Here is a 72,089-nt window from a genome sequence, read left to right on the forward strand (position 1 = left end):
TTGAATATGCATATGAGGGTAGGAGCTTTATATCATTTGAACATTTGTTTTCTGAGCAGAACTGCTTTTCAAATATTGCTTATGAAAAAACTGTAACGAATGAAGTGAAATCTGAAAAGATAAAATGTGAAAATACTGCGTGTTTTCCCCAGTCACACTTTGTAATGTATCTAGGACAGCGTTTTGCACAGGAGTTTAGAATATAGAATGATCCATGTATTTTTTAACTTTATGTGCATCAGGAAAAAACTCTAGTGTATATGGTTTTATGGTATAGTTAAACGAGGAAGCTCTGATTTTATACAGCATGTGGATGTGAACATTAGAGGTTAACAGACAGCTGTACAGAAAATTTTATTAGCCCAGCTTCTAGATCTGAGAGTCTTCTCTTCCAGGAGGAGACTGACGCCACTGGCACCTGAGCAGCGCAGATCTCAGAGAAGAGAGAGCTTCCTGAGATCAACTGCACTTGAGCAAAGTAAAGTCTTGCCAGCAAAAGCGTGAGAATTCAGGGCCAGGTATCTGATACAGGGCCCTGTCAATCAGGCCATGAAGTGGAGTGGCGAAGGTGGAGAGGAGGAAGTGAATCAGTTCTCCAAGGGGCTAATCCAGCACATTGGTGCTCCGATCACCTGGCTTACATAAGAATAAAGATAATAATTATGCTGCAACAGTACATCTGATTACAGCAATAGAGGGCTCATGTAATTCACCATGATCAACTCCACTAGCATTACACCTGGTTAAATAGTGTTGATCGTAGTGACAGATGCTTTATAATGGGAATGTGTTATCAGAAAATGGCCCACTATTTAAATCCCACTTTTCTTTTTATAAAAAACTTTCTTTGGAATTTTATTTTACAAAATTACCTAACACTGTCCAGTTTTCACACTGATCACCTCTGTATAGATAACACAGAATCCATTCACCATAGGTTATACTGTATCACAGCTTGTTTCCTCCTCCTGACCTCTGCACAGCACACAAAGCATGCCTAGAAAACTCTCCCATAGAAATCAAAGAGGTCAGCTCCTGTCCATTGTATGTATAGCCTATGTTACGAGCATGTCCGAAACATGTCAACATAACGGTGGATGGAGAAGCTGTCTATGTATGTGATTGTGACCATTATGAATAAAGAAAACATCTAGGTGTTATCCTGAATGCTGGAACTTCTCTTTCTTCGTGTTTCAAGTGAGGACTGGTCCTGTCTGTTCCGTGCATGGGAAAAGATATGGTGAGCTGGAAAAACGTGTTTGTTTATATGTATAGCCTATGTGATTGCTCTAAGAGAAGGGAAAATCTTGACATATTTTAGGCCTAGTGGCTAATTCTGTTTGGTGGCAAGCTAAGAGAAGGGTGCAGAGGTTTATTGGGGAATGTGACATATGTGCCCATAATAAGACAAAATAATTAGGGATGAGCGAACCCGAACTGTATAGAATTTTGGGGTGTCCGTGACACGGACCCGAACATTTTCGTAAAAGTCCGGGTTCGGGTTCGGTGTTCGGCGCTTTCTTGGCGCTTTTTGAAAGGCTGCAAAGCAGCCAATCAACAAGCGTCATGCTACTTGCCCCAAGAGGCCATCACAGCCTTGCCTACTATTGGCATGGCTGTGATTGGCCAGTGGAGCATGTGACCCAGCCTCTATATAAGCTTGGGTCACGTAGCGCTGCACGTCACTCTGCTGATTCAAGCATAGGGAGAGGTTGCTGCTGCGACGTTAGGGCGAGATTAGGCAGATTAACTCCAACAAAAGACTTCACTCTGTGATCGATCTCCAGCTGTGGATCATTGAAGTGCTAATATCAACTTGCTCACTTTTTTTAGGCTGCCCAGAGCGTTTTTAGATCACTTTTTTCTGGGGTGATCGGCGGCCATTTTGTGGCTTGTGGTGCGCCAGCACAAGCTACCACCAAGTGCTTTTAACCATCAATAGTGTGGTTATTTTTTGCTATATCCTACATCAGCTGCAGGCTGAGCCTGTGTCACCGAAGTGCATTTAACCATCAACAGTCTGGTTATTTTTTGGCCATATACTACATCAGGTGCAGGCTGAGCCTGTGTCACCCAAGTGCATTTAACCATCAACAGTGTGGTTATTTTTTGGCCATATACTACATCAGGTGCAGGCTGAGCCTGTGTCACCCAAGTGCATTTAACCATCAACAGTGTGGTTAATTTTTGGCCATATACTACATCAGGTGCAGGCTGAGCCTGTGTCACCCAAGTGCATTTAACCATCAACAGTGTGGTTAATTTTTGGCCATATACTACATCAGGTGCAGGCTGAGCCTGTGTCACCCAAGTGCATTTAAACATCAATAGTGTGGTTATTTTTTGGCCATATACTACATCAGGGGCAAGTTGAACCTGTCACCCAGCGCCTAAAAAATAGACCTGACATTTCTATTCAACCAAATCTGTACTGTTTTAGCTGGTCAAGTTATTTGTAGTGACCGTAAAAGCACAGTTTTTGTTCTGGGTTAAAAAACTATTCCCAAATTTGACATTCTCAAAATAAGTAGTTTATGCTATATCAGGCCTACTTGAAATCTATCCCAAAAAGGATATCTTAGATTCAAGGTGCTGATAGTGTCATTCAGAAAAACTTAACACACACGCTACCGTGCAGATACAAGTCTAATTCTGTGATCAAACGTATACCTGTCACACAGCGCAAAAAAAAATAGGCCTCACATTTCTATTCAACCAAATCTGTACTGTTTTAGCTGGTCAAATTATTTGTAGTGACTGTAAAAGCACAGTTTTTGTTCTGGGTTGAAAAACTATTCCCAAATTTGCCATTTTCAAAATTGTGGTGAACGGGAACAATGAGGAAAACATCTAATAAGGGACGTGGACATGGTCGTGGTGGTGTTAGTGGACCCTCTGGTGCTGGGAGAGGACGTGGCCTTTCTGCCACAGCCACACGTCCTAGTGAACCAACTACCTCAGGTCCCAGTAGCCAGCAGAATTTACAGCGATATTTGGTGGGGCCCAATGCCGTTCTAAGGATGGTAAGGCCTGAGCTGGTACAGGCATTAGTCAATTGGGTGGCCGACAGTGCATCCAGCACGTTCACATTATCTCCCACCCAGTCTTCTGCAGAAAGCGCACAGATGGCGCATGAAAATCAAGCCCATCGGTCTGTCACATCACCCCCATGCATATCAGGGAAACTGTCTGAGCCTCAAGTTATGCAGCAGTCTCTTATGCTGTTTGAAGACTCTGCTGCCAGGGTTTCCCAAGGGCATCCACCTAGCCCTTCCCCAGGGGTGGAAGAGATAGAATGCACTAACGCACAACCACTTATGTTTCTTGATGATGAGGACATGGGAATACCACCTCAGCACGTCTCTGATGACGAAACACAGGTTCCAACTGCTGCGTCTTTCTGCAGTGTGCAGACTGAACAGGAGGTCAGGGATCAAGACTGGGTGGAAGACGATGCAGGGGACGATGAGGTCCTAGACCCCACATGGAATGAAGGTCGTGCCACTGACTTTCACAGTTCGGAGGAAAAGGCAGTGGTGAGACCGAGCCAACAGCGTAGCAAAAGAGGGAGCAGTGGGCAAAATCAGAACACCCGCCGCCAAGAGACTTCGCCTGTGTCACGGAACCATGAACCAGACGTACAACAAGAGATAAGTGAAAATAAGAAGGCTTTATTGAAAATAAAGCTGTAAAGCAAAAGTCCAAACGGATGGTGAAACCGAGCAGAGTCTTTGCGAAGCCAGAGGTCAGGAACCAGAAGGGTAGTCAGACGAAGCCAGGATCAGGAACCAGCAGGGTAGTCAGACGAAGCCAGGATCAGGAACCAGCAGGGTAGTCAGACGAAGCCAGGATCAGGAACCAGCAGGGTAGTCAGACGAAGCCAGGATCAGGAACCAGAAGCAGCAGCAGTCTTAGAAGCATGTGAACACAAGAGGACCAAGCAAGGAACTGAAGCCACAGACCTCCTATATATATGAGCTAGGCATCCAGCTCCTCCCAGGGGAAGGAGGAGCCGCAGGGTGGAAGGCTACAAGAAACCCAGAAACCAAGATGGCCGCCAGCACATGTCAAACGAAGGAGAGCAGCAAGCAGGTAAGACCATGACAGTACCTCCCCCTCAAGGGCCCCTCCTCCGCGGAGCACAAAACGGTTTCTGAGGGAAGCGTGCGTGGAAGGCTCGGAGCAAGGCAGGAGCATGGACATCTGCGGAGGGAACCCAGGAACGCTCCTCTGGACCATAACCACGCCAATGGACCAAAAACTGCAACCGACCGCGGACCAGGCGTGAGTCCAGGTTATTGCTCACCTCATATTCCTCACGATTGCCCACTTGGACCGGACGAGGCCGAGGAACCGAGGAAGTGAAACGATTACACACCAGTGGCTTCAACAGGGAGACATGAAACACGTTGGAGATCCGCATGCCAGGAGGAAGCGCAAGGGCATAGGCTACCGTGTTTACCCTGCGAAGCACTCGGAAGGGACCAACAAAGCGAGGCGCCAGCTTGGGAGTGGGCACTCGAAGGTTGAGGTTGCGGGTGGACAACCATACCCGGTCTCCGACCTGGTAGGAAGGAGCAGGCGCTCGTCTGCGATCAGCCTGGAGTCTCTGGCGCTGCGCAGAGACCTCAAGGGACTTCTGGATCTGTACCCAAGAAGCACGTAGGACGGAAAGGTGATCCTCCACAGCCGGAATATCCTGGGGAGAGAATACCTCCGGTAACACGGCAGGTTGGAACCCATAATTGGCCATGAAGGGAGACGTCCCAGAGGAAGAGTTCACCGCCGTGTTCCTGGCAACTCAGCCCAAGGCAGGAGGTCAACCCAATTGTCTTGGTGATCGGAGACATAGCAACGAAGGAATTGCTCCAAGGCCTGATTGGATCGTTCTGCGGCCCCATTGGACTGAGGGTGGTAGGCCGAGGAGAAGGAGAGATGAATCCCCAACTGGGAGCAAAAGGCGCGCCAGAACCTGGACACAAACTGACTCCCCCGATCCGACACAATCTCCTTAGGCAAACCGTGCAACCGGAAGACCTCCCTGGCAAAAATCGTGGCCAACTCTTGTGCAGAGGGTAACTTCTTGAGAGGAACACAGTGGCACATTTTGGAAAACCGATCCACAATCATGAGAATGACCGTATGGCCTCGGGATGCAGGGAGGTCCACAATGAAATCCATCCCCAGGTGTGACCATGGGCGCTCCCCGGTGGCTATGGGTTGCAGAAGGCCCAACGGAAGGTGCCGAGGGGACTTACTCTGGGCACAAACGGAGCATGCCGCTACATATGCGGCGATGTCGGAACGTAGGGAAGGCCACCAGAACAGACGTGAAACAGCCCAGGACAGCTGATTCTTTCCAGGATGCCCCGCGGTCTTGGAGTTATGGTAGGTTCGCAACAACCGAGTGCGCAACTCCTCAGGCACAAAACATCTGCCGTTGGGTCTCCCAGAGGGAGCACCAGATTGAGCCGCCAAAATCTGCTCACCCAGGGGAGAGGTCAGGCTGGTGCGAATGGCGGCCAGGATCTGATTCGGAGGTATGACCGAAGTCGGAATCGACTCCTCCCTGGACAGCTCGGAGTACTGCCGTGATAAGGCATCCGCCCTGATGTTCTTGGAACCGGGTAGGTAGGAGACCACGTAATTAAAACGTGACAAGAACAGAGCCCGTCTGGCCTGACGTGGTGTCAATCTCTTGGCCTCAGAAAGGTAGGTCAGATTCTTGTGGTCCGTCAGGATGAGAACCGGAACCACCGAACCCTCGAGCAAGTGCCTCCATTCTTTAAGGGCCTGCACGATGGCCAATAACTCCCTGTCACCAATCTGATAGTTGCACTCCGCGGAAGACAGTTTCCGGGAGTAAAACCCACAAGGAAGCAGAGGACCCTCTGGTGTTCTACGCTGAGACAGAAGGGCGCCTACTCCCGTCTCAGACGCGTCCACCTCGAGGACAAAGGGCAACCCAGGGTTGGGATGCGACAGAATCGGAGCCGACACAAAGGCGGACTTTAGGGCCTCAAAAGCTCGGATGGCCTCGAGCGGCCAGACCTGGGAATTACTGCCCTTCCTGGTCAGATCCGTGAGAGGCTTGGCCAGCATGGAAAAGTCCCTGATGAACTTCCGATAATAATTGGCGAAGCCCAAAAAGCGCTGCAGGGAACGAAGACCACTGGGCTGGGGCCACTGTAAGACAGCCGAAACCTTCTCAGGATCCATGGAGAACCCCTCAGCGGAAATGATGTAACCTAAGAAGGTTACCTGGGATCGGTGAAATTCGCATTTCTCAAGCTTACCGAACAGCTTGTTCTCTCGTAACCGTTGCAACACTCGTCTGACATCCAGAATGTGGGCCTCCATGGATTCAGAATATACCAAGATGTCATCCAAATAGACTACCACACACTGCTGCAACAGGTCACGGAAAACATCGTTGATGAATTCCTGAAAGACTGCGGGCGCATTGCACAACCCAAAGGGCATAACCAAGGATTCGTAATGACCGGTCCTGGTGTTAAACGCGGTCTTCCACTCATCGCCCGCCTTGATCCTTACCAGGTTATATGCCGCCCTCAGGTCGAGTTTGGTAAAGACCGTGGCCCCTTTAAGGCGATCGAACAGCTCGGAAATCAAGGGTATCGGGTAAGCGTTCTTGATCGTGATGCGATTGAGACCCCTGTAATCGATGCAAGGCCTCAACTCACCGCCCTTCTTTTTCACAAAGAAAAATCCAGCCCCTGCCGGGGACGAAGATTTGCGAATGTGTCCGCGTGAAAGCGCCTCCCTCACGTACTCCTCCATGGCCTCATTCTCCGCTACCGACAGTAGATAGACTTTGCCACGAGGAGGAACGGCACCAGATTGTAACTCTATGGCACAATCGTATGGGCGGTGCGGAGGTAGGGCAACCGCGCGCACCTTATCGAATACATCCCGGTACTCCTCGTATTCAGGAGGCAACAGAGAGTCCGAGGAAGTACACAGCAACTTGACAGACCCATGGATGCAACTAGCCCCACACTGCGGTGACCACGAGAGGATCTCGACCGATCTCCAATCGAAAGTCGGATTATGCTTCTGGAGCCAGGGGTACCCCAAGACCACCGAGTAGTGTGGAGACGAAATAACCTGGAGGCAGACCGACTCTCTGTGAACGGCACCAATGGCTATCCCCACTGGAAGGGTCTCATGAGTCACGTGTGGCGGCAGAAGGGGTCTGCCGTCTATCGCCTCAAGAGCCAGTGGGGAACCTCGAGCCTGCAGAGGAATGGAATTGGCGGCAGCGAACACACTATCAATGAACAAACCACCAGCACCAGAGTCCACCAACGCCTGGGTCGTCACCGAGCCCCCGACCCAGGAGAGGACAACAGTGATCAGTGGTTTGTCAACACGGGAAACCGGGGACGAGGAGACTCCACCCAAGATCTGCCCCCGACAGGATCTCAGGGTACGAGCGTTTCCCGGACGGTTCGGACATGCCAACCGAAAATGCCCACCGAGACCACAGTGCATGCATCGGCCCTCGCGTCTCCGGAGTGCCCTCTCCCCCTCGGACAGGCGAGCAAACCCCAGCTGCATGGGTTCACCCCCAGACAAGTCATCCCCAGGAGGCGTGGGAGGAGAGGGAGGCACGGGTGGGATAGCAAACGTAGGCACCAATCTGTTAGAAGACCTCCGCAGGTTCTCCTTAAAGGAAGGTCTCTCCCTGAGTCTGGTGTCAATCAAAATCAGGAAAGAAATAAGAGACTCGAGCTCAACTGGTAGGTCCTTAGCTGCAACCTCATCCTTCAAGGCATCCGAGAGACCATGAGAGAAAGCAGCGACCAGAGCCTCATTATTCCAGCCCACCTCTGCTGCCAGGGTACGAAACTCAATGGCGTATTCAGCTACGGATCGTGAACCCTGTCTGATGGACATAAGGAGCTTCGCAGCAGAGGCAGCACGAGCCGGCACATCGAATACCTTCCGAAGAGAAGCAACAAAACCGGAAAACTCGGCAACCACCGGATTGTTGTTCTCCCATAAAGGGCTGGCCCAGGCCAAGGCCTTGTCCGAGAGCAGCGAGATCAAGAAGCCCACCTTTGATCTCTCAGTAGGAAAGGCATGTGGCAGCAACTCGAAATAAATGCCCACCTGGTTAAGGAAACCTCGGCACTGAGTTGGCTCTCCCCCAAAGCGCTGTGGAAGAGGGGCAGAACCGGTCATACCCCGAAACACCGCAGGCGCAACAACAGGTGTCGGGGTAGACTCTGGCGCAACAACCGGAGCGGCAGTAGGAGCGAGCCCAGGAGCGACAACCGACCCATCGGCAACGGGAGCGAAATGAGCCGTGCGTTCAAGCAGGGTTTGCAACGCCACAGCGAACCGACCCAACAGGTGATCCTGCTGATCAAGTCTGGCAACCAGCGTGGGTAGCGAGGATGGCCCTGTACCGTCAGAATTCATGGCTTGGTCCTAATGTCACGGAACCATGAACCAGACGTACAACAAGAGATAAGTGAAAATAAGAAGGCTTTATTGAAAATAAAGCTGTAAAGCAAAAGTCCAAACGGATGGTGAAACCGAGCAGAGTCTTTGCGAAGCCAGAGGTCAGGAACCAGAAGGGTAGTCAGACGAAGCCAGGATCAGGAACCAGCAGGGTAGTCAGACGAAGCCAGGATCAGGAACCAGCAGGGTAGTCAGACGAAGCCAGGATCAGGAACCAGCAGGGTAGTCAGACGAAGCCAGGATCAGGAACCAGAAGCAGCAGCAGTCTTAGAAGCATGTGAACACAAGAGGACCAAGCAAGGAACTGAAGCCACAGACCTCCTATATATATGAGCTAGGCATCCAGCTCCTCCCAGGGGAAGGAGGAGCCGCAGGGTGGAAGGCTACAAGAAACCCAGAAACCAAGATGGCCGCCAGCACATGTCAAACGAAGGAGAGCAGCAAGCAGGTAAGACCATGACAGCCTGCTACTGACCGCCGCCATCTGGGACCGAGCACCCCAAAGGCAGCTTCAAGGAGTTCCCTGGCATGGCACTTCTTTAAACAATGTGCTGACGACAAGACCCGAGTGGTTTGCACGCTGTGCCATCAGAGCCTGAAGCGAGGCATTAATATTCTGAACCTTAGCACAACCTGCATGACCAGGCACCTGCATGCAAAGCATGAACTGCAGTGGAGTAAACACCTTAAAAACAAAGAAGTCACTCCCCCTGCTACCTCTTCTGCTGCTGCCGCCTCGGCCTCTTCTGCTGCTGCCGCTGCCTCGGCCTCTTCCTCCGCCTCTGGAGGAACGTTGGCACCTGCTGCCCAGCAAACATGGGATGTACCACCAACACCACCACCTGCGTCACCAAGCATCTCAACCATGTCACACGGCAGCGTTCAGCTCTCCATCTCACAAACATTTGAGAGAAAGCGTAAATTCCCACCTAGCCACCCTCGATCCCTGGCCCTGAATGCCAGCATTTCTAAACTACTGGCCTATGAAATGCTGTCATTTAGGCTGGTGGACACAGACAGCTTCAAACAGCTCATGTCGCTTGCTGTCCCACAGTATGTTGTTCCCAGCCGCCACTACTTCTCCAAGAGAGCCGTGTCTTCCCTGCACAACCAAGTGTCCGATAAAATCAAGTGTGCACTGCGCAACGCCATCTGTGGCAAGGTCCACCTAACCACAGATACGTGGACCAGTAAGCACGGCCAGGGACGCTATATCTCCCTAACTGCACACTGGGTAAATGTAGTGGCGGCTGGGCCCCAGGCGGAGAGCTGTTTGGCGCACGTCCTTCCGCCGCCAAGGATTGCAGGGCAACATTCTTTGCCTCCTGTCTCCTCCTCCTCCTACTCAGCTTCCTCCTCCTCTTCTTCCACCTGCTCATCCAGTCAGCCACACACCTTCAACACCATCTTCAGCACAGCCCGGGGTAAACATCAGCAGGCCGTTCTGAAACTCATATGTTTGGGGGACAGGCCCCACACCGCACAGGAGTTGTGGCGGGGTATAGAACAACAGACCGACGAGTGGTTGCTGCCGGTGAGCCTCAAGCCCGGCCTGGTGGTGTGCGATAATGGGCGAAATCTCGTTGCAGCTCTGGGACTAGCCGGTTTGACGCACATCCCTTGCCTTGCGCATGTGCTGAATTTGGTGGTGCAGAAGTTCATTCGCAACTACCCCGACATGTCAGAGCTGCTGCATAAAGTGCGGGCCGTCTGTTCGCGCTTCCGGCGTTCACACCCTGCTGCTGCACGCCTGTCTGCGCTACAGCGTAACTTCGGCCTTCCCGCTCACCGCCTCATATGCAATGTGCCCACCAGGTGGAACTCCACCTTGCACATGCTGGACAGACTGTGCGAGCAGCAGCAGGCCATAGTGGAGTTTCAGCTGCTGCACGCACGGGTCGGTCGCACTGCGGAACAGCACCACTTCACCACCAATGACTGGGCCTCCATGCGAGACCTGTGTGCCCTGTTGCGCTGTTTCGAGTACTCCACCAACATGGCCATGTCTCCTTGAGAAAACACTTAGGGCGATGATGGAAGAGGAGGTGGCCCAGGAGGAAGAGGAGGAAGAGGGGTCATTTTTAGCACTTTCAGGCCAGTCTCTTCGAAGTGACTCAGAGGGAGGTTTTTTGCAACACCAGAGGCCAGGTACAAATGTGGCCAGACAGGGCCCACTACTGGAGGACGAGGAGGACGAGGATGAGGAGGAGGTGGAGGAGGATGAGGATGAAGCATGTTCGCAGCGGGGTGGCACCCAAAGCAGCTCGGGCCCATCACTGGTGCGTGGCTGGGGGGAAACACAGGACGATGACGATACGCCTCCCACAGAGGACCGCTTGTCCTTACCTCTGGGCAGCCTGGCACACATGAGCGACTACATGCTGCAGTGCCTGCGCAACGACAGCAGAGTTGCCCACATTTTAACGTGTGCGGACTACTGGGTTGCCACCCTGCTGGATCCCCGGTACAAAGACAATGTGCCCACCTTACTTCCTACACTGGAGCGTGATAGGAAGATGCGTGAGTACAAGCGCACGTTGGTAGACGCGCTACTGAGAGCATTCCCAAATGTCACAGGGGAACCAGTGGAAGCCCAAGGCGAAGGCAGAGGAGGAGCAAGAGGTCGCCAACGCAGCTGTGTCATGGCCAGCTCCTCTGAGGGCAGGGTTAGCATGGCAGAGATGTGGAAAAGTTTTGTCACCACGCCACAGCTAACTGCACCACCACCTGATACGGAACGTGTTAGCAGGAGGCAACATTTCACTAACATGGTGGAACAGTACCTGTGCACACCCCTCCACGTACTGACTGATGGTTCGGCCCCATTCAACTTCTGGGTCTCCAAATTGTCCACGTGGCCAGAGCTAGCATTTTATGCCTTGGAGCTGCTGGCCTGCCCGGCGGCCAGCGTTTTGTCTGAACGTGTATTCAGCATGGCAGGGGGCGTCATTACAGACAAACGCAGCCGCCTGTCTACATCCAATGTGGACAAGCTGACGTTCATAAAAATGAACCAGGCATGGATCCCACAGGACCTGTCCATCCCTTGTGCAGATTAGATATTAACTACCTCCCCTTAACAATATATTATTCTACTCCAGGGCACTTCCTCATTCAGTCCTATTTTTATTTTCATTTTACCATTATATTGCGGGGCAACCCAAAGTTGAATGAACCTCTCCTCTGTCTGGGTGCCGGGGCCTAAATGTGTGACAGTGGCCTGTTCCAGTGGTGGGTGACGTGAAGCCTGATTCTCTGCTATGACATGAAGACTGATTCTGTGCTGACATAAGGCCAGATTCTCTGTTACGGGACCTCTCTCCTCTGCCTGGGTGCCTGGGCCTAAATATGTGACAGTGGCCTGTTCCAGTGGTGGGTGACGTGAAGCCTGATTCTCTGCTATGACATGAAGACTGATTCTGTGCTGACATAAGGCCAGATTCTCTGTTACGGGACCTCTCTCCTCTGCCTGGGTGCCTGGGCCTAAATATGTGACAGTGGCCTGTTCCAGTGTTGGGTGACGTTAAGCCTGATTCTCTGCTATGACATGAAGACTGATTCTGTGCTGACATAAGGCCAGATTCTCTGTTACGGGACCTCTCTCCTCTGCCTGGGTGCCTGGGCCTAAATATGTGACAGTGGCCTGTTCCAGTGGTGGGTGACGTGAAGCCTGATTCTCTGCTATGACATGAAGACTGATTCTGTGCTGACATAAGGCCAGATTCTCTGTTACGGGACCTCTCTCCTCTGTCTGGGTGCCGGGGCCTAAATGTGTGACAGTGGCCTGTTCCAGTGGTGGGTGACGTGAAGCCTGATTCTCTGCTATGACATGAAGACTGATTCTGTGCTGACATAAGGCCAGATTCTCTGTTACGGGACCTCTCTCCTCTGTCTGGGTGCCGGGGCCTAAATATGTGACAGTGGCCTGTTCCAGTGGTGGGTGACGTGAAGCCTGATTCTCTGCTATGACATGAAGAGACTGATTCTGTGCTGACATGAAGCCAGATTCTCTGCTATGGCATGAAGAGACTGATTCTCTGCTGACATGAAGCCAGATTCTTTGCTATGGCATGAAGAGACTGATTCTCTGCTGACGTGAAGCCAGATTCTCTGCTATGGGACCTCTGTCCAATTGATATTGGTTTATTTTAATTTTTTTAATTTTTATTTTAATTCATTTCCCTATCCACATTTGTTTGCAGGGGATTTACCTACATGTTGCTGCCTTTTGCAGCCCTCTAGTGCCCAAAAGTTCGGGTCCCCATTGACTTCAATGGGGTTCGGGTTCGGGACGAAGTTCGGGTCGGGTTCGGATCCCGAACCCGAACATTTCCGGGAAGTTCGGCCGAACTTCTCGAACCCGAACATCCAGGTGTTCGCTCAACTCTAAAAATAATACATCTGTCACCAGCCACCTCCCTATGAAGCTGTTTGCATTGACACATAGCTGTGGTTCACCTGATTAAAATACAGTTTTTATTTTGAGTTTTGATAATTTTTCTTAATATGCAAATTAGGCCTTTGGTATAATGAGGGCGTTACCAGTGACCTTGTTACACCTAAGCTTCACTCATTTCTGTGGTCAGCCCCTCCTTCACCACTTTGATTGACAGGATCAGGCAGCGGCAAAGCAGCGTAAAATGATTTTCGCTGTGGGTTTAGGATTCTCTAACATGTGAACCACTTCAATGCAAAAATTGAAAGCAATGGAAGACGAGCTGCGATACTGACAAGGATGCTGCTGCAAAAAAAAAAAAAACACAACTGCCCATTTCAGGTGTTTTTTTTTTTTTTTTTTGCAATGTTTGATTTTAGGTCAAATATGCATGGCTGTAAAGGGGACAAGAAGCTAGCAGAACTGCTAATTCACCTGTGAGTAAGAATGGGTTAAACTTATGATGTATGATCTGTATTATCCCTTTTTCGCCGCCTGTGTATTGCCATCTTTATTGCAGTACCACTTTTTATATGTTCCGTTACTACAGCAATTGAGGTAGAATAGGCACTGTTTCCAGCATTAGATGAGCATTAGATCCTGATTCCTCAGCACTCTGTTCATATCTACTCTTGAAAAGTTTTTGTACTGATCCTCGGATATCACCATTTCATCATTGGTATATTTTTTTTCTTTTGATTTTTAACACATTTCCATTTTTATTCATTGTGATTGGGTTACAAATGAATTTCTGTTCTTTTACATTATGATCCTCTGCTATTCATTCCTAAAAAAAAGTTATAAAACATGTTTTCTCTAGTGGTGGTTGCAGGCATCCAGCATTGCATATTTTATATACCTGCCTATGCAGAGAATTTAGAGCTCTAAGAGAGTTGCTTCAGAGGTTAAGCCAGTTAGATACTTGTATATCGATGCATGCCCATGTGCTGGAGACTACTCACTGATTATACCCGTGTGTTTACCTTAAAGAGCACCTTTCACCTTGAAAAACATTGTGAACTAAGTATGCTGCCATGGAGAGTGCCACCCAGGGATCTCACTGCACTTACTATTTCCCCTGGGCGCCGCTCCGTTCTCCTTATGCCCTCCGGTATCTTCACTCACTAAGTTATAGTAGGCGGTGTCTGCCCTTGTTCTGTGGGCGTCTCCTTCTCCTAGGCTGTAGCGCTGGCCAATCGCAGTGCACAGCTCACAGCCTGGGAGAAAAAAACCTCCCAGGCTGTGAGCTGTGCGCTGCGATTGGCCAGCGCTACAGCCTAGGAGAAGGAGACGCCCACAGAACAAGGGCAGACACCGACTACTATAACTTACAGAGCGAAGATACCGGAGGGCATAACGGGAGAACGGAGCGGTGCCCAGGGGTAATAGTAAATGCAGTGAGATCCCTGGGCGCCGCTCTCCATGTCTGTATACTTAGTTCACAATGTTTTTCAAGGTGAAAGGTCCTCTTTAATATGCTGTTAGTCCCAATAGCGCAGTATCATATTTATTACTACAGAATTTAGAGCTCTGTATGGAAAAAAGTCAAATTGACATGGCTAACCATTGTGCCGCAATGCCATATTTCAGCCTTATACAGTTGCAAGAAAAAGTATGTGAACCCTTTAGAATGATATGGATTTCTGCAGAAATTGGTCATAAAATGTGATCTGATCTTCATCTAAGTCACAACATTAGACAATCACAGTCTGCTTAAACTAATAACACACTAAGAATTAAATGTTACCATGTTTTTATTGAACACACCATGGAAACATTCAAAGTGCAGGTGGAAAAAGTATGTGGACCCCTAGACTAATGACATCTCCAAGAGCTAATTGGAGTGAGGTGTCAGGCAACTGGAGTCCAATCAAAGAGATGAGATTGGAGGTGTTGGTTACAGCTGCCCTGCCCTATAAAAAACACACACCAGTTCTGGGTTTGCTTTTAACAAGAAACATTCCCTGATGTGAATGATGCCTCGTACAAAAGAACTCTCAGAAGACCTACGATTAAGAATTGTTGACTTGCATAAAACTGGAAAGGGTTATAAAAGTATCTCCAAAAGTCTTGATGTTCATCAGTCCACGGTAAGACAAATTGTCTATAAATGGAGAAAGTTCAGCACTGCTGCTACTCGCCCTAGGAGTGGCCGTCCTGTAAAGATGATTGCAAGAGCACAGCGCAGACTGCTCAATGAGGTGAAGAAGAATCCTAGAGTGTCAGCTAAAGACTTACAAAACTCTGTGGCATATGCTAACATCCCTGTTAGCGAATCTATGATACGTAAAACACTAAACAAGAATGGATTTCATGGGAGGATACCACAGAGGAGGCCACTGCTGTCCAAAAAAAACATTGCTGCACGTTTACAGTTTGCACAAGAGCACCTGGATGTTCCACAGCAGCACTGGCAAAATATTCTGTGGACATATGAAACCAAAGTTGAGTTGTTTTTAAAAAAACACACAACACTATGTGTGGAGAAAAAGAGGCACAGCACACCAACATCAAAACCTCATCCCAACTGTGAAGTATGGTGGTGGGGGCATCATGGTTTGGGGCTGCTTTGCTGCATCAGGGCCTGGACAGATTGCTATCATCGAAGGAAAAATTAATTCCCAAGTTTATCAAGACATTTTTCAGGAGAACTAAAGGCCATCTGTTCACCAGCTGAAGCTCAACAGAAGATGGGTGTTGCAACAGGACAATGACCCAAAGCATAGAAGTAAATCAACAACAGAATGGCTTAAACAGAAGAAAATACGCCTTCTGGAGTGGCCCAGTCAGAGTCCTGACCTCAACCTGATTGAGATGCTGTGGCATGACCTCAAGAAAGCGATTCACACCAGACATCCCAAGAATATTGCTGAACTGAAACAGTTCTGTAAAGAGGAATGGTCAAGAATTACTCCTGACCGTTGTGCACGTCTGATCTACAACTACAGGAAACGTTTGGTTGAAGTTAATGCTGCCAAAGGAGGTTCAACCAGTTATTAAATCCAAGGGTTCACATACTTTTTCCACCTGCACTATGAATGTTTACATGGTGTGTTCAATAAAAACATGGTAACATTTAATTCTTTGTGTTATTAGTTTAAGCAGACTGTGATTGTCTATTGTTGTGACTTAGATGAAGATCAGATCACATTTTATGACCAATTTTTGCAGAAATCCATATCATTCCAAAGGGTTCACATACTTTTTCTTGCAACTGTAAATGACCCCCTAGATGTATAGACCTTCACCTGCTCAGTGTCACAAGAAGTTCTGGACGAATAGCCAAGAACCAAAGGACAGTAGATAAAATACCATTTGTGCTCGAAAGACCACTTGTATGGTGATGGAATTAGCATATCGCTTGTACGCTTGCTCCAGAAACTTAGCATAACTCCTTCTTTGTTCTTTCTCTATAAAAACCCACATTAAAGCCCCAATAAACAGGATTCTTTCTTGAGTACACAAACTCTGTGTCTTGTATGTTGTTTCCACCGAGCTGCTTGACCACACTCTAATTTGGAGCCCTGCTGTATTGTCCCAGTAGCGGATTTTGCTAGCAAAACCTGGCGGCCGAACAGGAACTAGACACTGTCTGTGGTAATCCGGACCTGCTGATGCCGGGACGGACACATTAACAAGCAGCTGCATGAGGTAAGAAGTTTATTCTTACACCTTTTCCTCTGTCCCTCCCTGCTGCATTAGATAAGGTCAGTCTGGGTAAGTTGGATGCCTGTAGTCCAAGAACTCTGATTGTTAAAAAGTCTGTACATGGCAATACATGCAGGGTGAATAATAGAGAACCAGCTCCTTAAGTTAAATGTGCTGATACTTGTGTTTGGAGTATTAGCAGTTGTAGTGGCTTTTATGTTTTTTTTTTTTAAGAATCAATAGAAAGGATACCCCATGGCATGTCTGATCTAGAAGGACTGAACCAGAAGGGTCAAGTGGCCTGAGGGAGGAAGAGTCCAGGACTGAACCAGAAGGTTTAAGTGGCCCAAGAGAGGAAGAGTCCAGCGGGAAAAAATAGAAGAAAATAGAAAATAGTGTACCGGCACTAGAGTAGTAATAAGCAGCTCTAACCCACATCAGTTTACAGTAGAGGTCCTGGGGTGGAGAGAAAGGAGGCTAGTTTATTTTATATATTGAGATAATGGGGGAATTCCTAGATTAGATGTGGATGTGAGGGTACTCCTCAGAAGACAGCCAGGTTGTTAGTATAGGAGAGAGAAGGAAAAGATGCAGTGAGAGGGTGTAGGCTGGAATGCCAAAACATAGAAGTTTGGATGTTGAAGAAAATGGATGACACAGTTACAGGGATACCCTGTATTAAGATTGCCCTGAACTAAAAATCTCCTTGCGAATGCCTGGGGAGACTTAGGTCTGTGTCAATAAGTGAGACTCCAGTAGGTAAAGAGTCAGGCAAACTTAGTATATCTGCATGTAACTTGGTCAAACGCATTAAAGAGAAAACAGCAGTGGAAGGTTGTGAAACAATGATGGGAAAGTAGGTGATTATGTAATGATAAGAGTAAAAATCAATGTGTCACCCGTGGGTGGCACTGGACATAAGCGCAGGAAATACAATCTAAGCGGCTACTGGTGCTAGGTGAGAGGACTGGATGGGCTGGAGACGCGACCAAAGAGGGGGGGGGGGGAGACAATATGTAGGCAAAGTGTAGCGTCCACCGGCTGTCTCAATAGAGCGGTATAATGTGAAACCGCTAAGGTTGGGGGCATATGAATAATACCAGTGTAATTCCTACCTGAAAAGTTCCCTGACGAAGGAGCCCGCACGGCCCCGAAATGTGTAGGAAGGTTTTTTGTCCTACGGAGGCTACAGTATTGCCGCAGGTGACGTCACCGATCCGGTTTCCGGGACAACCGAAGTAACCAGCCACCTCGCAGAGCGCTTGCTTCCGGCCGGGGCAGCGCTCGTGCTAGAAGGTGAAAGAAGAGCCCACGCTAACTCAGAAGGAAGTCTACTACCAAGAATATTCCGCAGAAGCAGGATAGGAAAGAAGGTTCCCTCAACCACAAGCAGCACGCACACCAGAGCTAACTCCTTTTCAGGTAGGAATTACACTGGTATTATTCATATGCCCCCAACCTTAGCGGTTTCACATTATACCGCTCTATTGAGACAGCCGGTGGACGCTACACTTTGCCTGCATATTGTCTCCCCCCCCCCCCTCTTTGGTCGCGTCTCCAGCCCATCCAGTCCTCTCACCTAGCACCAGTAGCCGCTTAGATTGTATTACCTGCGCTTATGTCCAGTGCCACCCACGGGTGACACATTAATTTTTACTCTTACCTTACCTCAAGGAGGACAACAGCTCCTTCTCAGGACATTCTAGCTGCGGTATCATCCCATCTGGGTTGATTTTCATACATCTAAACTTAGGGAGCGCAGGGAGGCCCATTTCTCTCTGATTATGTAATGATGTAGTAAGTGATTAAACTAAGCCTTGAATTGTTGGTCAAGAATTGTCTTTATTTTGTTGAATACAGATTATACTCAAGAAGAAACAGAGTGAAGATTAATTAGTTTCTTTCACGGGCAAAAGCTGTGTTCTTATTTTTTAGGGAGGATGTGCGGCCTGTGAAGAAGAAAACTTTACTTTTACATGTGTGTTTAAATGGGATATCATATATATATGGAAACAGACAGCACTTCCAAATAGAAAATCGTGATTTATTCAGCCACAGTGGCACAGTGAGGCAATGTTTCGGCTCAAACACAGAGCCTTTCTCAAGCATGAACCATAAGTGTAATACAAGGTATAAATAGACAAGCATGATTAGGGGGTGGAACAATCAATCAACATAATCGTTACAGTATAAATATATAAAAAGTGAATACAATGTGACATGATACAGTGTATAGCAGTAACAATAAAACACATGATTATATGTAAATTACAAAAATTGATAATAATAAAGTGCAAGCAATGAATAAAATCCATAAATGACACCAATATAAGTCAGCTGCTGTGTATCATCATAATTAAATTAAAATAAAAACAGGAGGAGCAAAGGATAAGATCAGTAACATACCACATAGAACCATCGTGCATCCACATAGCATCTGTCAACTAGCAATGCGCAGGCGCCAGGTTGCGTCTCAATAGTATGATGTCATGCCGTGCCCGAGGTGGACGCCTCACACATCACCTCCCCATTCGGACGCGGCCAGATCGGAAGCTCCTGCCAGTGTTCCAACGCGCATGCCCACATCAAACCATGTCTGGAAGCGCCATATTGGATATTGGCAAAGTTACCCCAAGTTGTAGTGCTCGCAGGAAGCAAAAATAGGAGGTGGACACTTCTGTTTAAGGGGGTACACCATCCTAATAATGGGCATGCAATATGAGCCCGACCGGCACTGCCGTACCAATCGCGCAGTCAAGCGCCGCCCCAAACACGCCTCCTGACACAGCCAAAGACAGGGTTCTCCTGACAACTATGGGATACATTCTACAGCATATAAAAATATCTATCAAGGCTCAACCTGGACAATAGCACAAAAATAAGAAATAACCATAACATCATTATACTAGACAGGCATGGGATAATGATTCATCCATATAGTATGCTAATGTCTTCTCCATATTGTTCCACATCTTTCATCAAAAATTCTACAAGAGAAAGAGAATAGGATCATGAGTAAGATCTTATACAGGGAGTGCAGAATTATTAGGCAAGTGGTACTTTTGAGGATTAATTTTATTATTGAACAACAACCATGTTCTCAATGAACCCAAAAAACTCATTAATATCAAAGCTGAATATTTTTGGAAGTAGTTTTTAGTTTGTTTTTAGTTTTAGCTATTTTAGGGGGATATCTGTGTGTGTAGGTGACTATTACTGTGCATAATTATTAGGCAACTTAACAAAAAACAAATATATACCCATTTCAATTATTTATTTTTACCAGTGAAACCAATATAACATCTCAACATTCACAAATATACATTTCTGACATTCAAAAACAAAACAAAAACAAATCAGTGACCAATATAGCCACCTTTCTTTGCAAGGACACTCAAAAGTCTGCCATCCATGGATTCTGTCAGTGTTTTGATCTGTTCACCATTAACATTGCGTGCAGCAGCAACCACAGCCTCCCAGACACTGTTCAGAGAGGTGTACTGTTTTCCCTCCTTGTAAATCTCACATTTGATGATGGACCACAGGTTCTCAATGGGGTTCAGATCAGGTGAACAAGGAGGCCATGTCATTAGATTTTCTTCTTTTATACCCTTTCTTGCCAGCCACGCTGTGGAGTACTTGGACGCATGTGATGGAGCATTGTCCTGCATGAAAATCATGTTTTTCTTGAAGGATGCAGACTTCTTCCTGTACCACTGCTTGAAGGTGTCTTCCAGAAACTGGCAGTAGGACTGGGAGTTGAGCTTGACTCCATCCTCAACCCGAAAAGGCCCCACAAGCTCATCTTTGATGATACCAGCCCAAACCAGTACTCCACCTCCAACTTGCTGGCGTCTGAGTCGGACTGGAGCTCTCTGCCCTTTACCAATCCAGCCACGGGCCCATCCATCTGGCCCATCAAGACTCACTCTCATTTCATCAGTCCATAAAACCTTAGAAAAATCTTGAGATATTTCTTGGCCCAGTCTTGACGTTTCAGCTTGTGTGTCTTGTTCAGTGGTGGTCGTCTTTCAGCCTTTCTTACCTTGGCCATGTCTCTGAGTATTGCACACCTTGTGCTTTTGGGCACTCCAGTGATGTTGCAGCTCTGAAATATGGCCAAACTGGTGGCAAGTGGCATCTTGGCAGCTGCACGCTTGACTTTTCTCAGTTCATGGGCAGTTATTTTGCGCCTTGGTTTTTCCACACGCTTCTTGCGACCCTGTTGACTATTTTGAATGAAACGCTTGATTGTTCGATGATCACGCTTCAGAAGCTTTGCAATTTTAAGAGTGCTGCATCCCTCTGCAAGATATCTCACTATTTTTGACTTTTCTGAGCCTGTCAAGTCCTTCTTTTGACCCATTTTGCCAAAGGAAAGGAAGTTGCCTAATAATTATGCACACCTAATATAGGGTGTTGATGTCATTAGACCACACCCCTTCTCATTACAGAGATGCACATCACCTAATATGCTTAATTGGTAGTAGGCTTTCGAGCCTATACAGCTTGGAGTAAGACAACATGCATAAAGAGGATGATGTGGTCAAAATACTCATTTGCCTAATAATTCTGCGCGCAGTGTATAATCACTTATGTTTTACATCAGTCACCACTACAGGACAAAGACAAAACAAAAATGCAAAAGGACATTATGGGGCAAACCAATCCCTTAAGAATATACCCCTAAGTTATAATCTATATTCAGACCATTGGGTCTCAAGGTATTTAATGTATGTATCCAAAACAATTCCTTCTTTTTTAATAGCAAGATTCTGTTACCTCCACGTCTAGGTAGAGGAATGTGGTCAATTATCCAGCATTTTAATTGTTTTTCCGAATGATTCATCTCTACAAAATGTTTGGGAATAGGCAAATCCTGGCATTTCTTCCTAATGGTGGATCGATGGTTGTTTAAACGGGTTTTGAGATCAGTGGATGTCTCACCTATGTATAATAATTTGTATATATTATGTAGTATGAGACTGGCACTCCCTCGCATGGAAATAGAGCAATAGTAATAGTGTTGTTACACAATATTTAATTGGCAAAATATATTAAAATACAATGTTACAATACAATATTCAAAAAGAAGGGGACCATACGTCCTGAATGCGCAAAAATATCGCAAGCCAAAAGTGTCAGTCTATTCCTTATAATAGTATTGGCATTTCTTTCTTATATGCAATGTAACATGCAAAATCCATGCAAGGCACCTTTTCAAATATTCGGAATTGTCCGATATAAATATTCAATAAAGTATCCCATCGGACACCAAGTTTTTACTCACAGGTGAATGTCGATTATCCTGCAGTCCCAATATTCGATCTTTTTGATTTTTACTCACGGTATTTGTTCATATTCCCGTGGTTCTCAATGATTAGCGTCCCACCTGGTTCGTTCGTCACTGGTCTCTCTCGATCGTTATCCACAAATCTCGGATCCGGTTATACGATCAGGGTGTAATATCGCGAGAGGTGAACTTATACTTGTACTGACCAGTTTGAATGGCTGAAATTCCGGGTCTTTATCTTTGGAGCGCTCCGATTCCTTTGTATATCTCCGGATATTAATAGACAAACTTCCAGTGGGGGTCTCTTGTTGGGGACGTCTTTGAAAAGCATCAAACGCGTTTCAGGGATCTCCTTTCCCCTTCCTCAGTGGTGACATCCCAACTTACCGTGATTCCTTTTATATCCCTTTTAATATGCATGTAAGATCAGATCTGGAGTAAGGGATCTGCTCTGGAACACCAAAATCTGGTCTGGAACCAAAAAATGCATATGCGGTTTCCATGCGTTTTTTTCTGGGGGACGATGCGTTTTTGCGGTATATTGTGCCCCATGGTCTAATTAGTCTAGTCTATAAAGGAAATAGTCCAGAAAGGTTGCTAAATGGTCAATTCATAACAAAATATATCAATGTGCGGATATCCTGTAACAAAAATCGATTCTAAGTGCTATACTGTGGATATTAATTTCATAGATAACATTACATAAGTATAAAACATACAAGTGAAATAAAAATAATATTACATATAGTATACTAATAAATAAAGTGACCGTGCATCTGTTCAAGTGTTGAATAGTGGATAAGATGCATGTAAGATCAGATCTGGAGTGAGGGATCTGCTCTAGAACACCAAAATCTGGTCTGGAACAAAAAAAAACGCATATGCAGTTTCCATGCGTTTTTGGGGGGACAATGCGTTTTTTGTGGTATAGTGTGCCCCATGGTCTAATTAATCTAGTCTATAAAGAAAATAGTCCAGAAAGGTTGCTAAATGGTCAATCCATAACACAATATATCAATGTGCGGATATCCTGTAACAAAAATCTATTCTAAGTGCTATATTGTGGATATTAATTTCATAAATAACATTACATAAATATAAAACATACAAGTGAATTAAATATAATATTACATATAGTATCCTGATAGATAAAGTAACGGTGCATGTGTTCAAGTGTTACATGGTGGGTAGGCCCATCACAGAGAAGGGGTCACAGTGCTGGTAGACAGCCAAACATGCGACCCCTCGTCTGACAAGGGGCACACCCACCGTTAGATTCTTACAGGAATCCAAAGATCTCCAGGTCTGCATTGAGACCTTTCGGAATAAGGCTTCCAAATTCATACATTTTCCTTGATTCTGCTCTGGACATGGTCTCTACATGTTTCCCTCCTCGCCAATTCTTATCGATCCTTTCCAGAGCAGTAAATGTTAGCCCCCTATAGTCTTTATTATGGGCCTCCTTAAAATGTCTAGAGAGAGAATGTTTCATATATCCGTTTTTTATATTTGTCAAATGTTCCGAAATCCTTGTTTTCAGAGCTCTTTTGGTCCGGCCTATATACTGTTTTCGGCATGGACATTGTATCAAATAGATTACACTGGTAGAATCTCATGTAAGAAAATGCTTGATTTCTACCGAAAACGAGTTCTGAGTTGAGGTGACCTGAGTTGTTCTTTTTGGAAATGTCGTGTTTTTACACCAACAACATTTACCACACCTATAGAAACCCTTGAGTCCAATCCAATTATGCATTATACTCGGTTTTTTATCTTTATGTTTAATTGATGGGGCTATCTTAATCCCTAAATTGGGTGCCCTAGTATAAGTTATTTGGGGTACCACAGGTACCAATGGACCCAAGAGTTTATCTTGTAAGATATGATGCCAATGCCGAATGGGGAGGTGATGTGTGAGGCGTCCACCTCGGGCACGGCATGACATCATACTATTGAGACGCAACCTGGCGCCTGCGCATTGCTAGTTGACAGACGCCAAGTTTGGCCATTGACCGCCAAGTTTGCTCCTCCTGTTTTTATTTTAATTTAATTATGATGATACACAGCAGCTGACTTATTTTGGTGTCATTTATGGATTTTATTCATTGCTCGCACTTTATTATTATCAATTTTTGTAATTTACATATAATCATGTGTTTTATTGTTACTGCTATACACTGTATTATATCACATTGTATTCACTTTTTATATATTTATACTGTAACGATTATGTTGATTGATTGTTCCACCCCCTAATCATGCTTGTCTATTTATACCTTGTATTACACTTATGGTTTATGCTTGAGAAAGGCTCTGTGTTCGAGCCGAAACGTTGCCTCACTGTGCCACTGTGGCTGAATAAATCACGATTTTCTATTTGCAAGTGCTGTCCGTTTCCTTCTACATTTTTGGGTAAGCACCCTGGGACATAGCACCCGTGACTACCATTGTGAATTGGTGCTGCCATATAGTTTCCTATATATATATATGTATATATATCCAGAAAAAGGACGGCACTCCAGCAGGATGAAGGTGAAAAATTTATTTTAATCAACCATACGGTGCAACGTTTCGGCTCAACTGAGCCTTTCTCAAGCAAAGGTACAAGTCAAATGAAGGCAAATATATGGAGACTGAATCAAATCATGTGATCTCACCACACCCAGTGGGCGTGTTACAAAAGTGACAATTACAAAAACATAATACAATGCATAATACAAGTGTCAGGTAAGGCAAATTAAAAAATTACATGTATCAAGTATTAGCACACCTGGCTATAAATACATCAATCCAACATACATGTATAACATTTGCATACATACGTGAAAGGGCAGACCCACAGATCAGACACATTGAAAATGTAAACAGTCTGTGGATGCGTCCAGTGAATATAAAAACAGACAGAGGGAGGAGCGAAGGGATGATCCGGAAGGTACATATTGACGGCGAGGGGCCCAAGCTATGCGATCATTGAACACTGTACACATACCACTGGACTGGATATATATACACAGTACAGACCAAACGTTTAGACACACCTTCTCATTCAAAGAGTTTTCTTTATTTTCATGACTATGAAGGCATCAAAACTATGAATTAACACATGTGGAATTATATACATAACAAACAAGTGTGAAATACCTGAAAATATGTCATATTCTAGGTTCTTCAAAGTAGCCACCTTTTGCTTTGATTACTGCTTTGCACACTCTTGGCATTCTCTTGATGAGCTTCAAGAGGTAGTCCCCTGAAATGGTCTTCCAACAGTCTTGAAGGAGTTCCCAGAGATGCTTAGCACTTGTTGGCCCTTTTGCCTTCACTCTGTGCTCCAGCTCACCCCAAACCATCTCGATTAGGTTCAGGTCCGGTGACTGTGGAGGCCAGTTCATCTGGCGCAGCACCCCATCACTCTCCTTCATGGTCAAATAGCCCTTACTTTCAAAGTTTTCCCAATTTTTTGGCTGACTGACTGACCTTCATTTCTTAAAGTATTGATGGCCACTCGTTTTTCTTTACTTAGCTGCTTTTTTCTTGCCATAATACAAATTCTAACAGTCTATTCAGTAGGACTATCAGCTGTGTATCCACCTGACTTCTCCTCAACGCCACTGATGGTCCCAACCCCATTTATAAGGCAAGAAATCCCACTTATTAAACCTGATAGGGCACACCTATGAAGTGAAAACCATTTCAGGGGACTACCTCTTGAAGCTCATCAAGAGAACGCTAAGACTGTGCAAAGCAGTAATCAAAGCAAAAGATGGCTACTTTGAAGAACCTAGAATATGACATATTTTCAGTTGTTTCACACTTGTTTGTTATGTATATAATTCCAAATGTGTTAATTCATAGTTTTGATGCCTTCAGTGTGAATCTACAATTTTCATAGTCATGAAAATAAAGAAAACTCTTTGAATGAGAAGGTGTGTCCAAACTTTTGGTCTGTACTGTATATATATATATATTTATCGTCTCATAATTTCTGTTCAGCCCAACCTCCTGATATCAAGTCTAAACCTATTCAGTCTGAAGACCTTGCGGTATCTGTGATTGCTCCTGATCTTGTCAATGACATCAGAGAATGTCAACAATCTTTTCAGGTGTCCATAACTATCGGAAGACATTTTGTCCAAGCTTTTTTTGTACATGTGGGTCATTTGATCTGATCTTTTCATAGAAAGTTTCCATTTAAACCTGGTCCTAGGTATGAGTGTCCAGTGGCCCCTTGTAGAGGGGGAGTACTGTCAGGAATTCGTCCAGCCAAACCACTATGCATTGCTGTGCTGGGTGGTTTGCCATGTCAATCAGCCAAGTCCCAGCTGGTCGACCTGTCAGTGTGACTGGTAGCTAAGCCAATCAGGTCTCTATCACAGAGCTAAGTGGAGGATTTAAGGCTGCCTGTTAATTCATTTGTATTAGGTTCATATTGTGTGACTTCCTATTGATTTCCATTGTGAACTGACTTTTGGCTTTTATTTTTGGATTTACCCAGGGGCTGCTCTTTTTTTCTTATTTCGATTGAAAATATTTGTCTCTTTTAGCTTTACCCTGCTTACTGACGCCTCTTGTTATCTCACTGGTTATTCTGGAAGATCTGCCACTAGTGTGTCCTGGACCAGTTTTCTTTTATATACTCTGTACACATTACCTGGGTCCCTAACACTTGTGCGGTACTCTTTTTGGAAAAAGCAGCCATGCTTTTTTAATCCCGTACAAACTTTGTAGGTTATGTGGGGAAGATTTTGCACACAAATTTTGGTTTTTCTTATATGGCATCTCAAAATATATGGTTGAGGGTAGTCATTTTCTCACTGTATTAGGCTTATGGAATATCCTGTATTGGTATTTCTTCAACAGTGTGTGCCCAGTATGCAATGCTTCATTAGTAGTTCGTTTAATTCAGGGTATGTCTTGGCAAGTGGTGATGAGATAAAATATGTTCAGTACATATTTGTGTAGTGGGGATTAATCGTACGAAGGGGCCAGCCCAGTATTTTTCTTTCAAATGTCATAGGACATTAAGAGTGTAACTGTGTGTCTTCAAGTAACTAAAATGGCACGATCCCACTATGTAATGGCAGAGTTGTAGATAATTGAAGGTAGATGTCTAAGATTTTCCTTATCCCCAGCTGGATCTGTGAAGAGATCTATGCTTACATGTACCTGTCCCCCACTGCTCCATTTTGACTTCTGGGCTATCTTAATGGAGTTCTGGTCCCTGCCTGTCAACTTCCGTATGTATGGGACAAAGTGCGCAGCTGCAGCCAATGACTTGTCTCTGCTGGCACCAGACAATAAGCCACTGCTGGGTCATGTGCCACTTGGTGACATGTCATCGCTAAAGAAGCCAGCCATTGGTTGCAGTGGTACACCTAACCACTTCTGTGCAGAGGTTAACAGATGGGAAATGGAAGTCCTGTAAACACAACCTGGAGCCCCAGAGGTGGAATATAGAAGTGGGTAGCAGGTAAGTATAGATCTCTTCACAGGTCCTGCTGGCTGGAGGGAATTTTTTAAGAAAATGTCGGAATTAGCAGCATTTTTTCATGTGGTCAATACAAGAGAGTTACAAGTAATTGTAGGTAGGTCTCCATAAATTGTGTGTAGTATAATTAGAGTCCCATTTGGAATTGTTAGTCTAGTAATCTGTGTGTACAGAAATATTTGTCAACCAGTATCAGACTAACTTAAATGCAGCTGCTAAGCTATATAATAATATAGCTCATAGGTTTACCCCCCACCCCCAATTTTATTGGTGGTATTGGTGGAGAAAATTATTCTTGGTTATTCAGCAAAGCAGTCTTTTTGGGAAGGACAAATTGAGGTGTTTACAAAATAGCAATGGTCAATTTCAGATATCCACAGAGAGATTTAATCCACAACACTCGTCATTTACTTGCAATCCCATTTATTAAGATCCATTCAGTGTAGAGGAGCAAAGTGAGGATAGATCCTGAAAAATTGAGATACATGATGAAAGGGCATAGGTTATATTTACAGTGTAAAGAAGGTAATCAGATTTTTGAAACTCTAAGTTATGAATGTGAAGTTGTGTTCTAGGAGAATTCATCTGGAAGCCCATGTCGCTCTTGAGGGGTCTTTGAGTATTATAGACTTGCCTACATGTATCCTGAAGGAGAACCATATCTTAATATCCTATAAGATATCCTAATATTCTCTAGTATAGTAGAGAGGTTTGTAATGAATAAAAGTATGTCATCAGCGTATGCCAACAGTTTAAGTTGCTTCAGACCAATAATGATACCTTAATATAGTGTGATTATTTGAATATAATGTAGAAAGGGAGCTACAGTATGGATGGATAAATTAAAAATAACCGTGATATATGTCATCTGTGTATGGCAATTGCATTAAAATTGCTATCAGGCATACTATGCACACTTGGTGCTGGGAGGTCTTGGTCCAGTAAAGGTAGTGCACAGCGTACACAACAAATTGCAAAATCTTCAACAGTAGAAAAAGAGAATCAGTAGATAGAATTCAATTCTTTATTCCATACTTCTTAAAACATAGAGTGTCACAGCGGGGAGTGGGGAAAACCCCCCACCGTGCAAAGGCAGAGACTGCAATGCCAGATAGGAAGGAACAGGGAACAGGTCACCACCTATCACAACCCTGAACTCACCTTAGACTCCTACCGCATGAGCCGCCTCAGAAGGTAAGGGGGCTCATGCTCACCAACCTTTGACCCTACTATCCCTACAAAGCCCTAGGCCTAAGGACAGGGCAGAGACCACCCCTTCATCCAACACCACGGACGAATGGTGTCTCAAACGGCCCAGTGGCAAGCAGGATAGAATGCCATGGGCTAAACAGTACGGCAGGTAAGTTACACGGTAACATAACTATGCAATCCTCACTTACCTGCCGTAGCCATGATGGAAGGTGGCTCCAAGCTGGAAAAGCCCACAGGCGAGTCTTCGCTTAAACCCTTCTGGGAAAACCCGCCCCTTTTGGAGCCTCAAACAACAATCAAACCTCCAAGCAAAACCTGCACCATAACTACATACACCAGGTGGGGGGAGGAATGACAGAAACATACCGGAGGGGACAACAGACAAAGCAAGAAATACAAAATAACAAATAAGGATCGCTCACACAGACAGTATCATTCAGCCCAGGAGCAGAGCTCCACACCAAGCTGACAAACAACCAAACTGACACTCAGGCTCCACCACACCAACATATAGGAGGCCTGAGGTCACACCCACCACACCTACCAAGCACACCTTAACCCCGTGCACACCAAAGCAGGGAAAGGAAAAATCCTAAAAGCGAAAGCGCACACACATGCATAAAAACAAGTTGCCACCAGCAACCAGCATGCGCGGTGAAAATGTCGCGGCACACACCGAGGCCGTGACATAGAGCTGCAGATATACTCTTCAGGCATTTTGAGCACAAAACAGCCATTTTGTGCTCAATGCGCTACATCATGACCCTATACACATGGTTCTTATAGTTCAAATTAAAATTGAAAATCACTTCTATTAACAATTAAAAGGCAAGCAGTGCAAAGGTACATCAAACAGCATGCAAAAAAAGGTAATTCCACACTGATTACATTCCATCAAAGGAAAGAACTCAAATCATTGCGGTTATTAAGACCCAGGATCCCTCAGCTTCTGTTCTAATTATCCAGTGATATAATGAACAATTACGACCGTACCTGCGAAGGGTTTCATAAATCATCAACAACTAAAGCCTAATTCGGCCAATAACCTCACTTGTCCCAGATGATAAAACTTAACTTTTAATAAAGTGTTTAAGAAATACTTAAATAACTGTGAGCTAAAGAGGATTAAAACTATCTGATGCCTGGTCTGTAGTGAGCTTGATGTGCTATAGTTGCTATGACCAATGGGGGGTGCACTCCCCAGGTCATACACTTGCTAGCTATATAGCACTCAGTGGTTAAACGTCCTGTGTGTGTTAGTATAATTCAGCCACTAAACGCTTGTGGAACTGTACTGACGCTAGACTGCACTTTTCACTTGGAACAGACAGGTTTCAGAAGCTAAAAAACACTAAATTTGTCCCTCAACATGTTTCGCCAGCTAATCTGGCTTCATCAGGGGTTCCGGAGAGCAGTCTAGCGTCAGTACAGTTCCACAAGCGATTATTGGTTGAATTATACTAACACACACAGGACGTTTAAGCACTGAGTGCTATATAGGTATCAAGTGTGTGACCTGGGGAGTGCACCCCCATTGGTCATAGCAACTATAGCACATCAAGCTCACTACAGACTAGGCATCAGATAGTTTTAATCCTCTTTAGCTCACAGTTATTTAAGTATTTCTTAAATACTTTTTAAAAGTTGTTTTATCATCTGGGACAAGTAAGGTTATTGGCCGAATTAGTCTTTAGTTGTCTATAATTATCCAGTGAGTTTCTCTTTTCAATAGATAGGTATGTCTATAAAGAGAATTAGGGCTTTTTAATATACTCTATACCAGTAAAGTGTAACCATTATGTTTCTCCCTAAAGTGTTGGATATCCCTAGGGCATCCCACACCAGTTTCCAAGGAGCAGACATGTCTACATAACATTTTAAATAGGGGGTGAATAGTATAACGGATATAGAAAAATGTACCTGGGTAAAGTAACACATACTCAACAAAATTGGAACTACAACTAACAACTTACAAAGAAAAAATGTGTCACAGACCAAAATCCCAGAAATCTTTTTTTTTGTCTTTATTGTGCAAAAGAGCAAATGTGATATTTAACATGCCCTCTTTTATTCTCACCTACTAACACTTTCTCTGCCTCTCCTTATTGCTGGTGATATCTCTCCAAATGCAGGCCCCCCTCAGCACATCCCCACTATCACCTCTACCTCCTATTACAAATATCCTTCAACAAATTTCTGCAACCCCTTGAACCTAATAACCATTCCTCTGACCCCTGCTTCTTTTGGTTCCTCTTGCAGGAGCATTATGGAATGCACGGTCTGTAACAAACTGTCCTACATTCATGATCTCTTCATTTCTCGAAAACTTTCCTTTCTGGGTCTCACAGAAGCATGGCTGACACCCTCTGACACCTCCTTCCCTGCTGCACTCACTTATAGTGGATTTTATTTCACTCACACCCCCCGCCCCGGCAGCAAACATGGTGGAGGAGTTGGTCTTCTCCTATCAGACACTTGCTCCTACAGTCCAACTCCACTGCCACCCTCCATTACTCTCACTTCATTTGAAGTACACTCTGTTCACATCTACTCTCCCTCCAACCTGCAAATGGCTGTAATTTACTGCCCCCCACGCCCAGCCATCATCTTTTTTGACCACTTTAACACCTGGCTCCTACACTTTCTTTCTGCCGACATCCCCACTATCATCATGGGTGACTTCAACATTCCTATTGACATCTGCCACTCAGCCGCTTCTAAACTCCTATCACTCTCTTCCTCCTTCGGCCTCTCACAGTGGTCTTCCACCCACAGAGATGGTCACACTCTGGATTTTATGTTTACCCGCCTCTGCTCCCTATCTAACCTTTCTAATTTGCCTCTCCCCCTATCTGACCACAACCTACTCACCTTCTCTTCACTGGTCTCTTCTGCTGCTCCCCTGGTCCACACACTAACACACCCCTGCAGGAACCTTAAACATCTCGACTTTCGCTTGCTTTCTGACTCTCTTCTGCCACTCTCTACCATTTGTTCCCTCCAAGACCCAGATACTGCCACCACCCTATACAGTATAATACCACAATAAGTACAGCTCTGGACATTGTTGCCCCCTCACACACAACAAAACCCAAAAAATCAACAGACAACCCTGGAACACCAACATGACCAAAAAACTCAGACAAGCTTCCAGGGCTGCTGAGTGGCAATGGAAGAAATCCCACTCCTATGATAACTTCACCACATACAAGCAATCCCTCCTCATTTTCAAATCCTCACTCACTGATGCAAAACAGGCCTACTTCACATCTCTCATATCTTCCCTGTCCCACAGCCCTAAACATATTTTTAACACTTTTAACTCCTTTCTCTGTCCCCCAGCACCCCCACCCTCTCCTGTCATCTCAGCTGAGGACTTTGCCACATACTTCAAACAACAGATAGTCAACATCAAAGGAAGCTTCAGTGCACAGTCCCCACAGACCCCCTACACAACTGCTCAGTCCTCTTCTCCCAAAACCCCACCATTACAGAAGAAAAACTCTCCACTCTACTCTCCAGATAACATCTCACCATCTGTGCACTTGACCCAATCCCATCCCACCTTATTGCTAACCTCACCACAGTGTTTTTCCCAGCCCTAACTCATCTCTTCAACCTATCACTAACCTCTGGTGTCTTCACCTCTGGTTTTAAACATGCTACCATTACACCCATCCTCAAAAAACCTTCCTTTGACCCATCTTCTTTGTCCAGTTATCGCCCCATATCACTTCTTCCGTTTGCCTCAAAGCTACTTGAACAGTAGGAGTGGTATATGTGGCCACATGTATCTGCCTTAAACAGTATGTAGGCAAGACAAAGAGGGAGTTCAGGAGGCGCATTGGGGAACATCTGTTAAATATCACAAATGAAGATGACACACCCATTGCCCAGCACGTTGCGGAATGCCACCCAGGGGTACAACAGTGCATCTCTTTTCAGGGTATAGAACATGTCAGAGCATCCCCAAGAGGTGGAGATATTGACAATCTATTACTCAAAAAAGAGGCCCAATGGACCTTCACACTACGTACAGTGAAACCTTTTGGTCTTAATGATCATATATCATACACTTGCTTTATTTGAAGTGTATTCTATCCACATATACAATGTGTCATAAATAACACATACAAATAACCAATCAACATAAATGAGATATATAAGCTACCCCAGAAAATCCCATGAGCAGTGTTCAGCTCTGGATGTGTATACAGGGGGCTTATTGTATGTATAAGACATGGGGATTTATATCCACCCATGCATCAATCATTGTATGATACGAAGAGCGAGATATATGGGATACCCTAAAACAGCTGGGATCCCATCTCTGCGCTCTGTATGTGTAAGCCCTGCTGCATATCACACGCATTAACTGCCAGATGGGACTTACAAGTATAAGTTCATATATGTTGGCAACTACTGTCCTAAGTATCACCTGTGATAAGGTTACCAACCCACAGTGTCCCCCTACGATGGTAGGCAACTTTCTGCCCACTAAAAGAATACCCACAACAGCGGTTAGCACAGTAAATCAGGCAGAGCGGATAAACAGAACGTCTTACCCCTCCTGGGTGACGTCACCGCCTGCCGATGAAGCTCCGCCCAGTGGGAGTGGCGACTTCAATATGAGATCGGCAGCTGAGCGGCCGCGAGACGGCTGCTAACATATCGCCGGAGGCTGTATCTCTTGAAGCTGCACGCGCGCAAATAGCAGCGTGCAGCGTTCTCCATCAGTGTGCAGAGTTTGGATTGTCCATGACTATAATAATCTAAATACATGCCGCTGTTATTTCTGCTCCTGAAGAAATGTCACCACACATAGAGTGACATAGAAACGCGTCGAGCAGACGCTTATATTTGCAGAGACGGTTCTCTATTAGATAGTGATCGGATAACAGGGATGCTTATCAGCTGGGTTGTAAGTAGAGCTCGTACATAACGGCTCTCACCCACAGTTCACCTATCCTTTCTTCTATCTACCCATATCCACTACATGGAAACATTGTTGCAGCTGACCATTGAAGCTGCAAACTTTGTTGCTGGTACCCTTGACACATCCTTGGGAATCCAAGCACCACTAGTGAATATATGGGAGTGCATCTGTGAATTATCAGAAGAGATATCTTGAACAGACCATACTGGTATTCCAGCTCTGCACGTCTTACAAGCCTGTTGTGAGTGGCTGTACCCATACAATTGTGGAGTGGGCCACTCATCCAGGCTTAGCCTGATAAATCCTACATGTGGCAAGCTCGCCACGATTTTAATATATGATAAATAAAATTTCCTTTAAAGCGTATATTCAGGCAGTAAAACAATTTTCGACATACATACGCAAAATTTAGTCTTTAGTTACACCTTATCAAAGCTACTTGAGCAACATGTCCATTCTGAACAGTCCTCTCATCTCTCCTCCTGCTCCCTCTTTGACTGGCTACAATCTGGCTTCCGACCCCACCACTCAACTTAGTCTGTCCTCACCAAAGTCACCAATGACCTACTAACAGCCAAAACAAAAAAAAATTACTTTGTCCTCCTTCTCCTTGACCTGTCCTCTGCCTTTGACACTGTCGACCTCTCCCTTCTGTTACAAACTCTTTCATCTCTTGGCATCACTGACCTGGCCCTCTCCTGGATCACATCATTCCTCACAGAGTGGACATTTAGCGTCTCCCACTCTCAAACCACCTCCTCGTCTCATTCCCTCTCTGTTGGTGTCTCGCAAGACTCTGTCCTAGTGCCTCTGCTCTTCTCTATCTACACTTTTGGCCTGGGACAGCTCATAGAGTCCCATGGCTTTCAGTATCACTTTTATGCTGATGACACACAAATCTACCTCTCTAGTCCAGACATCACCACCTTACTATCCAGAATCCCACAATGCCTATCTTCCATATCTTCCTATTTCTCCTCTTGCTTTCTAAAACTTAACATGGATAAAACAGATTCATCATCTTGCCCCCATCTACCTCAACCCCCCAACAGACCTATCTATCACAATCAATGGCTGCACACTCTCCCCGGTCAACCAAGTCCGCTGCCTTGAAGTGACCTTGGATCCTGCCCTCTCCTTCCGACCTCACATCCAAGCCCTTTCCACCACTTTCCGTCTCCCGCATCCGCGCTTTCCTCAACTTTGAGTCTGCGAAAATGCTTGTACAGGTGAAACTTGAAAAATTTGAATATCATGCAAAAGTCCATTTATTTCAATAATGCAACTTAAAAGGAGTTGCATTAATGCAACCTAAAATTAGAATATTGTGAAAAGGTTCAATATTCTAGGCTCAAAGTGTCACAATCTAGTCAGCTAAATAATACATACCCCTTGAGCAAAGGGTACAACAAAATTGTGACTTTGGGGTTTCATAAGCTGTAAACCATAATCATCCAAATTATAACAAATAAAGGCTTGAAATATCTCACTTTGCGTGTAATGAGTCTATCTCATATATTAGTTTCATCTTTTAAAGAGGACCTTTCACTAGAATAAAAAATCTAAACTAAGCATACAGACATGGAGAGCAGCGCCCAGGGATCTCCCTGCACTTACTATTATCCCTTCATATGTTCGGCTCAACTGCCGGTGTCTCCTTCTCCCAGGCTGTAGCACTGGCCAATCGCAGTGCTCAGCTCATAGCCTGAGAGAAAAAAAAAAACCTCTCAGGCTATGAGCTGAGTGCTGCGATTGGCCAGCGCTACAGCCTGGGAGAAGGAGACGCCGGCAAGCTCCACCCAGTTGAGCCGAACATATGAAGATACCGGAGCCTATACCGGGAAAACGGATCAGCGCCCAGGGATAATAGTAAGTGCAGGGAGATCCCTGGGCGCTGCTCTCCATGTCTGTATACTTAGTTTACATTTTTTATTCTAGTGAAAGGTCCTCTTTAAGTTGCATTACTGAAATAAATGAACTTTGCACGATATTCTAATTTTTCGAGTTTTACCTGTACATGCCCTCATCATCTCCCGCCTAGACTACTGCAACATCCTCCTCTGTGGCCTTCCATCTAGAACTCTTGCACCCCTCCAATAGTCAACTCTGCGGCCCAACTAATCCACCTATCACCTGGTTACTCCTCTGCCTCTCCCCACCGAATTCAGTTCAAAATACAAAAAAATACATACAAGTCTGTCCACAACCTGTCCCCTCCCTACATCTCTGAACTACTTTCCTGATACATCCCCACACTCGATATCCGATCCTCACAAGACCTCCTTCTCTCCTCTCCTCTTATCACCTCTTCCCACAATCGCCTCCAAGATTTCTCCCGTGCATCCCCCACACTCTGGAACTCGCTACCCCAACATAACAGACTCTCGCCTACAGTGGAATCCTTCAACAGAAACCTAAAAACCCACCTCTTCAGACAAGCCCACAACCAGTGATCCTGCTGCCTCTATACCACCCTGACCAGCTTTACCCTGTCCTACTGTGTCCTTCTCCCATATCATGTAGATTGTAAGCCCTCATGGGCAGGACCCTCTCTCCTTCTGTACCAGTTTGTAACTAGTCTTGTTCATGCTTAGTGCAATTGTCTACATTATGTATGTATTTCCCTTTTCCCATGTACAGCGCTATGGAATGAACGGCGCTTTAATAATAAATAATAATAATAATTTAACCCCCTCTGGACCTCTGCCGTACATGTACTTTGGAAGTCCAGCATTTAAAAGGGTTTCCTGAGACTTTACTACTGATGACCGACACCCAGGACCCCTGCCAATCACCTGTTTGAGAAGGCATCGGCGCTTGCAGTAGCAGTCTGGGTGACGATCAGATACTGAGCGGATGCCATAGCCACTGAGTAGGGATGAGCAAATCGACTTCGGATGAAACATCCGAAGTCGATTTGCGTAATACTTCGTTTGAATACTGTACGGAGTGAGCTATTCGTACAGTATTAGAATATATTGGCTCAGATGAGCCGAAGTTATTACTTCACGAAGTCTTGCGAGACTTCACATAATAACTTCATAAATTAATTTCTACTGTAAAAAAACATTTCCCGAACTCGGGTTTAGTTCCAAGTGGTACAAAATCCATAAAACTGTGGCAGAATTTTTTTTTTTTTTCCCATTTGGATTTTTTTTCTAGCTTTCTATTACATTATACATTATTAAATACAGCTATTATAAAGTGCAACTTGACCCACAAAAAACAAGCCCTCATACATCTATGTGAATGGAAAAATAAAAAGTTAACAAAAATACAAAAATGGAAAATCAAAAGGTCCTGAAGGGGTTAAAATTACTCATGCAGCGTTGCATTTCTTAACTGAGTGTAAAGCAAGGTTTTAATTGGTGCTTCCCCTTTAATTCTGAACAAATGTAGTTAATTAGTGATGTCAGATAACTGACCTCATGTCTGTAGTATGAAGTAACTGTACATGCGTACTAATCTTTAGATGGTGCTAGGAGGGGCCAGGAGACTAGATAGCATTTCATTTTGGAACAAAGATCTCAGCTCCATTGAAGACATCATCAGAGTAAGATGCCTTGCTACTATCACCTCTCTTTGTATTACATTAGTGTCGGCCGAGTGCCATGTTGTGCGCTGGTCGATATGGAGCCCCATCTGATTGATGACTCTCAGTGACTGTTACTTTACTTTATCTGTATATATATATATTTGTGGTCGTGGCTATGGATACTGAAGAGAACGAGATATGACTACGTAGCCATGGGTGACCTGGTATGATGGCCTGAGGTGTGCCCGAAGCCATGTCCGAGGGTAGGCCTATAAGGGGGCCTACCCGGGTGAAGCTAAAAGGAGAAGGGAGGGAAGAAGGGTGGGGCACCGCTAGCACCCGCAAAGGGAGGGGGGAGGCTCAGAGAATTTATAAGCCTCCGCCCCTCCCACAATTACAGGCTGTGAACAGCCTTAATATTTGTGGTCGTGGCTACGGATACTGAAGAGAACGAGATATGACTACGTAGCCATGGGTGACCTGGTATGATGGCCTGAGGTGTGCCCGAAGCCATGTCCGAGGGTAGGCCTATAAGGGGGCAAAAGAGACGGTTAGGTTGGAATTAGCGTTTAATGGTATTCATTGAGGTTACAACACGAGATTACAGAAAGCGTCAGAGATTTCTTTGTGCGGATTGGGAATGTATCGGGTGAAGCAGGAGGACTGCCAGCGGCCCATTTTGCGAATGATGTGGCATGGGACATTGTGTTTTGAAGCTGCCGAGGCGGCACCTATGCGGAAGGAGTGGCCAGATATGGTTCTGGGATCGTGGCCCAGCCCCTTGGCCAGGATGCGGATATGGTGGATGAACCGGGCCGTGGTGAGAAAAGTTCCTTTGAATGGTAGAAGTGGTTCGTTCTTGGAGGAATGGGCCAGCAGGGCCAATAGCTTGTTAAGAACCTGGACCGGGCACCACTTGTTGAAGGTTCGAAAGTATTTGATTTGGACAGGCGGCCCGGATTGTGAAGTTTTAGTGGATGCCAAGTTTAATACGTGGTGATCTGGGTAACAGATTAACTGGCTTTTGGTTAAACCTTTGGTTTTGGATGACACTACGGAGAATTCTCCTGGGCGTAGGAAACCATAAAAGCTCAGGTACATGGCGGCTTTAATGACCATGGAAGGGAGAAGGCCAAAAGGACTACCGTCTAAAGAATCTGAGAGCTTTCTGAACAGCTCCCCTGACACTGGTTGCCTGCTGGGCGTGCTGCTCTGGCTGTTTTTGAGGATGCCCCTGAGGGTGGCTTTGACCACTGGGGAAATGAAGGCTGACTTGCTACCTGGGTCCCTCAGCATGGAGTGGTGCTGAACCCCTGATAAGTACAGCTTTATGGAGTTGTAGGATAGCTTGAGGTGTGAATGACAATATGCAAGAAAGGCTATTAAATATGTGGACTTATCTGTGTTGGTTCTAGGATGGAGGCGGGAAAACTGTTTGTAGATGTTCCAACCAGTCCTGTAGTTCCTGACCGTGTTGGCGGAAAGTGAACTGTGCATGAGGGACTTGGCTGTGGAGATGAAATGTCCTAATCCATGCGTAGGGTGTGGTAATCCGGAGGCGAAAGACTCATTGGTTCCGCCTCTGGCATAATCTGGAAGAAAAGATCAAGGTTAAAACGGGATAGTGCGTCGGCGGCTGTATTCCGAATGCCCGGGATGTGCCTGGCTGAAATATGGAAGTTGTGACGTAAAGATAGCCATACTAGCCTGCGAACGAAGGACATGATGTGAGGACATTTGGAGCGCCCTTTACTGAGGATATCCACCACGGATTGATTATCCGTGATGAAAGTAACTGGGGAATCTGTCCATTGGTTGCCCCATACCTGAGCCGCTGCCACTATAGGGTAGATTTCCAGCAGGGGAGAAGACCTAAGGGACTCAGGTAAGGAGGAAATTGCGGAGGGCCATGGTGCAGCGAACCACTGCGTGTTGTAGATGGCCGCGAAACCTCTGGATGCTGCGGCATCTGAGTAGACCATGGGGAAATCGGGACTCCATTGGGGGATGAACAGAGAAACCCCGTTCCAGTAGGCAATGAAGGAATTCCACATGGCCAAATCAGCCATTGCCTGGGCATCCAGGAACACCGTGGAGTCCTGCTCGGGCGCTGATGGTAACAAATCTAGAAGCCCAGACATGAAGGCTTTCCCTTGGGGCATGATCCTGGTGGCGAAATTTAACATGCCGAGGAGTGACTGCAGCTCTCGTTTGGTGAGGACGTGAGAGCCTGAGAACTGCTCCATGATTGATCTGATTTTGAGAAGCTTGTCTGCTGGCAGTCTAGCTTCCATTTTCTCTGTATCGAGCACTATACCGAGAAAGGTGACTACCGTGGCAGGTCCCTCGATTTTGGATGGGGCTACCGGAACCTGGAGATCTTTGAGAATGCCCAGGAAGTTATTAAGTTTGCATGGTTTAACACTGGGAGGTTCGATCAGGAGAAAATCATCGAGGTAATGAAGTGCCATAGGACACTTGCAGCGATTGACCAAGATCCAGTGGAGGGCTTGGGCGAACCGATCGAAAAGCCAGGGACTGCTTTTTGAACCAAATGTTAAACGGGTAGCAAAATAATAACTGTCCTGCCACTTGATGCCATGGAATTTCCAAAGCTGGGGGTCAATGGGCAACAGTTTAAACGCGTCAGCGATGTCTGCTTTAGACAACCAGGCTCCTTTGCCCACTAACAGAATGAGAGAGATGGCTTCCTGGAGTGAAGAATATTTCATAGAGAATTCTTCCGATGGGATCAGGGAGTTTAGACTGGGGATATGTGAACCATGAGGCGCTGACAGGTCGTAAATCAGTCGTTTTTTATTGGTGAATTTCTTGGTAACAATGCCGACGGGGTTAATCCTCCAGGAGTTGAAGGGAACGTGAGGGAAGGGGCCGATAAGAAAACCCTTCTCAACTTCCGACTGGATGAGGGAGTCCACCGCGTCGGCATCCTGGACTGCGGACAGTAAATTGGGACCCTCCCAGGTGGACTGAGGAAGGGCGATGAGACCCGTGTGGAAGCCCTTACTGAAACCTGAAAGTAAGAATTCGACCTGGTCGGGGCTGTGGTGATCCTGGAGCAGCCTGCCCAGAAGCTCCACATTGACCCCGCTTAGTCATTTGTGCTTGGCCGTTCTCTGAGGGCATACTGAGATGGGGTGAGCCCGGAAGCAGGAGGAGCAGACATGTAGAGCCCTGCACTGGTTATAGTTGCAGGAGGCTAGGTTGAAGTTATTGCAGATTTGACTATTGCCTAGGAAAGTGATGGGGCGGCCCAACTTGTCAGTGTTGCTGCGCCTCGGATGGGTGCCGGGGCTGGCCGTGGGCCTGCTGGGAGCCATCGGTTGGCCAACGGAGGGACACCAATCGGAGGTGTGGAGAATGGACTGGCAGGAGCTGCAAGCTGGGGCCCTTAAACCGGCAAAGTGCCGGCAAAAAAGCTCCATGTCCAGACACGCCCAATTGGTGACCCGCTGGAACTGAACCAGCGCTGCGGCGGCTTTGGCCGAGAAGGAGCGGTGGTAATCGTAGAAAGCGAATCCGCCATATTTATACCCCAGGTCGGTGACTCTATACATATACAGGTCCAACTCCTCTCTTCTTTCGGGATGGGCGGTGCAGACTATATCCCTGAAGAGGCTAAAAGCCAGGACAAACTCGGGAACGGTAAGTTTTTTGTTCAGCCGAGCGTCCCTGGATTTTAGGACAATGGAAATGTTTTCACAAGCTATTGTCTTGTTCTCTATGATGTCATGGGTGGCTATTAAGATGGCGGCTAAATTAACATCTTTGCCCTCCAGAATGTCTTTTTTGATGCTATCTGTAATGAAGTGAGCTGGAGCTATCTCGGAGAGGTTGGAAACCCTACCTGGGGAGGAAGGCTGAGGTGGGGGGGCTGGAACGGAAGGACGCTCGGGAGGGTCAACTGCCAAGGACCTGGATTCCACTGCTGAAAGTCTATTTTGAACGTCCAGAACTGAAAAGGACAGGCTGTTGATGGTGGCATGTAACTGGGTCAATGACAGCTGAATGGTGGACATTGACACGTTCTCCCTGGGTGGGGATGGCGACCTGGACATCAAAAGTCTGAATAATTCCGCCTTTCTGGCGGAGGCCGGATGAGATATCCCTCTTCTATTGAGCTCGGCGATCAGTTTAGGGATGGTCCAACTCCTGAGAGAAGTGACGCTGGCGCGCTCTGAGGCGAGGGTCTCTGGAATTGAAGAAGTCTCCCCCATGTTGTCCAGATGAGACATGCTGGAATTTGGAAGGATTACAGTTACTGTCTGGAGGATTTTAACCCGGGAACCGTGCGAATGCTGTGGAGCCGATGCTTGTGGAAAGAAAAACGCCCGGAAGAAGGGAGGTGTGGGGAGCTATGTCACCGCGTGTGCCCGGGTTTTTAAGAGACTGACGTACCTGGTGGTTTGGAGCTCCTGGATTGAGACCCGTCTTGGGAAATTCCTGATCCGTAGGAATGGACCGTGATCGAGCTTGAAGAAATCAAGACAAGTAAATGGCTGGTCGAAGTAGAGGTAGAGAAAAAAGGGGTGGGTGGGCCGTGCCCCGATGGGGGGGCTTCCCCTGACAGAGTGAACGGGACGAACCTGAAACCTTACAGAAAGAGGGTACGCAAGCCTGCGGGACGAGACCGGGCGAGACCTGGACCGTGAAACGGAAGACAATTAGACAGAGGTGACCGGCGAGGTACATGAAAGACGCAGGGCCTGGTTGAGTGCGGGAATAAAACATGGACGGAAAGGAGGCCTGGGTAACGTGAACAGGGGTAAAACATGTGACAATGGAGACCTGAGTAACGTACGCAGGTGGAAATCATGAATGAAAGGAGGCCTGAGTAACGTGAACAGGCGTGAAACGTATACGAGATGGAGGCCTGAGTAACGTAAATGGTCGTGAACCATATACGGAATAGAGGCCTGGGTAACGTAAACAGGCGTGAAACATATACGGGATAGAGGCCTGAGTGACGTAAACAGGCGTGAAACATATACGGAATAGAGGCCTGAGTAACGTAAACAGGCGTGGAACATATACGGAATAGAGGCCTGAGTAAACGTAAACAGGCGTGAAACATATACGGAATAGAGGCCTGAGTAACGTAAACAGGCGTGAAACATATACGGAATAGAGGCCTGGGTAACGTAAACAGGCGTGAAACATATACGGGATAGAGGCCTGAGTGACGTAAACAGGCGTGAAACATATACGGAATAGAGGCCTGAGTAACGTAAACAGGCGTGGAACATATACGGAATAGAGGCCTGAGTAAACGTAAACAGGCGTGAAACATATACGGAATAGAGGCCTGAGTAACGTAAACAGGCGTGAAACATATACGGAATAGAGGCCTGAGTAACGTAAACAGGCGTGAAACATATACGGAATAGAGGCCTGAGTAGCGTAAACCGGCGTGAAACATATACGGAATAGAGGCCTGAGTAACGGAAACAGGCGTGAACATGTAGGAAAAGAGACCTGAGTAACGTAGACAGGCGTGAAGCATAAGCGAAGGGGAAGCCTGATTGGCGAAACAGGCGTGAGACATGTATGAACAGGAGGCCGGAGTAACGTGGACAGACAAACATGTACGAAGGAGACCTGGTGGCGTGAATGAACGTGAGACATGTATGAACAGGAGGCCTGAGTAAATGAAACCGGGCGTGGAACATGCATGAAAAGGAGGCCTGAATGATGAAAACAGGCGTGAAACATGTACAAGAAGGAGACCTGGGAAACAAACGGGGTGAAACATGTGCGAAAAGGGGGCCTGAGTAAACATAACCAGGCGTGCGACAAGGACAACGGAAGGCCTGAGGGACGAAACAGGCGTGAAAGAGAGCTGAAGGGAAGAGGAGGACGAAGGAGACAGAAGAAGGTAAGTCTACGTGAAGCGTGAGAAAAAAAAAAAAAATAAAAAAAATAAAAAAAAAAAAAAAAAAAAAATGAGAAGATGAAGATAGACGTGGAAATAGAGGGCGACGGGGTCTGGAAGGAACACGTGAAGATGGTGCTGCGAATCGGAGATAAGCGACTTACCGTGCTAATGGAGGAATCGATGAAGAAAACGATGGCCCGGGTAACGCTGCTGGATACCGGAGGCGCTGAAATGACCTGGTTACATGAATAATTATGAGATGACAACCGAAGTGAATAAAGTTAACTTACTAGTGAAAAGGGAAAATAAATAACTTCTCCTCCCCCCCCCGTATATTATTATTATTAATATTTTCCTTTCCCTTCCCCTTTTCTGCCCTCCCCTCCTTGAACTTTGTCCATGATGTGAGATGAAGATGCCGGCTGGACGAATACGGACCTGGAAGGTGATTTTTTGGCTTCAAGCGGATGGAGGATAGCAAGGCTGAAAAACCTGATGGCGAATATGACGGACTGGCGATGAAATGACTGGAGTATTGGAGAGAATTTAACAACATGTGAATTATATATGTAAAAAAAAGAATTATTTTAAATATATTTTTTTTTTTTTTTTTTTTTTTTTTCTTTCTTTCACCTCTGCTCTCTCCCTCCTCTGCCAGCAGATGGAGCCTCCGGCCGTGAGCGTGGGGCCTGGGCAGGAGGAGGAAGTGATCCGGAGGTGGATGTGCCCTGTAATGCTACCAGAGGTGCTGGCAGCCGCACCGGGAGGGATGTGGGGGGCGGGGCGCGGAATGAGGATCCCGCGGGATGGCAGAGGCGGCCGGATGAAGTGAAGCCGGCAAGTACATTGTCCTGGCGACGGGTGGTGGGCAGAAGCCCTGGAGAGTGGAGAGAGCGCAGCGGCGACGGCGGCTGCGATGCCGGGGAGCGCGTGGACCTGCGGCCAGGTAGGGAGATGGCATGGTGGAAGACTTACCCAGACGGGAACCGGAAGTGACGACGTAGGACGAACGAAACGGCACCGCTAGCACCCGCAAAGGGAGGGGGGAGGCTCAGAGAATTTATAAGCCTCCGCCCCTCCCACAATTACAGGCTGTGAACAGCCTTAATATATATATATTTGTACATACAGGTGAAACTCGAAAAAAAATTATATCGCGCAAAGTTCATTTATTTCAGTAATGCAACTTAAAAGGTGAAACGAACATATGAGATAGACTCATTACATGCAAAGCAAGATATTTCAAGCCTTTATTTGGTATAATTTGGATGATTATGGCTTACAGCTTATGTAACCCCAAAGTCACAATCTCAGGTACCCTTTGCTCAGGGGGTATGGATTAATTAGATGACTAGAATGTGACACTTTGAGCCTAGAATATTGAACCTTTTCACAAAATTCTAATTTTAAGCTGCATTAATGCAATTCCTTTTAAGTTGCATTACTGAAATAAATGGACTTTTGCACGATATTCGAATTTTTGGAGTTTCACCTGTATAGCTTTTATAAACTTTTCATGCACCTAAGTCGTGTTAAGTCTATTTTTCCACGAACTTCAGATCCCACGAATATATATTTGGTACCAGAAGTGGGGTTTGGGCAAAAAATATGCTTATTGTTTTTAAGATGGTAGAAAGAGTTGGTATGGTCTGATCCCTTTGTCTTTGAAGGTGGACCTGGGTATCCAGAGACAAGGGAAGGGTAACAGTTTAATCTGTCACATGGGATCTCTACAAATTGCTAAAAATATATCCATAGAGATCATTGACACAGTCTGTAGAAATTTGGGCAGTTGAAAGTCTGCCAATTGTAGATATTGGAGTTGATCATGGGAACATCATGAAAAAACATCTGTATTTTAGTACTCTAGTGCAGTAGTTCAATGACTTGCACTAGAGACTGGAAAAAAAGTGTATAGATCCCTTAAACTGTGAATCCCTTTAAGTGGGGCTTTTGTTCATATAGGTAAGTCGGCAGCCTCTCCCAGTTTCTGCGCTTGGTATGAGTTGATATGAATCCACACATATTGTGGTTTTGAGTCTGTGTAGAGTTATATCTCTTTGTTCAGGGGAAAAAAGGGGATAGAGTGTGAGTGTGTGTGTGTGTGTGGGGGGGGGGGGGGGGGGGGTGAGAGATAGAACTCCATCTTGTATATCCTATATCTATCTGAACCAGAGTTCAATTAGAGGTTATTAAAATGTTAGACAAGTGTCAGCTCTTTGCAGGCACACTGGGGGGGAAATTCAGCTGACAACCTCCCCCCCCTCCTGTTCTATTTGTATAAATGCTAGTTTCTGCTGTTCTAAGTTTAAGATCCACTTTCTGCTAAAGGTTTCATTTCTTCTGTCTTTTTGTGGTTTATGTGACGCACGGCTGTTGGGCGTCTACCAATAATTATGGTATAAGATTATGTGCTAATGTTACAATAAAGCAGATTACTGATTACAACCTTCTCTGTGCACATTACACCATTTGAATTTGGAACCCATAATCATAGACGCAGGGGGAATTGCCCTTACAAAACTTGGCCCCCAATGTGGGGCTGGACTAATCGGCTCTCCTTCGACACCCCAATAACCACGGTCAGACGGTCAGAGGACGTACAGATCCACTTAAAGCAGCGCTGCAAGGTAAGATACTTTATCTTGCTAAAATCTGTGCGTCATCTTCTGTCTGTCCAAATCGGTGTGGAGTTGGAGTCTAAAAAGCTGATTTGGAGTCCAGCCTGTTTTTGGTAAAGAACTCTAAAGAGATGATATTCCTATGATTATTGGGTAAGACTTTTGACTATGACATTTGAGACAGTAGACTGGGATTGCTGACATAGATATCTGTTGCGCAGTATGTTTTGCGGAAAATATGTAGGAACACCAAAAAGGGAAATCAGGAGCCATGGAACCCCCTGAGGGGTTGAATAAGTTGAGGCTCAGTGCAGAATATACTAGGTATATAGTGGGGAAGTTTTGTGTTCTGAGTTGGGTTCCCTGGAAAAATAATTTTAGTCTTCTAGAGTACACTGTTACAAGTGAGGAAGCTTTAGGGAAGGACTAGGAGAAACTGACATCAGTAAATTGTATTCTTTGGTGTTGAATGACAAAACTTGAGGACAACTGACAGATATGGCTAATAATCTTAGTGTCCCAGAGGGTTACAAAACAGTAAAGACTCTAGTGGAAGTGTGGGAAAAGTTCAAACAAACTTATGGTGGTTGGATTAGGGATCATGGATGCAATGGAGTTGTTGACATATGTATAAAAGTTGTTTGTGAGGTTGAAACTGGGTGTTTGAGAGAGAATGAAGCATCGGTAGCCGACATAAATGACCTCCGGGGCATTACGAAAGGCACTTGAGGAGGGGACTGCAGCCCCATGAGAAGGTAAGCAATCTTGCCTTCCTCTAGTTGCTTTGTTTCGTTACATCACGGCTGTCTGTCTGCTGGACGATTATCATACTGTGAGTAGTAACTGGTGTTGACATTTTGGGTCTTTAGAACCAGACTAAGAAGGAACATTGTGTTTTCTGTGGTTTGTGTTGTGTGTCAGGCGCCTCCCAGGTAGCAATTAACCGTGGCAAGAGAATTCCCCTGGCAGGAGGTTGCGCTTTGAGCGCAGGGACGGGACTGATGGAGACCATAAGAGATTTCTACCTGTGAGAGTCTGAAGGAATTGCCAGACGAAGGGACAGAGAGGGTGGTCCAACCGGCAGGCCAACTGTGGAAGCCGGGGAATAATCCTGTCTGCCAGTGAGGTGAGCCCTGCTTGTTGTTAAAGGAGAGGTGCCACTTGTTTTAGTCTTGTTAATGTTCAAGTGGGTAAACAAGAAGTTGAAAAGTTTATCTTTATTGTGTATACTTGTTGATTGTGTCTCCCCTCAGAAGAAGAAAAAAACTGTGCAATTTAGCAGAGGAAATTCCCGTACTGATTCTTTGAAGTTGCGACTCATCAAGTCCGGTTGTTACTGCCATCCCTCTAAGGGAGTGAGAAGTGTTTGGGTTAAATGTACATGCAAGAATTACTGCTGCAGAACCCGTAGGAATTCTGTTTGCTGAGATAGAGAACATATGAAGACGGAGAGTTGGGTACTTGTAAGGGACACCCCGTATTGAGGTTATTATAGATCTAATGGGTCCCCAAGGTGGTCTGTGCTTAAGTCCTGACTAGGTGAACCAGAAGGACTGTCCGAGGGAGGATGATCTAGAGTAGGTGAACCAGAAGGACTGTCTGATGCAGGAGGATCTAAGGTAACGATTTAACTAGGTGTACCAGAAGGATTATGATCCAAGGGAGGAGGACCTAGGGGAAGCCCGGCCGGCAAATTATGTAATTATGTAATTATGTAATTCAGGATTTGGGGTGTTAAAGTGCCTTGTGAGCCAGACCCAAATCCTGGGATTGGACTGAGACAGACCATGGGGATCATACCAAACAAGTCCAGGGAGCAGAAGAGGAAAACTTCCAGACAAATAGTGTGAGAGAGAGAGAGTAGGAAAGAGTTTCTTGCAGCCTTATCAGTTAAGCCCTTGTTATGTACCGGCTGTGGGATTTATGGGAGAAACTGTTTATGTCCGTGAATCTGAGCCAGTTAAACAAAAGATAAGACAGTACGGTTGTTACCCAATTGTTACTAAAGAAGAAACCCAGGTAAGGGTCCGCCTGTCAGTTACAGGATGGTTCATGTTTCCTAGAGACGTTAACAAGGTGACAATTTTGAAAACCCCAGATAGAAGGGAGGCTGTTGAAAGTATTCAAGTGCCCAAAGGAGCACAAAGCCTAAGGGGGCTGGTGTCATACTGTCGCCCCTGGATTAGACATGCCTCCATGTTAATGCAGCCTCTGTATGATTGTCTGTTATCTGACCCATTTCACCTGACAGAAGAGGCAGTGAATAATTTTCATACAATGAAGCTGTGCATAACCTCAGCCCCAGCTCTGAGTATTCCAAAATATGATGAGGAATTTAACTTGATCTGTTCTGAAATTCAGGGTCACAGTCAGCCAGGTTAGACCCTGTTGCCCGCGCCGCCCCCTCCTGTGTCAGGGCAGTCGCGGCAGTGCAGGTAATGAAATTAATGAGCAGCTGTGAAGACATGGCAGTTTCTGTGTATAGATATCACCCACACCCACCCCCTCCCTACAATTTCCTTTTTAGCAATCAGTTTAAGTTTCAGGAAGTGCAGGGGGGGGGATGGAAACATACAGTTGTGCAAACACACAGGACATACTCACACAAGTGCAACCAAACCATATTTCTATGGCTAGGCAACTCAGACTCCAATGTGCACTCCTCATTTCTTTCAAAAAATGTACTACTCTGAATCCTGCTATTTTGTTACCAATCACAGATTCAGAAATGGGGGAGGGAAACACAGGTAGCCTTTTGTCTGATTTAGCTGAAAATACTTCTTATGATTGTATACAGTTGGTGCAACAAGAAACTTCTGGATTGTCTTTGAGTATTTTGTAGATGGAAGCAGGAATATGGGAGAGGATGGCCGGTTCCACACTGGATATGCAGTGGTCACACAGCATGAGGTAGCCATTGCTGAACCACTCCTTCCGCACATGTCTGCGCATGAGGCAGAGCTGAAGGCACTCACTGAGGCGTGTAAATTGGCTCGGGGAAGAAGGTGAACATGTATACAGATTCTAGGTATGGTTTTTGTATTGCACACGACTATGGACCTATATGGTGACCTAGAGACTTTCTAACCTCTGCAGGTCAGCCCATTAAAAACAAAGAATCAGTGTTTGAACTAATGAACTCACTACTGCTTCCAGAGGAAGTAGCAATTGTCAAGGTTAAGGCACATACCAGACAAACAACCCGTGAGGCTAGGGGCAACAACAGGGCAGATGGGGCTGCAAAAGAGGCAGCAGTGAAGCCTTGGAAACCCGAGGTAATCCCTGTCGGAGTCCTGGAGCCTCACCACATGTCTGAAGATGTATTGACTAAGCTGTCTTCACAGGCAGATCAAGGAGAAAATACCTCCTGGACTCAGAGAGGATCAGTGCCGAATGGGCAGGGACTCTGGTAAGTGTCAGGAAAAATATGCCTACCCAGAGCCCTCTATCTTATGAAGGCTCAGGGGGCCCACGGGCCCACTCACCTATCGAAAGGTGCCATGGTAAGTGTGGTTAAAACAGGCTGGATTGCTCCAGGGTTTTCTCTGTGCACTGAATAACCCCAGTCAAGTGGTGGAGACTCCAAGCAAGCACCCCCCCAGGCCATTTTACCCGTTTCAGAGACTGCAGATAGACTATATACAAATACCAAAGGTAGGTGTGTATGAATTCATTCTCGTGTGTGTTGATCTCTTTTCAGGTTGGCCGGAAACCTTCCCAATAGCCAAAGCAAATGCCAAGAATACGGCAAAGAAACTGGTCAGTGAACTGATATGCAGGTACGGTGTTCCTGAAGTCATTGAGTCAGATAGAGGTTCTCATTTTGCAGTTGAAGTGATGAGGGAAGTTACGCAGGCATTAGGGGTGATCCACTCTTTCCGAGTTGAGCGTTTGAATGGATAAAAGGCCATGCGGGAGATCCAGAGGCCCTGGACAGAGTGCTTGCCTCTGGCTCTATATTCAGTAAGGACTACCCCAAACAAGAGGACAGGGTTGTCCCCATTTGAGATCCTGTTTGAAAGTGCCCCAGGTTAGCGTTGTACTTTCCCCAGCAGCTGCAGATGAATAATGACAATCTGACCAGCTACATACGGGCCCTCACAAAAAGGCTAGAATACACGCATAAACAGGTGTTTGCTTCATTTCCAGATCCTGACTTAAAGAGGACCTTTCACTAGAATAAAAAATCTAAACTAACTATACAGACATGGAGAGCGGCACCCAGGGATCTCCCTACACTTACTATTATCCCTGGGCGCCGCTCCGTTCTCCCGGTATAGCCTCCGGTGTCTTCATATGTTAGGCTCCACCCAGTGGAACCTGCCGGCGTCTCCTTCTCCCATGCTGTAGCGCTGGCCAATCGCAGCGCTCAGCTCATAGCCTGAGAGACAAAAGAAACTCTCAGGCTATGAGCTGAGCGCTGCGATTGGCCAGCGCTACAGCATGGGAGAAGGAGACCCCAGCAGGTTCCACTGGGTGGAGCCTAACATATGAAGATACCGGAGGCTATACCGGAAGAACGGAGCTGTGCCCAGGGATAATAGTAAGTGCAGGGAGATCCCTGGGTGCCGCTGTATATGTCTGTATAGTTAGTTTAGACTTTTTATTCTAGTGAAAGGTCCTCTTTAATAGAAGGAACTCATAACTTGCAGCCCAGAGACTGGGTGGTGATAAAAAGACATGTGAGAAAATGACTAGTTCCAAGATTCGATGGTCCATTTCAAGAACTGTTGACCACCCACACCGCTGTAAAGGTTGAAGGAAAACCCAACTGGATACACGCTTCTCACTGCAAGAAATTCTTGGAACCACAGGAAGAAGGTCCTTCTGCTGACAGTGGCTCTGAACCTGAGCGTGTCAGCAGTGCTTCGTCCACTGAATGATGAATGGGACAATGCTCTGATACGGCACCATCGGGTGCTGTTTGAAGGAATGAATGAAAAGCGACAGACTGTTGGATCTGTACTCACAGTCCTGTGAGTTCAGCCAGTATGCCCTATTTTACCATGCCCCTCAGTTTATCTGAATTGACTGAGCTGGCCAACTCTACTATCTTTTTCACAGGCATGAAGCAGGTTAAGTCCAAACTAAAAACAGGGAGATACCCTTACCCGTTGCAGGATGGGCTGAGCCCCCTGGTTCATAGTAAACAGATTAGGGCCACCAGCTGATTATAGCTCTACCCCCTGGAACGAGAACATGTGGTGCAATGTGTCATGCTTTCCAAGTTGGACACACTGTTGTTGTTTGCAAATACGGTCGAAAGGTATGTCTTTTAGTCCTCATGACAAATTCGGCTGCAATGACTGGTGTTTGTATAGATCCTGTAAAGGGTAAGAATCTGGCCTGCAACAACCGTACCATAGTTGATTTAATTGCTGGAATAACCTCTAACTCCTCAGAGGGTCAGGAAAAGGGACCAGAACTGGCAGAAGGTGTCCGACTGGCCAAATTGATAACTCAGTTGTTTAATAATACAGTGGTTGCAGTCCCAGAAGATATATTCCTGGTCTGTGGGCATAAGGCATACTAATGGTTGCTCAGAAATGTCACTGGTTTATGCACAATTGCCCGGCTTACTGCAACCTTTATAATACCCCATTCCGACATAGATATGTTTATTAATAAAGTTTGTAAGAAGGGGATACAATATTGAGATTATTGAGAGTATCTGTGGTACTGTTCCCCCTGAAGGAAATCCTTAGGGCAGAATAGGATTAGCTTGTTCTGAAGTACCTTTGGGCGGTAACAGTTCACAGATTTCTCAAAATGGGGAATTGTGAGAGATAGAACTCCATCTTGTATATCCTATATCTATCTGAACCAGAGTTCAATTAGAGGTTATTAAAATGTTAGACAAGTGTCAGCTCTTTGCAGGCACGCTAGAGGAAGGATGGGGGGGGGGGATTCAACTGACAACCTCCCCCCCCTTCTGTTCTATTTGTATAAATGCTAGTTTCTGCTGTTCTAAGTTTAAGATCCTCTTTCTGCTAAAGGTTTCATTTCTTCTGTCTTTTTGTGGTGTATGTGACGCACGGCTGTTGGGCATCTACCAATAATTATGGTATAAGATGATGTGCTAATGTTACAATAAAGCAGATTACTGATTACAACCATTGCATGCATCAGCCTTCTCTGTGCACATTACACTATATGAATTTGGAACCCATAATCATAGACGCAGGGGTAATTGCCCTCACAGGGGGACTAACTAAAAGTCAGCTAATATGAGAGAAAATGTTGTGATGAGTTAAATAAGTGATTAAGACTTGAAATGTTGCATTGTTGATTGCTTTTATTAGGTTTGATACAGTTATACATAAGAAGAAACAGGGTGAAGATTCATCATTTAGTTTCCTTTATTTCACAGGCAAATGCTGTCTGTGAAGGTTCTCATTTATCCAGGTCATGGTATATCTGTAAATAATAAATCAAGGCAACTGGACTTACTGTAGATTTCTTGAAAACGTTTCACTCGTTCTTCCAACGAGCTTTCTCAATTCTGAGTGACTGTACAAGAATGATCTGGGAATAAATATGTAACTGAATCAACATCTGGTAATTATACCCAGCATGGGGTCAAAGGTGTTGATTCCATTATCCTAATTGGAGTCAGTAGGTGATAATGACCTCCCAGAAAAAGGTGTCAAGACAGCATTGTATGTGGCAGACAATAGATGTCTAACCCCACGCCTCTATTCAAGCTTGGCTTCTCCATTTTTACGTAGATGGCCTCCTTCCCACCTCGTTTGTACCAATCGGCCTTCTTATCCAAAACACGTACTTGACTGTCTTCAAAGGTGTGACCTGTTTCTTTTAGATGTAATTACATCATGTAATTACACCTCGTTTGTACGAACGAGGTGTGAAGGAGGCCATCTACGTAAAAATGGAGAAGCCAAGCTTGAATAGAGGTGTTAGACATCTATTGTCTGCCACATACAATGCTGTCTTGACACCTTTTTCTGGGAGGTTGTTTTCACCTACTGACTCCAATTAGGATAATAGAATCAACACCTTTGACTCCATGCTGGGTATAATTACCATATGTTGATTCAGTTACATATTTATTCCCAGATAATTCTTGTACAGTCACTCAGAATTGAGAAAGCTCGTTGGAAAAACGAGTGAAACGTTTTCAAGAAATCTACAGTAAGTCCAGTTACCTTGATTTATTCTTTACAGATACAGGCAAATGCTGTGTGCTTATTATTTTTTTTAGAGAGGATGCGCAGCATGTGTAACTGAGGGAAAAAAAGGAGAAAACTGTACTTATGTATGTGTAGTTAACCACTTCCAGACCAGGCTATTTGCCCCCTTCCTGACCAAGCCTAATTTGGCAAATCTTACATGTGTCCCTTTATGTGGTAATCACTTTGGAATACTTTTACTTATCCGTGCCATTCTGTGATTGTTTTCTCATGACACATTTTACATCATGTTCATGGTAAATCAATGTTTTATTTTTATATATAAAAATAAATAAAAAATTCACTATTTTCTAGATTTGAACTAGCTTTTAAGACTTACAGTGATACCTCATAAAATACTTAATTAATTAATTAACATTCACCATATGTATACTTTATGTTTGCATCATTTTGGTAATGTAATTTAATTTTTTTATGACATTCGAAGGTTTTGAATTTTAGAAGCAATTTCCAAAATTAACTTAGTTCTAAAGTCACTGTGAGGAGCTTACATAATAGAAACCCCATTTTTAGAAACTTCACCGCTCAGACTATTCAAAACTGGTTTTAGAAATGTTGTTAACCTTTTTAAAGCAAAATGGAGGTACATTTTCAAAATGTCACTTTTTTGGCAGATTTTCCATTTTAATCAATTTTTCCTGTAACACATTCAAGGGTTAACAACAAAATTAAACCTAAATATTTATTACCCTAATTATGAAGTTTGCAGAAACACCCCATATGTGATCGTAAACTGCTGTATGGGCACACGGCAGGGTTTAGAAGGCATGGAGCGCCAAATGGTTTTTGGAAGGCAGATTTTGCTGGAATGGTCTTTAGGTGCCATATTGCATTTGAAGAGACCCTGAGGTACTCCCACAATGAAACCACCCAAAAGGTTACCACATTTTGGAAACTACACCACCCAAGGAATTTTTAAGAGGTATAGTGAGCACTTTGACCCAACAGGTGTTTCATAGAATTTATAACACTTGGCTGTGAAAATAAAAGGAGAATATCACACCACAGTTTCTTACCCATTTTCTCCTGAATATAGTAACACCCCATTTGTGGTTACAAACTGCTGTTTGGGGATACACCAAGGCTCAGAAGGGAAGGAGCGGCATAACAGAAACCAGACATATCCATTATGCTGCCCATTGACTTCTGTTATGACAGAATGCAAAACGGAATGCCTCTTAAAGGCTTCCGTGGTGCATTTAATCATATCATTCCGTTATATTCCGTGATAACGGAATCGATAAAGGAACTGCACAAATACCCGAACACCGAACCCAAATTTGAAAAAACCTAAGTTCACTCATCACAAGTTGCTGTGTATCCTGTCTGCCTCTACCCTTGTATACTGGCTGTGGTAGGTTTCCCATATATGCTGGTTGCTTGGGTGGCGCATGCTGGCTGCGGCCTTTTGTGTGTGAACTGTGTATCTGTGTATTCCTTGTCACACTGTGTTGTTGTGTAGGTTGGCTGCCTGTACTTGCATACTGGTTGTGGTTGACTTTTCCTGTGTATGCTGGTTGTTTGTGTGGTGCGGACTGGCTGTTGTGTTTTGTGGTTATGTGTCAACTGTCTCCTGTGACCTTTGTGTTTATAGGGTTAATGTTTCCCTGATCTGTGTGCTTGATCACCAGGTGGTCAGGTGCTCTTGTTAATCAGCTATTTAGACCTGTGAGCTATGTTCCTGAAGCAGTCTGTCTCCAGCTGGGCTGTGTGTAGGGTGCATGCTCCTGACCTGGGTGTTTGTCATTTTATCCTGATCTGTGTTGTCATCTGGTATTTCATCAATGTCATTTTGTCTCTATGTCTTTAGCCTTTTCTGACTGGGAACGCCATGCATCTGTTCTGCATGTGAACGGTGTCATGTCCGTGCAGCTCTTTCTGTGATCGCCATGCATCTGTTACCCATGGGGTCCAGGCATCTGCTTGTCTCATGTCTGAGCAGCTCAGTCTGTGACCGCCATGCATTCGTTCTGTATAGGGTCCAGGCATCTGTCTTTGTTTAAAAAAACAAAACAAGCCTCAAAAAATAATATAACAAGGCCTGCCCCAATTTTTACATAAACCCCACAACAGGGAAAATAAGAAGCAGAGCACTAAAGCGGTATATGGAAATATTATGCATCTTTATTGCAACATAAACAAATACATATATATATATATAGTGCCAATGTGAACATTGAGCGGGCTGAGGGGCCACGAGGCTAGACGATAGCCTGAACTTTGGGGGACATGGTGACGCCTGTGAAACAAGGATCACGAGGCCAGAGTCGGTCGGACTACTGGGCCACAATCCCCCAAAATGTATTGAAATGTCACAGCCTGGAGGTTGCTGGACTGAATGGCTGAGGAAAGCCGCATTTGTGTTCCATGTGTGAACAGGGCTCTCTAGGTGAGTCAGGGATACACTTATGTGTTTAGTTAGAGCCTAGCCGGGCAAGGGTTTGTTATTTTGTGTGGATGTCACACGTGATAAGTTGAAGCTGCGACTTCATAACCTGTTTTGCTGAAACGTCCGGAATAAAACACGAGTTTGGACATTCCACCCTTGTCTGATGAAGTAATCTGTGATGGCGACCCCCTAAAAGTAAACAATATATATATATATATATATATATATTTTAACTAATCATAAAAAATGGGGACAAAAAAATCAGATCATGGAACAATATCCACAATCGCTTCACTGAATATCGATGGATTTAAAGCAGGGGTCGGCAACCCCCGACACGCGTGCCAAAGATGGCATGCAGGCTGCTTTTTACTGGCACACCACTACAATTTATGGTGGCTGCACCTTTAATAAACGAATTAATGTCAGACGTGCCAGGCCTGCCCCTGATGATTCCCACCACGACAGCCAGCAGAGTAGACTCTGCTACCTTGCAAGCTGGCTGGCTACATAGCGCAGTGATGCACCATGCTGCGCCTTTAGCCTTTAATACATGAAGAAATGTGAGATGCGCTATGCAGGGCACATCTCCTAGGCCAACCCCTCATGCACTTTAGAGTTTTCGGCACCCAGCCCCAACCCGAACATATACGTAAAAGTTCGGATTCAGTGTTTGGCTATTTTTATGGTGCTTTTTGAAAGGCTGCACAGCAGCCAATCAACAAGCGTCATACTACTTGCCCCAAAAGGCCATCACAGCCATGCCTACTATTGGGTATGGCTGTGATTGGCCAACTGCAGCATGTGACCCAGCCTCTATTTAAGCTGGAGTCATGTAGCGCCGCCCGTCACTCTGCTCGGATTAGTGTAGGGAGAGGCTGCAGCTGCTTTGAGGGAGAGATCAGGGAGAAATCTTATCAAGAACTGTTTTTTGTACTCAGCGATCTACAGCAAAAGTGTTTTGTGGGTGCAGTGCACAATTTTTTTAAGCCTGCCCTGAACCAACTACTGCTGAAAACAAACTTTTTTTTCTTCAGTTAGTAATATCAATACATGATCGGCAGCCATTTTATGCAACGATCTGCATCTATCTAAAGCCTCTCATATACTGCACATCTGGGATTACACGTGCATAAGTGACTGTCACATTTAGGCCAGAAATACATCTTTTTGGTTAGGGTGAAAAAACCCTCTAATATACTGCACATCTGGGATTACACGTGCATAAGTGACTGTCACATTTAGGCCAGAAATACATCTTTTTGGTTAGGGTGAAAAAAGCCCCTCATATACTGCACATCTGGGATTACATGTGCATAAGTGACTGTCACATTTAGGACAGAAATACAGCTTTTTGGTTAGGGTGAAAAAAGCCCCTCATATACTGCACATCTGGGATTACACGTGCATAAGTGACTGTCACATTTAGGCCAGAAATACATCTTTTTTGGTTAGGGTAAAAAAAAGCCTCTAATATACTGCACATCTGGGGTTAGACAAGCATAAGTGACTGTCACATTTAGGCCAGAAATACATCTTTTTGGTTACTGGGGTGAAAAAAGCCTCTAATATATTGCACATCTGGGATTACACGTGCATAAGTGACTGTCACATTTAGGCCATAAATACGGCTTGGCATACTGGGGTGAAAAAAGCCTCTGATATACTGCACATCTGGGATTAGACAAGCATAAGTGACTGACTGTCACATTTAGGCCATAAATACGTTTTTTTGGCATACTGGGGTGAAAGAAGCCTCTGATATACTGCATATCTGGGATAAGATGTGCATAAGTGAGTGTCACATTTAGGCCACAAATACCGCTATCATATAGAGTTTAAAAAAAAATAATGAATGCAATACCCTACATCAGGGTTTTTATTGGCGGTTAATTATTTTTAACAGACTTAACCACTTTTTACTTTGCTTTGTAAACGCTAATTATGAGGAAAACTTCTAATAAGGGACGAGGTCATGGTCGTGGTGGTGGTGTTGGTGGAGCCTCTGGTGCAGGGAGAGGACGTGGCCGTTCTGCCACAGCTACACGTCCTACTGAACCTACTACCTCAGGTCCCAGTAGCCGCCAGAATCTACAGCGATATTTGGTCGGGCCTAATACCGTTCTAAGGATGGTAAGGCCTGAGCAAGTACAGGCGCTAGTCAATTGGGTGGCCGACAGTAGATCCAGCACGTTTACATTATCTCCCACCCAGTCTTCTGCAGAAAGCACACAGGTGGCACCTGAAACCCATGCCCATCAGTCTGTCACATCACCCCTGTGCATATCGCGGAACCTGTCTGAGCCTCAAGTCATGCAGCAGTCTCTTATGCTGTTTGTAGACTCTGCTGGCAGGGTTTCCCAAGGGCATCCACCTAGCCCTTCCCCAGCGGTGGAAGACATAGAATGCACTGACGCACAACCACTTATGTTTCCTGATGAGGACATGGGAATACCACCTCAGCACGTCTCTGATGATGACGAAACACAGGTGCCAACTGCTGCGTCTTTCTGCAGTGTGCAGACTGAAAAGGAGGTCAGGGAGGAAGACTGGGTGGAAGACGATGCAGCGGACGATGAAGTCCTAGACCCCACATGTCCATGAAGTCCTAGCGGGGTGGCATCCAACGCAGCTCGGGCCCATCACTGGTGCGTGGCTGGGGGGATATGGAGGACGCACACGATACGCCTCCCACAGAGGACAGCTTGTCCTTACCTCTGGGCAGCCTGGCACACATGAGCGACTACATGCTGCAGTGCCTGCGCAACGACTGCAGAGTTGCCCACATTTTAACGTGTGCTGACTACTGGGTGGCCACCCTGCTGGATCCCCGTTACAAAGACAATGTGCCGTCCTTAATTCCCTCACTGGAGCATGATTGGAAGATGCACGACTACAGGCGAACGCTGGTAGACGTGCTCCTGAGAGCATTCCCGACTGACGCCGGGGGACAAGTGGAAGCACAAGGCGAAGGCAGGGGAGGAGGAAGAGGCCGCCAACGCAGCTGTGTCAGCCCCTCAGAAGGCAGGGTTAGCATGGCCGACATGTGGAAAAGCTTTGTCACCTCGCCGCAACATCCGGCCCCAACTGCTGATATGGAGCGTGTCAGCAGGAGGCAGCATTTGAACAACATGGTGGAACAGTACCTGTGCACACGCCTACACGTACTGACTGATGGTTCTGTCCCATTCAACTTCTGGGTCTCCAAATTGTCCACATGGCCAGAGCTTGCCCTGTATGCCTTGGAGGTGCTGGCCTGCCCTGCAGCCAGTGTACTCTCTGAACGTGTATTTAGCATGGCAGGAGGCGTCATTAAAGACAGACGCAGCCGCCTGTCCACAGCCAACGTGGACAAGCTCACGTTCATTAAAATTAACCAGGCTTGGATCCCACAAGACTTGTCTGTACCTTGTGCAGAATAGACATTTATACCACCATCAAACATACATTCTTGTAATCAAGTCAATTGCAATGATTCTTTGTTTTCTTTTTTTTTTATTTGTCCCAATATTTTGGGGGCTACCTACCCCAATAAAAATAAAATAAAAAAAATTGTTGGCTACCTCCTCCTCCTCCATTGCTGCCTCCACCTACAACACCACATTCACCGCCTCCTCAACCTCCGACTCTATATCCACCTCCTTCTCTGAGTTGCAGGTTAATTATTTGTAATTTTTAGTTATTTTATTTCATTTTAAGCTATTTCCCTATCCACATTTGTTTGCAGAGCAGTTGCCATGCTCTTAAGTAGGGATGAGCGAACCCGAACTGTATAGTTAGGGTTCGTACCGAATTTTGGGGTGTTCGTGACACGGACCCGAACTCGAATATTTACGTAAAATTTCGGGTTCGGTATACGGCGCTTTCTTGGCGCTTTTTGAAAGGCTGCAAAGCAGCCAATCAACAAGCGTCATACTACTTGTCCCAAGAGGCCATCACAGCCATGCCTACTATGGCATTGCTGTGATTGGCCAGTGCAGCATGTGACCCAGCCTCTATTTAAGCTGGAGTCACATAGCGCCGCACGTCACTCTGCTCTGATCAGTGTAGGGAGAGGATGCAGCTGCTGTTAGGGCGAGATTAGGCAGGGATTAAGTCAGCAAAAACACTTAATGAAGTGATCGATCTACCGCTGTGAATGATTCAACTTCTGCTAGTTAATTGCTCACTATTTTTAGGCTGCCCAGAGCGTTTTTCTGTCACTTTTTTCTGGGGTGATCGGCGGCCATTTTGTGTCTTGCCACCAAGTCTATATCCTACATCAGGGGCTTGGCTGTGCTTATTGTCACCCCTAGAAACTCAGGATAGAATTTTCTATATTTTATTGGGGGGTGAAATTCACTTGCAAAAATAGCAATCCCCTAAATCTGGTGTTCCAGCTGTGGCTAGCCAAGTGTAATACTGTCTGCTGTCTGGCAAAGTATATATTCTTTTCTGGGGTAAAATTCAATTGCCAAAAAACAATACCCTAAATCTGGTGTTCCAGCTGTGGCTGGACAAGTTTTATAGTGTCCGTCAAAGCATAGTTTTTGTTCTGGGTTGAAATTCAATTCCCAAAATAGCAATACCCTAAATCAGTGGTTTCTGCTGTTGCAGGCCAAGTTTAAATCTGTCCGTAAAAGGGTATATTACACAAACTGTTAAATTACAATTGCTGAAAGCATAAGCCTTTAAATTTGCACGCACTATTGTGCATCTCACATAGTGTATTGCTGTCCGTAAAAGGGTATATTACAGTCAAGGTGCAAATTCAAGTGCTGATAGGGTCATCCTCAATAACTTCACACGCTACCGTGCATCTCCAAGTGTAATTCTGTCCGTAAAAGGAAACCTTTCATCCAGGGCCTAAATACTAGGCCTAAAATTTATATTCAGCTAAATCTGTGGTTACTGCTGTGCCTGTATTAGTGTAATACGGTACATAAATAGATAGCCAGATAGTGTTAGGTGCCTGTAAAAAAAGGCCTGAATTTGAATTCAATACATTGGGCCAAATAATTTTTTTTCTTATTGTGGTGAACGGTAACAATGAGGAAAACATCTAGTAAGGGACGCGGATGCGGACATGGTCGTGGTGGTGTTAGTGGATCCTCTGGTGCTGGGAGAGGACATGGCCGTTCTGCCACAGCCACACGTCCTAGTGAACCAACTACCTCAGGTCCCAGTAGCCGTCAGAATTTACAGCGATATTTGGTGGGGCCCAATGCCGTTCTAAGGATGGTAAGGCCTGAGCAGTACAGGCATTAGTCAATTGGGTGGCCGACAGTGGATCCAGCACGTTCACATTATCTCCCACCCAGTCTTCTGCAGAAAGCACACAGATGGCGCCTGAAAACCAAGCCCATCAGTCTGTCACATCACCCCCATGCATATCAGGGAAACTGTCTGAGCCTTAAGTTATGCAGCAGTCTCTTATGCTGTTTGAAGACTCTGCTGGCAGGGTTTCCCAAGGGCATCCACCTAGCCCTTCCCCAGCGGTGGAAGACATAGAATGCACTGACGCACAACCACTTATGTTTCCTGATGATGAGGACATGGGAATACCACCTCAGCACGTCTATGATGATGACGAAACACAGGTGCCAACTGCTGCGTCTTTCTGCAGTGTGCAGACTGAACAGGAGGTCAGGGAGGAAGACTGGGTGGAAGACGATGCAGGGGACGATGAGGTCCTAGACCCCACATGGAATGAAGGTCGTGCCACTGACTTTCAGAGTTCAGAGGAAGAGGCAGTGGTGAGACCGAGCCAACAGCGTAGCAAAAGAGGGAGCAGTGGCCAAAAGCAGAACACCCGCCGCCAAGAGAGTTTGCCTGCTACTCGCCACCGCCACCTGGGACCGAGCACCCCAAAGGCAGCTTCAAGGAGTTCCCTGGCGTGGCACTTCTTCAAACAATGTGCTGACGACAAGACCCGAGTGGTTTGCACGCTGTGCCATCAGAGCCTGAAGCGAGGCATTAACGTTCTGAACCTTAGCACAACCTGCATGACCAGGCATCTGCATGCAAAGCATGAACTGCAGTGGAGTAAACACCTTAAAAACAAGGAACTCACTCAGGCTCCCCCTGCTACCTCTTCTGCTGCTGCTTCGGCCTCTTCCTCCGCCTCTGGAGGAATGTTGGCACCTGCCGCCCAGCAAACAGAGGTTGTACCACCAACACCACCACCTCCATCACCAAGCATCTCCACCATGTCACATGGCAGCGTTCAGCTCTCCATCTCACAAACATTTGAGAGAAAGCATAAATTCCCACCGAGCCACCCTCGATGCCTGGCCCTGAATGACAGCATTTCTAAACTACTGGCCTATGAAATGCTGTCATTCAGGCTGGTAGACACAGACAGCTTCAAACAGCTCATGTCGCTTGCTGTCCCACAGTATGTTGTTCCCAGCCGCCACTACTTCTCCAAGAGAGCCGTGCCTTTCCTGCACAACCAAGTATCCGATAAAATCAAGTGTGCACTGCGCAACGCCATCTGTGGCAAGGTCCACCTAACCACAGATACGTGGACCATTAAGCACGGCCAGGGACGCTATATCTCCCTAACTGCACACTGGGTAAATGTAGTGGCGGCTGGGCCCCAGGCGGAGAGCTCTTTGGCGCACGTCCTTCCGCCGCCAAGGATCGCAGGGCAACATTCTTTGCCTCCTGTAGCCTCCTCCTCCTACTCGGCTTCCTCCTCCTCTTCTTCCACCTGCTCATCCAGTCAGCCACACACCTTAACCACCAACTTCAGCACAGCCCGGGGTAAACTTCAGCAGGCCATTCTGAAACTCATATGTTTGGGGGACAGGCCCCACACCGCGCAGGAGTTGTGGCGGGGTATTGTACAACAGACCGACGAGTGGTTGCTGCCGGTGAGCCTCAAGCCCGGCCTGGTGGTGTGCGATAATGGGTGAAATCTCGTCGCAGCTTTGGGACTAGCCGGTTTGACGCACATCCTTTGCCTGGCGCATGTGCTGAATTTGGTGGTGCAGAAGTTCATTCACAACTACCCTGACATGTCAGAGCTGCTGCATAAAGTGCGGGCTGTCTGTGCGCGCTTCCGGCGTTCACATCCTGCTGTTGCTTGCCTGTCAGCGTAACTTCGGCCTTCCCACTCATCGCCTCATGTGCGACGTGCCCACCAGGTGGAACTCCACCTTGCACATGCTGGACAGACTGTGCGAGCAGCAGCAGGCCAAAGTGGAGTTTCAGCTGCAGCACGCACGGGTCAGTCGCACTGCGGAACAGCACCACTTCACCACTAATGACTAGGCCTCCATGCGAGACCTGTGTGCCCTGTTGCGCTGTTTCGAGTACTCCACCAACATGGCCAGTGGCGATGACGCCGTTATCAGCATTACAATACCACTTCTATGTCTCCTTGAGAAAACACTTAGGGCGATGATGGAAGAGGAGGTGGCCCAGGAGGAGGAAGAGGGGTGCATTTTTAGCACTTTCATGCCAGTCTTTTAGAAGTGACTCAGAGGGAGGTTTTTTGCAACAGCAGAGGCCAGGTACAAATGTGGCCAGACATGGCCTACTACTGGAGGACGAGGAGGACGAGCATGAGGAGGAAGTGGAGGAGGATGAGGATGAAGCATGTTCACAGCGGGGTGGCACCCAACGCAGCTCGGGCCCATCACTGGTGCGTGGCTGGGGGGAACGGAGGACGATGACGATACGCCTCCCACAGAGGACAGCTTGTCCTTACCTCTGGGCAGCCTGGCACACATGAGCAACTATGTCTAGTCTAATGTGTTTTAATTTTACACCAGAATGTGTTATGCATAAAAGGAAGTGATGCATGTTACAGTGTTGTCACGTGACAAAGGCCATCTAAGACCAATAAAAAAGTATTGATTGTCATTGTTTATTTAATGTGTTAAGAACAAAGATGAAGACCACCATGAAGTGCAACCTGCTTTATGTATAAGTTTTTATTTTGGAAATGGTATCACATGTTATGCAAAATATTCAACAAATAATTGAGAATAGTACATGTATATGTAAGTGTATACAGGGAGCGCAGAATTATTAGGCAAGTTGTATTTTTGAGGATTAATTTTATTATTGAACAACAACCATGTTCTTAATGAACCCAAAAAACTCATTAATATCAAAGCTGAATATTTTTGGAAGTAGTTTTTAGTTTTAGCTATTTTAGGGGGGATATCTGTGTGTGCAGGTGACTATTACTGTGCATAATTATTAGGTAGCTTAACAAAAAACAAATATATACCCATTTCAATTATTTATTTTTACCAGTGAAACCAATATAACATCTCAACATTCACAAATATACATTTCTGACATTCAAAAACAAAACAAAAACAAATCAGTGACCAATATAGCCACCTTTCTTTGCAAGGACACTCAAAAGTCTGCCATCCATGGATTCTGTCAGTGTTTTGATCTGTTCACCATCAACATTGCGTGCAGCAGCAACCACAGCCTCCCAGACACTGTTCAGAGAGGTGTACTGTTTTCCCTCCTTGTAAATCTCACATTTGATGATGGACCACAGGTTCTCAATGGGGTTCAGATCAGGTGAACAAGGAGGCCATGTCATTAGATTTTCTTCTTTTATACCCTTTCTTGCCAGCCACGCTGTGGAGTACTTGGACGCGTGTGATGGAGCATTGTCCTGCATGAAAATCATGTTTTTCTTGAAGGATGCAGACTTCTTCCTGTACCACTGCTTGAAGAAGGTGTCTTCCAGAAACTGGCAGTAGGACTGGGAGTTGAGCTTGACTCCATCCTCAACCCGAAAAGGCCCCACAAGCTCATCTTTGATGATACCAGCCCAAACCAGTACTCCACCTCCACCTTGCTGGCGTCTGAGTCGGACTGGAGCTCTCTGCCCTTTACCAATCCAGCCACGGGCCCATCCATCTGGCCCATCAAGACTCACTCTCATTTCATAAGTCCATAAAACTTAGAAAAATCAGTCTTGAGATATTTCTTGGCCCAGTCTTGACGTTTCAGCTTGTGTGTCTTGTTCAGTGGTGGTCGTCTTTCAGCCTTTCTTACCTTGGCCATGTCTCTGAGTATTGCACACCTTGTGCTTTTGGGCACTCCAGTGATGTTGCAGCTCTGAAATATGGCCAAACTGGTGGCAAGTGGCATCTTGGCAGCTGCACGCTTGACTTTTCTCAGTTCATGGGCAGTTATTTTGCGCCTTGGTTTTTCCACACGCTTCTTGCGACCCTGTTGACTATTTTGAATGAAACGCTTGATTGTTCGATGATCACGCTTCAGAAGCTTTGCAATTTTAAGAGTGCTGCATCCCTCTGCAAGATATCTCACTATTTTTGACTTTTCTGAGCCTGTCAAGTCCTTCTTTTGACCCATTTTGCCAAAGGAAAGGAAGTTGCCTAATAATTATGCACACCTAATATAGGGTGTTGATGTCATTAGACCACACCCCTTCTCATTACAGAGATGCACATCACCTAATATGCTTAATTGGTAGTAGGCTTTGGAGCCTATACAGCTTGGAGTAAGACAACATGCATAAAGAGGATGATGTGGTCAAAATACTCATTTGCCTAATAATTCTGCACGCAGTGTAATGAGACTTAGGTATAGGATTTAAGCAACGTTTTTGTTTTGACAGGGGACAGGTTCTATTTGGCAATGTTATTTACAAGCAGTGCTGGACCCAAAAATGTCATAATGGGACATTTGTTTGTTTTGTTTAATATACCTGATGGTGGTGGAAAGTAAATGATACAAGAAAGTTTTTTTTATGTATTTCACCCATCAATGGCTCAAATTGGCATAGACTGAGTTATTTTGGACTGGAGTTGAAACCCATGGACTGAGTTAATCCTGAGCTAAATTAATTTTGAAACAGAGTTATTCCACCCAGTATATGCGGAACTGTTCAAGTTTGTCTTCAATTCCATCTTCCCTAAGTGCAGAATGTATCAGTTGTTTAGCAGTGTTTGAGTGAAGTAAGGCATTCGAAGTGGAATTCAGTCTGAAGTTTAGGAAAACTGCAATTCTAAACAAATCCAAAATTCCTCACGTTTTGTGGTAACGAATCAGATTAACTCAAATGGTGACTTCACGTGTTAGAAAGTAAGAGTAGAGGAGACAAGCCGAGGAACGCAACATCACCCATAATGCTGTGCAGCCAGCCAATTGGCAGCAAGCCATCCCCTGTGATGTCACAGCCCTATAAAACCCTCATCCCGAGGAACGCAACATCACCCATAATGCTGTGCAGCCAGCCAATTGGCAGCAAGCCATCCCCTGTGATGTCACAGCCCTATAAAACCCTCATCCCGAACGGTCTCCACCATTGTCCTGTGAGCTGAACATAGGGAGAGATGTGGCAAGTGCTCATGCATGAGGGACAGTGCTGCTGCAAACAGTTTTAAAGAACAATAGTGTAGAGGGAGAGTGCAGGGAGAGTGTATTATTGTGTGCATCACTGCAAAGTGCACTGACATTCATAGTTAATCTGTTCTATTGTTGACAATAGAAGATTGGCACACTATACATACTAAGCCACACGGAATCTTCACAATTTATTACAACTGTGTACTAGTTAAAATACAATACAATAAAAATGCACATATGGCAAAAAATATATCAAATAAAATCATACATTATACTCTACAGTATTCCCAATAGATTCAATTATTAACTCCCAATCGCCTTGGTCGGATTTTGTTGATGTAGAAACGACCACTGGTGAATGTCCACAAAAAATTGCAAATTCCCTAGGTATTTCTTTAGTGTATTACTGTCACGACCATGGTTATGGTCGTGACTCCTTCTCCGCATGCAGTTGCCTGCGGTTTTGGTTTTGTTGTCAACCACATGGTGAGGGCTGCTTGTATGTTGCCTCACGTGTGGTTGCCGCTGGCAACATGTTTGTATTTGGCAGCATAGCAGCCTGAGCTGTTGCTAGGCAGCTTGCTGTCAAATGCATGCGGTTTCACCTGGCAACCTCTTTATATGTGTGCACTTTCCGGGTTTGTTGTGCACGAGGTTGTGTATGTGTGCATTGTGACACTTCCCTTCACTTTTGGCTGTCCGTGGCAACGTGTGGTGTTGTATACATGTGGTGGCAGTGTCTCGGCCTCCTGGCTGGTTCCCAGGACATGGTTCCCACGCATGTCGTTGCCGGCGGTAACAGCTGCACTTTGTTGTTTGCACACTTCTCCTTTAAGTGGCTTTTTCCCTTGCCTGGTGTGGGAAGGGTTAACTCCCTTCCTTGTGTGTAACCACTGGGTGTGTCTGTGTGTGGGTGTGGCCACTTGGGGCTATTTAGCTCCGGCTGGATGCCAGACTCTGAGGGGTACTTCAGCCATGGTTAGCTGGAGTCATCCTCCTGGTTATATGCCATCTGCCAGTGAGGGCCACCCTTGTAGTCATAAGTTTATGTTATGTATGATGTATTGAAGATGTTTCTTTGGTCTCTTTGTTTATTGCAGCTATGATTTCCTGGGTTCCTGTGTGATGTGTGGTGTGTGCTGTGTCCGTTAGTATTGTTGTGGACAGCAGCACTTGTACATGGGTTCCAGGCTGTGTGTCTGTGGCAGGTAGGTGGTGTTACTAGTTGCATTTACCTGTCATTGCCATAAGCCGTTTATGTTCCCCTTTCTTTGCAGCTTGGCCAAGGAGACTCCTGTTCGTCCGTATCTAGGAGGAACAGGTCATCTTACCCTGCTCCTAGTTCAGGGTCACCCTGAGGGCTAGTAGGGACCCCAAGGTTCCGGAGTATGAGCCCTCCTACCGTCAGGGTCGGCTCATACAGCTAGGAGTCAGGGTCAGAATTAGGGACGTAATAGGAGGTGACCTGCTCCCCGATTCCTGTCCTGGCCTAGTAGCGACCATCATCTTCTGTCATCGCACGGCTGAGGGTTTTCCCCATCCTCAGCCGTGACAATAACCTGCTCTACTGGTATGCAGGAAACTACTATTGCGCGTAGATTGTGGGTTCTATCTTGATAGATACTATATTGTACGTGTAGCTGATTAACACATAATGGTTTAAGTTGGAATAGGAATACACCCGGTTTGCAAGTATCACAAGATATTGGTAGTCACTGATATACACTCACCTAAAGAATTTTAGGAACACCATACTAATACGGTGTTGGACCCCCATTTGCCTTCAGAACTGCCTTAATTCTACATGGCATTGATTCCACAAGGTGCTGATAGCATTCTTTAGAAATGTTAGCCCATATTGATAGGATAGCATCTTGCAGTTGATGGAGATTTGAGGGATGCACATTCAGGGCACGAAGCTCCCGGTCCACCACATCCCAAAGATGCTCTATTGGGTTGAGATCTGGTGACTGTGGGGGCCATTTTAGTACAGTGAACTCATTGTCATGTTCAAGAAACCAATTTGAAATGATTCGAGCTTTGTGACATGGTGCATTATCCTGCTGGAAGTAGCCATCAGAGGATGAATACATGTTCTCATTCTGTTTACGCGAAGTTCGGACTCTACCATTTGAATGTCTCAACAGAAATCGAGACTCGTCAGACCAGGCAACATTTTTCCAGTCTTCAACAGTCCAATTTTGGTGAGCTCATGCAAATTGTAGCCTCTTTTTCCTATTTGTAGTGGAGATGAGTGGTACCCGGTGGGGTCTTCTGCTGTTGTAGCCCATCCGCCTCAAGATTGTGCGTGTTGTGGCTTCACAAATGCTTTGCTGCATACCTCGGTTGTAACGAGTGGTTATTTCAGTCAACGTTGCTCTTCTATCAGCTTGAATCAGTCGGCCCATTCTCCTCTGACCTCTAGCATCCACAAGGCATTTTTTGCCCACAGGACTGCCGCATACTTGATGTTTTTCCCTTTTCACACCATTCTTTGTAAATCCTAGAAATGGTTGTGCGTGAAAATCCCAGTAACTGAGCAGATTGTGAAATACTCAGACCGGCCCGTCTGGCACCAACAACCATTCCACGCTCAAAATTGCTTAAATCACCTTACTTTCCCATTCTGACATTCAGTTTGGAGTTCAGGAGATTGTCTTGACCAGGACCACATCCCTAAATGCATTGAAGCAACTGCCATGTGATTGGTTGACTAGATAATTGCATTAAGGAGAAATAGAACAGGTGTTCCTAATAATTCTTTAGGTGAGTGTATCTCAGCAGCAAACAGGTGGCAAACAGATGTGTTACTCCACTTCTCAATGCAGTCCACGTATTATTCAAACACTCCAAGGTCAATTTTTGGAGAATTGGAGTGTTCATAAAATTTCGCACAAACTTTCGCATAAACTTTCGTATAAAAAAATCCACACGAAAAATCGTATAAAACAATCGCATGACAGATCGAAAAAAATCGATGTTGGTGGTATTCACAAGATATGTATTAGAGTCAATACCGGTGACCCACGTTGGGCTTACCTTCACTTGTACCCAGCTGGTTTCTCGAGTTGTTTGTTGAATCCGGCTGCAGGCCGGCGTCCCGGTTTCTGCTACGTCGGCGTCTCGATGGTAGGTATGTTTGTTTGTCACGTGGGTTGTGCTCCCAGTGATAATCTTCCAGTGGGTTTAAAGCGAATTATACGAAGCGTCTATTATCATGTCCTCGAAATCCTTATAGATGACAGTGCACTGTTCGATCAAGGTTCAGGTTCTTGTGGGGTGAAGCATTTTCCAGACGCGTTTTGGGGATGGCTCTCCCCTTCTTCAGTGGCAACCTGCTAGGGATACAGTTACTGTGCCTCAGTATTAAAGTCAGGTGTAATATATTGGAGTGTGCATCACTATTAAGTGCACTGACATTCATAGTTGTTATATACTATGGCCAACAGACTATTGCCTAGGCCCTCCAAAGGAATAGGCAGTGGCAAAAATGCTGTAGCTGGCACAAGTAGAAGCAGAAGAAGAGGGGATTGTAGCAGCCACAGCAACAGGCCAGAGCTGCCACTATCATCCAGCGGTTGTGTTTTGACCAACAATCCAGCTGTACTGGGATGGTTGACTCGCTCTTCACAATCATCTCAAGTGACAACAGATACACACAGCCAGTAATTGGTGGGTTCTTCTGATATAACACTTAGTTGGCATGGCCTAGGAACTGCCTCTAAGCTTTCACTTGTCTTGAACCTGCCTCTTGCTTTTGCTGCTCCTTCTGCTAGATAAGTAATAGTATTGATTGCGAATATTTTAATCGCAAATTTTTATCGCGAATATCGGCACTTTGAGAATTCGTGAAGAATATAGTGCTATATATTCGGAATCGCAAATATTCTCGATTTTTTTTTTCCATCAGTAACCTCCTATTTTGCTTGTGGGCCAATGAGAAGGCATTATCTTTGTCAAAGCTTAGCAACATCCCTTGCAACCAATACGAAAGTTGCCTACCCCTTTACTATATAAGAAACTCCCCAGCAGCCATTTTCTGCAGTTTTTTTGCAGTTGAGAGAGAGAGAGAGAGAGAGAGAGAGGAGAGAGAGAGAGAGAGAGAGAGGAGAGAGAGAGAGAGAGAGAGAGAGAGAGAGAGAGAGAGAGAGAGAGAGAGAGAGAGAGAGAGAGAGAGGTGACATTGCTGTGCTTTGTGTTTTCATCTGGATCCTATTCCTTATCCAATTACATTAGATAGTTAGTTATCTCATATACAGGGCTGGTGCAAGGATTTTTGCCACCCTAGGCAAAAGCTAATTTTGCCGCCCCCTTGACTCCTCCCATTGATCCGCCCCTTTATATATCATTGATAATACACGCATCAGCTGCTGCAGAACCTCTTTGAACTCAATGTCTGTTCATCAATGATGGACATTTACCTTGCAGCCCCTATTCAAAAATAAGTTCTGCAGCAGCTTCTAGAGCATACCACAGCCGCTGCAGAACCTCTTTTTGAAGAGGGCCTGAGAGCTAAATGTCCATCACTGATGAACAGACATAAAGCTCAAAGAGGTTCTGCAGCAGCTGAGGCTTGTATTAGTAGGTCTCGGAGTTGTGCTGGGAATATAATTGATAATACATGCCTCAGCTGCTGCAGAACCTCTTTTGGAAGACGATTTGTGAGATAAATGTCTGATGAACAGACACAAAGCTAAAAGAGGTTCTGCAGCAGCTGAGCCATGCATTATGAGATGTGGAGGCAACGTGACTTATAAGGAAGGAGGGGGGCGAGTAATGGAGGCGGGACCAGGGGTAAGGATCGGGGCGGTGCAACTCTTCACAGGGCAGGAGGGGGGAGGCAGTTAGGAGTGGAACGTTCCTCTGGTGAGAGAGAAAGGAAGACCAGGCAGACGGGCTGGGCGTGGTTTGTCATCAGTGGGCGTCTCTGATTTCTCACCAAAGCCTTTAGTGTGGAATTGAGGAGGCGTGGTCTCAGTTGTTGAGGTATGCGTGTTTCCAGTGTCATACGAAGCAGTGGTAAGTGTTGGGAATGGCAAGGGCGTGTCTGCTGAGAGTGGACAGGGTGTGGTTTTGTCGGCGGCGAGGGGAGGAAGAAGGCACCACTTGCAGGAACCGCAAATGGGAAGGACTGGAGGAGGTAGGAGAAGGTGCTGAAGGAGGGGGAGAGAGGAAAAAAAAAAAAAAGACAATGGAGCTTGTGTGCGGCTGCGGGAGATTAAAGCTGCCGCCGAGCATCAGAGCGGAGAGCGGCGCCCCCAGCAAGAGTGCGCTCTACGCGGTGGCCTACTTTGCTTTGATAGGTTCCAGTGCAGGGTGTTAGGTAGTGTGATAGAAATTACTGCTTCTCTGCTGTCCATACATACATGCTACAGACATAGTGCTGTGATGTTACAACAATACTTAGTGCTAGAGTTGAGCGAACTTTGACCTGAAGTTTGGCCGAACCCGGCCACGGGTTCGCTCAACTTTACTTAGTGCACAAATCAGTAATATCTACTTAGACCTGATAAAATGTGAAGTTGCATGTATTGCGCAAAAAATATGTGCATCATTAGTGCCGATTTGCGCAATTGTGAAAAATAATGACTGGAGATCACAAATTCTAGAATTCACAAATTTATTGTGAATATTTATGTGAAAAATGTGCGAAATGTCACGGAAATGAATATTGCCTATGCCGCTCATCACTAGCAAGTACTGCTAGCCGCCGGCTCTGCTTCGCTTTTCAGAATTCAATAAAATTTGTGAGGACAGTCAGCAGTTACAGGCCAGCCCAGGCTTTGAGGAGAGGTCTTCTGCAGACTCCTTTAGGCGTGCAACTACCGATGATGACAGTCAGGTGGGAGCACATGTTGCGAGTGATCAGGGGCATGCACAAGAAAGGTGAAGGTGAAACAATTTGCAATTGCAAAAATACAACAGTATGCATGCACTTATCCAACAGTGCAGAAACTGAATGCTCACCTGGCTAGGGATTGTCACACAGTTCTGCACCTGGTCAGCCAAGGTGAACTGAGCCACACCGGGGAGGAACTGCTCTGAGTCATCAATAAAGAAATCTAACACTGCCTTGACAACTGGAGATAGGAACCATGGTTACTAATAATGGAAAGAACATTTTGTTTGCACTGTGTCAGAGAGGGCTCACCCATGCGCCCTGCATGGTGCAAGATCTGTAAAAAATGTCCAGGAAACTATGAATGCACTTTAGGCACTCTTACCGTGCAAAACATGCTCTCCTTGAGCTGCAGAGGCAAAATGCTCTTCCCCAACATCACCTTATATGCAACGTTTTCACCTGCTGGAAGTCCACACTCCATATGTTAGACCACTTGTACGAGCAAAGGAAAGTGGTTAATGCAGCCAGTGTAATTTCCATCTTAGCCAGTGGCAGCTCATGAGTGCCATTTGCTCAGGCCGTTTGAGAAGGCCACTTTATTTGTCATTTGGCAGACCTACAGGATGAATGATGTCATTCCACTCCTTCACATTCTGGAGGGGATGCTAAGAAATATGATTGGGAATATAAGATGTGGCACCTCCATTTCACTGCCACCTGAGCCCTGAGGAAGATGAACTGACAGGGGAGGAGGACATAAACAC

The sequence above is a fragment of the Bufo bufo genome, chromosome 3, assembly GCF_905171765.1.
Source record: "Bufo bufo chromosome 3, aBufBuf1.1, whole genome shotgun sequence".
Taxonomy (NCBI): Eukaryota; Metazoa; Chordata; class Amphibia; order Anura; family Bufonidae; genus Bufo; species Bufo bufo.